General features: G+C 41.1%; 1 protein-coding gene across 9 annotated transcripts; it reads right to left on the bottom strand.

The window, feature by feature from the left end:
- Positions 1-30000: 30000 nt before the first annotated feature.
- LOC138834512 (endogenous retrovirus group K member 18 Env polyprotein-like) lies at positions 30001-62374 on the bottom strand. Of its 9 annotated transcripts, XM_070033058.1 has the most exons (8): positions 62269-62374; positions 61841-61952; positions 58843-58920; positions 58475-58578; positions 50593-50678; positions 44739-44823; positions 41052-41272; positions 38012-39965 (listed from the first exon to the last, which is right to left on the bottom strand). In XM_070033058.1, the coding sequence occupies exons 6-8, from the start codon at positions 44804-44806 to the stop codon at positions 39670-39672; spliced, it is 585 nt and encodes a 194-aa protein (XP_069889159.1). In that variant the 5' UTR covers positions 44807-44823; positions 50593-50678; positions 58475-58578; positions 58843-58920; positions 61841-61952; positions 62269-62374; the 3' UTR covers positions 38012-39669. The 9 variants fall into 9 exon arrangements, 4 of the variants coding, with proteins under 4 accessions (XP_069889159.1, XP_069889158.1, XP_069889160.1 ...); XM_070033057.1 differs by lacking the exons at positions 58475-58578; positions 61841-61952; XM_070033059.1 differs by lacking the exons at positions 58475-58578; positions 58843-58920; positions 61841-61952; positions 62269-62374 and adding an exon at positions 51580-51817.
- Positions 62375-67840: the final 5466 nt, after the last annotated feature.

Raw genomic sequence — 67840 nt, 5'->3', positions numbered from 1 at the left:
ACTTAACTCTGAGCTGTCTCAGGACAGCACAATTTCAGACGTCTATACTCCTGTGCATCTGTTGGTCTGCCGAGGTGACAATAAAGACTCCTATAATTTGGCTTATTAATTGTGGCATCTTTTGTTTTGTTACTGATTGGGTTACAACAATCAGAGCTCAGCCTCCTAAGTAGCTATGATTATAGGTGGGAGCCACTGCCTTTCTGTTCACATCAAATATTCATGCAACTGTTTCAAGTCAAGTACACTGAAGGGAGAGATTGGGAGAAGAAATCTGGGGTTTGCAGGGTGGCTATCAGATGAATGATTCTAAATTACAGAACGGAGACAGATTTATATGTAATCAATTTGGATTTGCTTTCCCATCTTTAAGTGTAAGAACCAGCCAGGCAGTTCATGTCTTTGCAACCAACTGAATTCAGTTCTGAGTCTCAATTTTCTAGTTGCCAAGTGTTGGGGTCTCCCTCTCCTTGTCTCAAGAAGTAACGCTGATCAAAACGTATTGTATTTACTTATTAAATGAAAGCTCCTATGCATAACTACTTAAAGATTATTCTTTGAAAAGAAATTTTTTTTAAAAGAGGAGAAAACTTTAGCAATGTGGCTTAAGTAGTTAATGTAACTAAAAAGGAAAATTTTAAAGGCCATAAAAGCTGGCCAAAGCAGGAACTTGTAACAGGATGTAACTAATACAAGGAAATAGGACTTAATTAAAATAGCTTTTTATTTCAAAGGTTATGCAAAGTTGTATGGAGAAAGAAACCAAATTTTGACCAAAGATTGTAACTCTTTTTTTTGTCCTAGGACTTGAACTCAGGGCCTGGGCATTGTCCCTTCCTCAAGATTAGCATTCTAGTACTTTGAACCACAGGTCAACTCCTGGTTTGGGGGTGGGTAATTGTACATAAAAGTCTCACAGATTTTCCTGCCAGGGCTGGTCTCAACCCTTGATCTTCAGATCTCAGCTTCCTGAATAGCCAGGATTACAGATATGAGGTACCAGAATATAGCTTGAAGACTGTACTTCTTATACTCCCTCCCCCCAGTTATGTATTCAAAGCTACTGATCCTGTCTATATTTCTGAAGAAGGGCTGAAGTGCTGTCTTCCCCCCTGTTTACAAGGTAATAAATGTCCTTTCTCTCGTCTTCACTGTGTGTCTTTATTTGGTTTATAGGGACAAGAGGCTGGAGCTGGTGTGTGGAATAGCTGGAAATTGGACCTAGGGTCTCCTATGCAGTAGTACACCAGCAATTCCTTCTACCATCAGGCTGTACCTTGAATGATATACCTGAGGAACAACCACATATGTCAAATGTCAGGTTTCTGAATGGAAGATTATTTTGAATTTTCTTTTGCAGGTTTTGTTTGTGGAGATGGCTGTAGTGGCATGCATGACCAGTTAAATTTCCTAGAGGACAAATGGGTGAGAGTGAATGGGGGAGGGGAGACAAGGAAGAGATGGAGGTCACTGGATTCTATTATATGGGAATAGTTTGCAAGATACAGAGAAGCCACATCTTGAGAGGTCAAATTGGGAATCTTTTTTTTTTTTCTTTTGGTCAGTTGTGGGGCTTGAACTCTGGACCTGAGCACTGTCCCTCAGCTCTTCAACTTAAGATGAGTGCTCTACCACTTGAGCCACAGTGACAGTGTCACGGAATTTCCTGCCTGGGCTAGCTTTGAACTGTGATCCTCAGATCTCAGTCTCCTTAGTAGCTAGGATTATAGGTGTGAGCCATCAGCGCTTGGCTGGGAGTCTTTAGTAAAATGTCGGTGACTACCGGTAGATTCCTGTCCCAAACACCTGCAGCCCAGAACAGAGCTTGCACAAAGCTTTTAAAGGCAAAAACCATGTTGTGGGTGGGGACAAAGCTCACCACAAGCTAACCATATAGGATAACAATCAGGGGTGAGCATTCTCTATAGCAAAACTTTCCTGGGGATAAACAGTATCACATATATGCAACTAAAAAAATGGCCTGTCTCACCTCAAGGCTTTTCAAGAAGGTTCCCCTAACAAGTTCTCTTTTGGTTATGGTTGTTGTTGTTGTCAGTCATGGGTGCTGTCCCTTGAGCTTTTTTGCTCAAGGGTAGCACTCTACCTCTTTTGGGTTTTTTTGGTCGGGTCATGCGGCCTGAACACTGGGCCTGGGCGCTGTCCCTCAGCTCTTCAGCTCAAGGCTAGCACTCTACCACTTGAACCATAACACCACTTCTGGCTTTTTTTCTTTTTGCTTATGTGGTGCTGAGGAATTGAACCCAGGGCCTCATGCATGCAAGGCAAGTGCTCTACCACTGAGCCACCTTCCCAGCCCCCACTCTACCTCTTTGATTCAGTTTTTCTGATTGTTAATTCGAGATGATATAAATCTCACAGACTTTCCTGTCCAGTCTGGCTTTGAACCACAGTTCCCAGATCTCAGCCTCTTGAGTAGCTACATTTACAGGTGTGAGTCACCAGTGCCCAGCTTGTATCTAACTCTTGAGTGTTTTTTGTCATCTGTTTGTCACTGTATGCTCAAATCAGCCATCAAAATTGAGAACAATAGCATTAGGTGTGCTCAGAAAAAGAGCCTGTTCTCCTGTGAGTGATTTCATGACTTTCCCCAGGGGTGGCCAGACCTGTACTCAGTCCACAAAGACACCATGGCCTTCTTCTGATGGACTCTAAAGCATGAAGGGGGAGCCCCATCACCAGCGGCACTTTGTGGACATTATTTCCCACGCGTCCAGAGTTACATAGGATACCCTGCTCCCTGGGAAAGAAAGGGAGGGAAACTCCAACACTTGGCAACTAGAAAATTGACTCAGAACTGCATTTAGTTGGATATAGAGCAATGAACTGCTTGGCTATTTCTTGCACTTAAAGATGGGGAACCAAATCCATATTGATTACACACAAACTAGTCTCTACTCTGTAGTTCAGAATCATTCATCGGATAGCCACACTGCATGCCCCAAGATTTATTCTCCCAATTCTCTCTTCAGAGGCCTTGATTGGAAACAGTTCCATGCATATTTGATGTGAACAGAAAGGCAGTGGCTCCTACCTGTAATCCTACCTACTCAGGAAGCTGAGGTCTAAGTATACTGATTTGAAGCCAGCCCAGATAGAAAAATCTATGGGATTCTTATCTTCAACTAATGAGCAAAAAGCTAAAAGTAGAGTTTACTCAAGTGGTAAAATGCTAGCCTTGGGGAAAAAAATACTAAAGGACAGCCAGATCTTGGAGTTCAGTCCCTGTACTAGAATAAAAAGAAAAGGAAGGAGGGACAGGGAGGAAGGAAGGAAGTAAAGAAGAGGGAGGAAGGAAGAAGGAAAAAGAAAAAGGGAGGGAGGAAAGAAGAGGGGGTTAGAGGAAGAGAAGAAGGGAAGGAAACCTAGTCTCATATGTATCACTATGGTTCTATCTCTAGGCAAGTAATTGCTTCATTCAGAGACCTGGAGGAAGTTAATACTCTTTAAAGGTCCTGGGAATGTAAATGCTTACACCTTTACAAATGCACTTCCATTCTGCTGAAGAGAAAGGGTCTTTGCAGGAGCTCTGAGGGTAGATAGAATGGATGCAATCCTTCTCTACAAACATCATTTCTACTTTGAGGTGGAGACCTCAGTAGTTACAGCCATTGAAAGTGAGTTGACAAAGAGAGAAATCCAATAACACAACTGCCATGAGAAATTAATCTACATGATAATACTTTCACATCCCAGACTCCTCTGGGCCCAGGGTTTGAAAGAACTGTAGCCAACTGCAATGTTAGCAGAAGGAATTGCTAGTCAAGGGCACCCTGAGAAGAGATGAAGATCTCGTTCCTGATAGGATGGAATTCAATTAGAAACCACCACCCAAATTTTTCAAAGCAAACGAGCTTATGGCCTTTCCCTGATGCCTATGCCCAACGTCCAACAGAGACAGACATGTGGCATTTTCTGTTTCTTTTTGGAGTCCCAGGTTGGGAAAAGCATGTACTCAGATAGGACTATGGGAGAACTGAGCGTCCACATCAGGATACCACTAAAAAAAATGTATACCAAAAACTAATGGACAACAAATCAAAAGAGCTGCTTTTGCTAGTACTCTGCTGCTGCTGCTGCTGCTGTTCTGTTCTGTTCTGTTGCTCTAGCTACTGAGCCAGTATGGTGGAGTGGGGATTTTGCTGATTGGCTGTCTCCCTTTTCATGGACCCTGTTGATGGGTTGTCTCTTTTACAGACCATGGTTGGAAAGTTGCATGCATGGGGAATATCTTGGGAGCATCTTCCACTTAGTCCATTTCTTGCTCTTGGTGCACCTGGTCATTTTCTCCTGGCTATTGTGATTTCTCTGTCCACCATGTTTCCTTAAATGGGGTCTCCAAACTGACTTCCATCTGACAGCTATAGAAACACATGTTCCTCAATTGGGAATGTTTTCCTAAGTCTACCTGTCCATTAATGGGAACCAGTGAACCTGGTTAGCTCTGTGAGTGAGTTGAAGGAATCTTTACTCAAATACTCATGGCAATGAGAGGAGTTGTTACCATTTTGGAGTGAATTTCATACATGCAATTGCAAAACCCTGTATTCCATAATTTCAAGAAACATGTTTAAGCATGATTGCAAATGAGAAACTGTTGTAGTGAAAATCAAATTCAAGAACATATGTTGCTTTTTTTAAGTCAAATGTTATTTTATTTAAAGATATAAGTAAAGCAGGTGTTAGTACAATGTCAAGGACACTGATGACACAGTAGTTTAAAAAGATCCCTTATGAACCCCACACTATGGTGAAAAGATGGATATTAATCAAATTGTACTAATGAAACTGCACTGAGGGTTCTTCAAAAAATAGCCATCTCATTACTGTCATCCTAGCTAAACAGGAGGCTGAGATCTAAGGATCATGGTTCAAAGCCAGCTACAGCAGGGAAATCTATAATGTTCCTATCTCCAATCAACCAGGAAAGAGCTGGAAGTGGTTCAAGTGACACAGTACTAGCCTTGAGTAAAAAATGCTAAGAGATAGCACCCGGCCCTGAGTTCAAATCTTAGTACCAGCAAAAAAGAAAAGAAAAGAAATGGAGAGAGGGATTGGAGAAAGGAGAAGGAGTGTGGGGAAGGAGGGATGGAGAAAAAAGAGAGAGCAGAGCTTTGTTGTGTTTGAGTGATATGTGACCTAAAATGACACATGATAGGAAAGTAGCCCTGAGAAAGGAAGTGAGGGAAAGGGGAGGGGTGTAATAAAGAGTTTTGCGGGACTGGGAAAGTGGCTCAGTGTTAGAGTGCTTGCCTTGCATGCATGAAGCCCTGGGTTCGATTCCCCAGCACCACTTAAGCAAAAAGAAAAAGCCGGAAGTGGCACTGTGGCTCAAGTGGTAGAGTGCTAGCCTTGAGCTGAAGAGCTGAGGGACAGCACCCAGGCCCAGAGTTCAGGCCCCATGACCAGACCCAAAAAAAAAAAAAAAAAAAAAAGAGTTTTGCTGTATTTGAGCCATGTAAAGACCTAGTAATGACCTGATCAAGGGCCCTTGAAATGGGACAGGAAAAGCAAATGCTTTGTTCTCTGCAGCAGTTTCAGAGCTGATAAGCAGCTAGCTGGACCCAAAGCTATTCTATGAGGTCATAAAAGGACTATAGGCCAGGTGTTTGGTGGCTCATGCTTATAATCCTACCTACTCTGAAGGCTGAGATCTAAGGATCAAAGCCAGCTTGCACAGGAAAGTCCTTTAAGACTCTTATCTCCAATAAACTGCTCAGAATAACCAGGAGTTGTGCTGTGGCTCAAGTGGCAGAGCACTAGCCTTGAGCATAAAGAAGCTTAGGGACAGGCCCCAGGTCCTGAGTTCAAGCCCCGGGACTGGAAAAAAAACTATACACAGTGGCAACTTTTCTCAAAGGGAGGCAATAACATCCTAAACAACCTTGCCTGGGAACAGGGGATAGAATTGGGTGGACCCAAGTGTATGTTTCTAGAAAATTCTGACACATGATAAACTCAAAGTAAGAGCAATTGCTATTTCAAGAGGGAAATATGCCAGGTACCGTAAACATCAAGAAGTTCTCATAGAAGTTTTTTAACCTTAGACTTAAAGCTACAAGGCCAGTTCTAGCCACGTGAATATTGACAGCCTAAAACACTGACTTTTCTTACCTGCTGTTTCCTTCATAGCCAGAGAGGCCCAATTATGTCACCGCCTTCAGCCCAGCAACAAACCATACCTGCTAATGCTTTCACCCCACCAGTGGCCACCACTAGAGCTGCAGCAGATCCTTATCTTGCTGTGTCACTGCCTGGAGAACTCAAGGAATGAAATCCACAGACAGCAAGGAGTAAGTGTTAAAAGTTTTCAATTTATGCATGTGAGAAGAGGAGAGAGAAAACGTTCTTGCTGGGTGCGAGGGGTCATGATAGCGGTTTGCCAACTAACTGGTTTAATCTATGGTGGGTTCTTTTCTTTTAATCTATATAGGTGTCATTTAACTTTTATGCTAATGATTTGCTGGAAGGTGACTTGCTCATTGGTCACGAACCATGATATTTTTAATTGGTCATTCCCTTTTAGCTATTGGGGCATGGAATTACCTAAAGATCATCCTCAATCTCTCTCTCTCTCTCTCTCTCTCTCTCTCTCTCTCTCTCTCTCTCTCTCTCTCTCTCTCTCTCTCTCTCTCTCTCTCTCTCTCTCTCTCTCTCTCTCTTCTCTCTCTCTCTCTCTCTCTCTCTCTCTCTCTCTCTCTCTCTCTCTCTCTCTCTCTCTCTCTCTCTCTCTCTCTCTCTCTGTCTCTCTCTCTCCTTTTTATTTATTTTTTTGCTGGTTTTGGGGCCTAACTCTGGGCCTGGGTGCTATCCCTCAGTTCTTCAGCTCAAGAGTAGCACTCTACCACTTGAGCCACAGTACCACTTCTGGCCTTTTCTGCTTATGGGTGTTGAGGAATCAAACCCAGGATCTCATGCATGCAAGGCAAGCACTCTACCACTAAGCCACCTTCCAGGACCTATTTTTCTTTCTTTTTTTAAGAGAAATCTTGCAGGCTTATTCCTGATTTCTTCTGCTGGATTAATCTACCTATTCCAAGATATCTCTTTCTTTCTTTCTTTCTTTCTTTCTTTTTCTTTTTCGTTTTTGTCAGTCCTGGGGCTTGAACTCACAGCCTCAGGGTTGTCCTTGAGCTCTTTTGCTCAATATGAGTGCTCTACACTTAGAGCGACAGTGCCACTTCCAGTTTTCTGGTGGTTAAATGGAGATAAGCTTCTCACAGAACTGAGCTGGCTTGGAGCATTGATCCTTAGATCTCAATTTCCTGAGTAGCTATGATTACAGGCGTACCAGCTCCCAATACTACAGTTCTTTACATCCACAGCACTTGTGTGAATGTAACATACTACATACAGTATAGTCTATGTGCTTTCTATTCCTGGGCATAAGGCCTGCTAATGGATTCACTACCTGTGGAAATGGCCTACGGTAGACTTTTTTGATTGAATGTTAGGCCCATTTCTCACAAATCCATTTTCTTCCCTTCTTTTTTCAAATATGTAAGCAGCACCAAGTTTTTATTTTCTCACATGTTGCTCATCCATTACGGGCTTTGTAGGTGCCTCCTCTAGTCACCTTCTCCTTTCCCCAGTACATCTGAACATCACCCCTGAAAGCTATAAGGGCTGGAAGGAGCAGCTGGCTGCTCCTTTATATTTGAGCTTAAGTGAATTAGAATGATCCCATCTCTGATCAGTCAATTCCAGGCGAGGCCTAATGTGGAAGAAAGAGCCTTCCTCCTGGATTTATTTATTTATCTATCTTTAAGTAGTTGTACAAAGAGGTTTCAATTCAACACATCAGTTTAGAAGTGCAGGGCATCTTTTTTAAAAAAAAATTGGTTTTTGGGTTTGAACTCAGAGCCTAGTTGCTGTTCCTGAGCTTCTTTACTCAAGGCTAGCCCTCTGCCACTTTGAGCTACAGCTCCCCTGCTGGTTTTCTTGTAGTTATTTGGAGATAAACTCATGGAATTTCCTGCTCAGGTCAGTTTGGAACCTTTATTCTCAAATCTCAGCCTCCTGAGTAGCTAGGATTATGGGCAAGAGTCACCAGCTATCAGCTGTACAATGCAGCTTGATCCACGCCATTCCTTCCATCATTCTTCCCATCTCTCCCAACCCCACCCAAGTTACCTAGTTCCATTTTAACAGATGTACATTGAATATGATGATTGCATTCTCCCACCCTTCCTCTCTCTATCCCTCCACACCATACCACGTCATCCACCTACCCCCCCACCTCAATTTCTAGCTTCCTGTTATCCATTTTGTTTGACTATTAGTTTTTCAAAGAATTCTCTCCTGCATATACCACGTTATTTCTGTTAATGATATACCATATACTTTAGTTAATACATTTGTAGTATGTATCTATGTATGTGTGTGTGTGTGTGTGTGTATATATGCACATGACCCAGTGTGTGCTTATATATATTTATAAATGAGGTCTCTCTTCCATCTATGAGAAACAACATGTGATCTTTTGTCTTTCTGGACCTGAGTTACTTCCTTTAACATAATTTTTTAGCCTGACACCGGTGGCTTACACCTGTAATCCTAGCTACTTAGGAGGCTGAGAGCTGAGGATCATGGCCCAAAGCCAGCATAGGCAGGAGGGTCCATGAGACTCTTATCCCCAATGAACCACCAGAAAATTGGAAGTGTCACTATGGCTCAAAGGCTAGCCTTGAGCAGAAAAAGCTCAGGGTCAGCATTCAGACCCCAAGTTCAAGCCCCCCATCCAACAGAAACAAAACCAACTATAATTTTCCCCAGGCCCATTCATTTCTAGGCAGCTTCCTTTTCTCCCAGTATAGGCATTTGCAATTGCTGGCTACAGAAAGAGCTATTTAAACTCAAAAAAGTCTGGTACCTCACAGGGCTAAGGGGAGAGGTGAAATGATATAGACAGATCCTTGATGATATTATTAAAATGCAGAATCCTGCTAGCCTTGAAATTCATTTAAATGCTATACTTGCCAGTTCTATGAGCCTATAAATCCCCTTTATTGTTTAAGTCAATTTGAACTGTACTTTTTTCTTATTTCTAGCTCTAATGCACCCCAAATGCTATTGATCATTCCATTAAGGATAGCAATTTGACATGTTCAAAAGTCTTAAAAGTGTGTATTACCCTCCAAGCCAGTACTTCCTCGTCTCAGAATTTATCCTAGGTAAACAGTTGAGTGGCTATGAAGATATTTACATGCTTAAGCCCATACATAATGTTTCTCAGAACAGCTAAATAATGAAAGTGATTTAAATGTAAATATAAAGACACTGCCAAACACTGTCCAGCTCATGGATTATGATAAACGAAATAATTACACACAGTTGACAGTGAAAGCTAGACCTCACTGATTAACTGGTTTTGATAATCTACTCTTATTTTAAAATATAGAACAACAATGATGTAATGAAAAATACCTTTTAAGTATCAAAGTCATTACTTCAGAGTTTCTCATCCCTGTCTATATATTAATTATCTAGGAAAACCATTTAAAATTAGGCTCTCTGGTGATATGCATTTGAGTGGTTCAAGGGTACAGTGAAAAGTAAAAATTATTATTTTTTTAACCTGTAACTGGGCTTGAATTTGCTGCTTATGGCTAGGTGCACTACTGTATGAACCATTTCTCCAGCCTTGCTTTTTGTTGGTTATTTTGGTGATGGATTTTTGCAGACATTTTTGCCCAGTCAGGCCTCAAACTACAATCCTCTAAGTCTTAGTCTCTTGAATAGCTAGGATTTCAGACACAAGCCATTAGTGCCCACCTTACTACTTCTTTAATCCTCAGTTTTGCAGTTTTGACAATTCTTCTAAATATTACTAGTGTCACCTGCCTTGTGTTGATGATCAGATCTCAGATAACTTGTTAGTGGCTTGTGATACAGAAGGGTCTAGACTGTATGCAGAGAAATTTGATTTTAAAAGCCATCATGTTGACAGTAACATTGAATTGTCTTTTAGTGCATGAGGATCAACATGAGAGGAATTCTGGAGCAAAGAAAAAAGACTGAAGCCAGGTACCAGTGTTTCATGCCTGTAATCTTAGCTACTCAGGAGGCTGAGATTTGAAGATTGCAGTTCAAAACAGAAAAGTCAGAAAAGTTCAGAGCAGAAAAGTCCATGAGACTCTGATCTCCAATAAACTACTCAGAAATTGCCAGAAATGGTTCTGTAGCTCAAGAGGTACAGCATTACCTTTCATCAGAAAAGGCTTTATTTATTCAAGGATGTGGGCTGAATGTTGAGCTAGCCAGCAAGAATTAGATTGCCTACAGAAGGAAAGTAAGGTAGTTCAGAACCATGAAAGGTAGGAGGATCAACTAGCTTCTAGGTACAGCTACATTTAGAACTCGTGTTTCTTACTGGTCATCATATGGAAAATTCTAGAAAGTGTCAGACAGAAGGTGGTGTTCTGTCTTTGTGTGAAATCCTGAAGAGCCTCAGAAGGAGATGGAATACTAGTGTGTGTGTGTGTGTGTGTGTGTGTGTGTGTGTGTGTGTGTGTGCGCGCACACGTGCGCATATATGAACAGACCTAGGGTTTGAACTCTGGGTCTGGATGCAGCGTCTGAGCTTTTTTTCTTTTCTTTTCTTTTTCTTTTTCTTTTTTTTTTTTTTGCTCAAGGCTAGCACTCTACCACTTGAGCCACAGTTCCATTTCTGCCTTTTTTTTTCTTCGTAGTTATTTGGAGATGAGAATCTCAGAGGCTTTCCTGCTTGGGCTGACTTTGAGCCACAATCCTACCACTACTCAGCCTCCTGAGTAGCTTGGGTGACAGTTGTGAGCCGCTGGCAGCTGGCAAAGGATTGTTTTGAATAGTCTAGAACTTTGGTTGGGAGAGGGGAAATGGTGGTAATTATTGGCTGTAAATACTTGGAGAACTAAGATATGAAAATAGAATAGATACTTTTATGTGCAGCAGAGAAGATAAAACCAGAGCCAGTGGAAAACTGGGAACTGGTGACTCACACCTATAATCCCAGCTACTCAGGAGGCTGATATCTGAAGAGAGTGGTTTGTAGCCAGCCCAGGTAGGAAAGTCTGTGAGACTCATCTCCAATTAACCAACAAAAAGCTAGAAGTAGTGCTGTGGCTCAAGTGGTTGAGCACCAACATTGAGAAAAAATTAAAAACATCAAAAGCTAAGTGACAGAGTCCAGGCCTGAGTTCTAGCATAATTCCAGTATGCACGTGCACGTGTGGTGTGTGTGTATGTGTGTGTGTGTGTGTGTGTGTGTGTGTGTGTGTGTGCATGTGTGGTGCGCACGTGCGTGCACGCACACATTCATATAGACACAATTTTTTAAAAAAGATCAATGCACAATTAAAGAAAAAAAGATCAAGAAACAGCTTTTAGCTTAATTTAGGTTGGTCCCAAATAGAACACATACACTTGTATAGAAGGAGGTTGCCCATTCCTGGGAATGTTCATGTTATTCTGTTTTATAGGCTAGAATACTTTCTAAATGGATTAACTAATTTGATCTCCCTAGGGGGGAAAATACATTTAGTCCCATTTCGTGGATGAGTGTCCAGACCTCAGGAATCCTACCTTCTCTGCCCAAAACAAAACAGTGATGTATGGGTCACAGTCCCACACACACTCCTTTTCCAGGTTTTTCGTTCATCTTGTTGCTACAGAGATGGGGGATAGGTAGATTCCAGTTTCTTTCTGAGTTTTCTCTTTTCTGAGAGTCCAGGGTATAGCATCTCTGCTTTTCACTTCCAGGGTCTACACATGTAGTGCAGTGACTGACAGCCTGCTTCCTGCTGAGTCTTAGCTGGCTAATCTAAGTTTTTGAAGGGCCAATTATACAGTGTGGATACCTGGAACATTTCAACTTTGTATTTCCTTCCAGTCTACTAGAATATTCTCTTTCTCCTCCTCCTCCTTTTCCTTCTTTTGTACCAATCCTGGGGCTTAAACTTAGGGCCATGGTGCTGTTCTCCAGCTTTTTTGGGGCAAGACCAGTGCTCTACCACTTGAGCTGCACTTCTGACTTTTTTTATTTAGTCGTTTATTGGAGATAAGAGTCTCATAGGCTTTCCTATTCAGGCTGGTTTTGAACCTTGATCCTTAGATCTTAGCTCCTGAATAGGTAGGATTATAAGAGTGAGCCACTGGTGCCTGGTTTTAGTATTCTCTTTATACACAGTTGTAGTCTGTCTCTCAAGGTGCAACTCAAATCTCATAACCCCCTAGAGCCTTCTAAGGGAATGAAGTTTGGGACTTCTTTGAGCACCTGTAGTATGTATCCTGTGTCCTATTTGTCTCAAGTCATGGAAATTCTGCTCTCCATTCTTCACATATGCCAGCCATAGCTTCTTGCTTGTGCTGTGGAATCCTCTATGGTGTATTTTCCTCTCCTTTTCTGGGGAACTGCACACCACCCACGGCAAAGCTGGAGTTCACCCGAAAATGATAAGCATCTACTTGATGATTTTTGGTTTATCTCCGTGGGGTTTTGATCTTCTTATTAATAACATCTTACAATATGCCCCAAAATATTATAGAATTTCAACTCCAGCACTCAACCATCTAGTGTTTGACTTGTGGCTCTGCTACTTTCTACAAATGTAATCTTTATTTTTTGTCAGTCATGGGGCTTTAACTCAGGCTCTGGGTCATGTCCCTGAGCTTTTTTGCTCAAGGGTAGCACTCTACCACTTTGAGTCACAGTTCCACTTCCTGTTTTCTTGAGGTATTCTCAAGGGAGGTTGGCATAAGACAAAGAGGTGTACAACCTGGCTAGTTTCTTAGGACTGGGTCACCAGGACATTTCATTTTCCTTAGAAGATACTGGAGCCTCAGCTGTTTGCTTACTGAGAGGCTAGGATTACAGGCATGAGCCAGTGGCACCTAACAAGGACCCTCACCTAAGTGAGGCCCTATGAAATTAATAAATAAGGGTTCAGTAGCCATCTTGCAGGCCTGTGAAGTAATGTAGGTAGAGGAAAGGCTGCAACTTGAACTTGAATTCAAGGCCTTAGTGCTGTCCTTTTGATGCTCAGTGCTAGCACTCTACCCTTTGAGCCACAGGTCCAATTCTGTCCTTTTGCTGATTAATTGAAGATGAGTGGCTTTAGAGTTTACTGACTAGACTGGCTTCCAACTGTGATCCTCAGATCTCAGCCTCCTGATTAGCTAGGATTACAGGCATTTACTTTGGACAGATGCATACAAGCCTCTTCACAGAATTTTCACAGAATTGTAGAGACATATCTCATCAGTTTCTCCACCACTTTTATACTACCGTGTAGGACTTAGCCAGTCCCATAGGTGTCCTCTTAGTTCAGAAAAGGAGAACCATAGAGTTGACTTCCTTCTCTCTTCCTATTGGTACAGATCCCTTCATCATAACTGGGAGGAAGATGAACAAGTAAACCAGTAAGTGGATGTTGACACAAAAAGAAGTTCTGTTCCTGAAAACTGGGTATCTTTGAGGCTTTTGAACCAAAGTGCAAGTTTGTTTGTCTACCATTTATGAGGGTTGAGGCTTGGCACTTCAGTGAATGCCAAATGACACAGTTGTGAATGTGGTGGCAATTGTGGATTCTCGTGGGTGACAGGGAAAGCAGTGTGCAGAAAATCAGATCCTGTGGGGAAACAACATTCTCACTGGCTATCACAGGGTGAATTTTGGAGAATTGTCTTTCAGAAGCTCCTGGAAGTGTGTTGTGATGATCATTCTGCTCCCAGGAGTCTCCTCCATTTCTCAACATGCAAGTCTGCATATATGATGGACAGCCACAGCATGAGTCCTGGCAGAAAGGGGCTGTGGTAGAAGGCTCAGGCTCAGGCTCTCACTTTCCTTGTCACCAAACTGCCCACAGCATCATTTGTTTCATCTTCACTGTGTGGATGGACTTGTACAATGATGACTTTTATGAGCGTAAGAACCATGACACCCTGAAAGAACTTACACAGTATGTCAAATTCAACTTGCCCTCTTCGGACTGGTTTTCCCCTTACATATTCTTCTTGAAAAGCTGGAGGAGTGTGTGACCAGTGAGTCCAAGAAAAAGAGGAAGAAGTCCTTGTTTAGATGCCTCAGAGCCTGTGAATAGGGATGGAACCTGGGTGTCTAGGGATGGGCCTGAATGGCCAAGAGCCCCTAGTACTACCCGGCATGGCAAAATGTTCTTTTATGGATATTCTCTGCCAGGTAATTTTTCTTTTTGAAAATACATGAACATAGCCACTCATCAGTGTTCAGTCTAAGTTCAAACTATAGAGATCCCCCATTAGATCCTTATGGAAGTTTAGTTGCACCTTAACTTCTAGAGTCCACTCTAAAATCCTGTGCCTATTTCCATTCATAGGTTAGCATTACTGTAGAGCAGCTTCTCCTGAACTCCAGATAAGGAATCTATTAGTGATGTTGGTGTTGGTAACCAATGGAGATCAGGAGCCATCCCTGCACTCCAGAAAGCATGTGAACATAGAGGGGTTTGTTCCATTTGTAGCAAAGCCCAAACAGGTTTTGAGCCCTGTGCACATTCCAGTGGTTCTGAACCCTACATGTGATGCAGGTGTACCTGCATGAACCAGCAAGGAAGAACATGATCCAGAATGACTTCCATTGACGTTTAGAATCCACCTAGATCGGCTCCAAACTAGTCAAATCAGCACTTGTTTTGTTGTGCAGGATAAAGTATTACCCATGGGGCTAATGGAAAATGCCCCCAGTCTATGTTCAGGAGAATCAATAAGCTCCTAGCCAGTGATATCTGGAAAAATCTGAGTTTCTACAAAATCATACAATGAGGTCCTAGAAAAGCTTTGAAGCCTGACTTAAATGTGACAAGCAAAGAAATTGGCCAGTTTGAGGCAATTTAATATCCTGGGTGGTATTTATTGTCATTTTGGGAGTAGAAATCAGATATTTATGACCTACTAAAGTACTGTTCAATTGTGCTATAGGTTCTGAGTCCAGAGATTCAAATTTCTTTTTTTTAATTTATTGTGAAAATACTGTACAGAGGGGTTACAATTACATGGGCAAGATTTCTATAACCTATTAGCTCTCTATCATCTATACCTCCATTTCCAAGGAACACAAAGTTTTACAGGACTTCTACATTTCTTCTTCTGTTTCCACAACTGTTCCATTTATATAATTGTTGGTTTGTAAATCTGGTAGTAGAGCTGCATACTTATAATCAACCACAGCTTTTGGAAAGGCAAATCTGAATGCCATCCCAGGGCAAAAAGTGAACACCTTGTCTGAAAATAAACTGAAAACCAACTGCCTAGGGCAGGGGTCAAGTAATAGAATACCTCCCTAGTCAACTTAAACTTCTGAGCTCTATGCCAGGGCAGCTTATTATTTTTTTCTCTCTCTCAGTGATTCCCAAATTGAGAACACAAAATTCCTTACATCATTGCATTTTTTTTCCACAGTGTTTTTGTCCAGGATCAAAACCATCTGAAGATAATTTCTCCTACATCAGAACAAATAATAAAAGTATTACACACCTCTAGCCTCTAGCTTCTTGGCTTCAGCATACCTGCTCACTCGGCTTAGTCTTCCAACTCTTCTAAAACTGCATCTTTCAAACTATTATTCCAGCCAGGTGCTTGTGGTTCACACCTGCAGTCGTAGATACCAGGATGAGATCTGAAGATTACAATTGAAAGCCAGCCTGGGCAGAAATAATCTGCTCTAACCATCCAAAAAAAAAAAAAGCTGGAAGTGGAGCTGTGGTTTAAGCACTAGAGTGCTTGTCTTGAGCAAAAAAGCTAATGGACGGCACATAGGCATTGAGTACAACTTCTTGGCCAGAAGAAAACACAAAACCCCATTATTCATAAAAATATCCTTTGCTTGTTCAAACTGCTATAATTTTGTTTAAATTTTAATTTCAGGTTTTAGTCTTTTATTTTTGTATTATTTCCTTAGCTCCAGTTCTGTCTCAATTTTCCTAATTCAGTCTGTTTACCCTTGAGTCTGGATAAGCATCGTCTGGACTAAATGCACATTACCAACTTAGGTTATTAATTGTCAGGACTAGTTTAGTAATAGAAAATGGTTTTTGTTGCTGTTGTTGCTCTGGTACAGGGATTAGAACTCAAGTCTTGGATGCTCACAAAATGCTCCCAACTCCATAATTGCAGAGGTTAGCATATATTGCTTTTCTTATAAAATTCTTCTTAGATTTACAGTATTTTTTTTACAATTTGGCTATGGCTCCATTTCCTGTTTTTTAACTAATTAAGTGAATATGATGGAGTTATACAGGCTTTTCTGCCCTGGCTGACTGAATCCTAGCATCCTCAGAACTTAGATTACAGGTGAGTCTCCAGCATACATTAAATTGATTTTTTGAAGTTGTCCCACACTATCATTTCTAAAATAGTTACATTGCATGTCATATCTGTAAAATTTAGGAAAATGAATGATTGATGTCAATAAGTCCACCAGAAAAGCGGTATGGACAGACTCCAGATGGACAAAAGTAGGGAACTAACAGTGAAATCAGAGGTAATGGCAGGTACAGGGCAGGGAGAGGATAGAAAGGGGGATTAAAATGGAAACATTCAATACAATACACATTTTAAAGGATATGTATGCCTATGTACATATAGACAGACACATATGTACACAAACCTACCCAATGTAACATATACATATATTTCTTCCCTTTTTCTTCCTTTCCATTTCTTTATTATGCTTCTGAGTAATGACCTAAGGGTCTTTTACATACTAAACACATCTGAGCTTCCCTTCTGTCATTAAAGAATGACAAGCCAAATGTTTTCCTTCCATGTCAGTCTTGAGTAGCTAGGAGTACAGGTGTGAGCCACAAGTACGTACTCTGAACAAATTCTGGTATATCAAATTGTTAATGGAGAAGACTCATACACATGATTTTTTTAAAAAAATGAGATTGATGATGAATACTTGCTTGTCTGAGAGAAGGCATGGATTGAGACTAGAATAGCTGAATTCTAAATTTGTGATTGTTTTCTGTTTGGGTAGTGCTTGTAAGTGTTGATTCCAATATATTAAGTCTCTAAAGATTTTGGGGGAAAAAAGGCATGGGTTGTGGAGGTTTGGGTTGTTGAGGTTTTTTTCCTTCCCACAAGCTCCCATTCTTCCTTTTTCTATTATTTTGTTTCTATCATCCTAGTTGTATATTTTAATTATTGAGGCTTTGGAACTCACCAATGTGAATTTTGCAAGCCTTATTATAATAATGTATTTCCTGACAACAGTAAAATAGATTTAGATTTAGACAATTATCATTGTCTAAATGGTTCCGTAATTAATTGGGAAGGAAATCCATAATTAAATTAGTTATATGTAAATACATGTTATATTCTTTACACTATATTATATATAATATATTATGTAAGATTGAATATGATTTTTTCAAACTATGAGAGCATTTAACATTTTTAGTCTCAAGGGTATTTTTTCACAAACCAGTATAAAGCATTATTGGGGAAAGTGGTGATATAACTTTGATTATAATTATATAAATATATATTTGTGTGTGTGGATATAATACTGTTTATAAATAGATGAATAAATACATGTGTATATACATTTGTGTATCTATGTATGAAGTGAATATAATTAAGTTGACCACATTATGTCCCAAAAAAGGGCTATGAGTTGTATGTACAAGGTTCAGACCTATAATCCTAGTTGTATAGGAAGGTGGGTTCTGAGTTTTAGCCTCTTTTACCATCATGGCATTAGACTTTGAGAGGAAGTCTGGGCCCCTCCAGGATAGCAAAGACACATATGCCGTTGGATCACCCTCCCTGACCCCAGAGAAAAGTCAGTAGAAATAAGGACAAGCTTCTTATCCTATGATAATCTATTCAATTCCTGTACCAAGATGGCCACCTGTAGATGGAAAGTTAGCATTCTCTCCAAAAGGATCTCAAAAGAGCCTTCTGAACTATAGTCTCTGACTATACTGAATTAAAGATTATTTTTGTTCCCAAGCTGCAAACACATATAAATATGCCAATGGCTCCAGAGATGGACAAAGTCTTACAAATACTCACATAAAATTATATACTATGTTTCAATAATTCTGTGACAAATCATCAAAGGCATGTCTTGATTTTTTCTTTTCTTTTTCTTTTTTTTTTAAAGAAATGGAAACACACTGAGTGCATCAGGGGGTGAGGGATGGTTTGGTTGCTGAACTTTTGAATGTACTCCTGGGCATGGGAGATCCCTGTCTGGGTGACCTTTTGTGGGGGTGGGTGTCCTCACAGCTTCACAAAACAATGGCCATAACTTCTATGACATCACAGATACTTTTGCCATGGCAGCAGATAGGTTTCAGGCACTGATCTGGCCATCAGGTGGACTCAGATACACAGAGAGCACAAAAGATGAGAGGAAATGACTGCTAGACACCAGGCTACAGCTTGATGAGCTGTCCTGACTGGTAGCTAGGATTACTTGAGCTGGAACAGGCTTATTCCCATGCTAAGGCTCCTGAGCACTAAAGACCAGGCACTAGGCAGGGGTTGGAGAAACAGAAGTGAATGTGGCTGCCTCCATGCCTATTTCATGCTGAGAAGAAAACCAGAAATCATAATGACAATCTCTATAACTCAGAGGCATGACATTGGTGGTATTGTGGGTACAACTTCACAGTGGGGATAGGAAGAGACATCCCTGAGGAGGGGACATTTGATCTGAAAGCAGGGCCATCATCCATGCAATTTTCTAGGAGCAGATGTTCCAGGTAGCAAGAACAGCAAGCACATTCCCAATGGTGGGAATGGACCTGACTTGTTTAAGAAAAGGAAGAAAGCACTGACATGCTGAAGTTCATGGAACAAGGAAGGACTGGTACAATGAAGAAGAAAGAGATCAGAGATGAAGAGAGGAATAAATTAGATATTGTGTGCTACTTGTTACAGGAAGAAAAGTTCTGATTTTACTCTAAATCGGACATGACTCACCGGAACCAATGTTCTCAAATTGTAACCAGACACACCAGACTAACCTAGAGAAAACTTTTAAAATGTGATCCTAGCTGGGTACTGGTGGCTCATACCTCGAATCCTAACTACCCCCAAGGCCAATATCTGAGGATGAGGTTTGAAGCAAGCCCAAAGAGGAAATTTGGTAAGACTGGCTTTCAATCAACCACCAAAAATCTGGAAGTGACGCTGTGGTTCAAGAGGTAGAACATTAGCTTAGAACAAAAAAAAACCTAAGGGACAGTACCCAGGCTCAAAATTTAAATCTTCACAAGACAAACCAACAAACAAAATGTGCCCCATTGTTCATCATTGGGCAATCTAGTTCAATATATTTGGTCTGAGCCTTGGAAATTATATCCTTAGCAAATGCTCTCCTCTGAATTCTGCTTCATAGCCAGTTTTCAGAGCTCCAGCATCACCACTGTCTCCTCCAAGTTAGCACAGCAGCCTACCACTGGAAATTTGAAGAAATCTTTTTAGTAATCATAAGAAATCTGATCATTTGTCCACATACATCAAATCAGTAGTTGCCACATTCCACTATTCTGAATGTATTTAATCCCTTTTTGAGTTAATAAGCCTTAAGGATTAAAATCTATAGAATAGTTACTAAATTAATTCAACAATCATCATTCTTCCAACCAATCTATAAGTTTATAAAAGCAGAGACTGCCGGGCACTTGTGGCTCAGGCCTGTAATCCTAGCTACTTAGGACGCTGAGATCTGAGGCTCATGGTTTAAAACCAGCATGGGCAGGAAACTCCGTGAAACTCTTTTTTTTTTTTTTTTTAATTGTATTTTATTTTATTTGAGAACATACTGTACAGAGGGGCTACAATTACATGGGCAGGATAATGCATACATTTCTTACCAAGCATTGCAGCCTCCTCCTTTGTTTACCCTTCACTTCCCTTCCCCGCCTCCCCCCTCCCCCCACCCAATTTTACAGCCCTCCCCCCACCCAATTATACCCCCCTCCCCCACCCACACCGACATTGTAAAGCTGTTTTTGACATGACATTTTCTACTTCTCATTGTTGCAACAGGTCCACCTGCATCCTGAAACGACTTGTTTGTCCCCATCTCCTCCACATGTTATACTGACATCAAATATAGTGAAAGCAGGGGTTAAACTGTGGGGGAGGGACATACAAAGCAACAAAGAAATAATCTTATAAATGCGTTAGAAACACATGCATGAAAGAAACGAAAACATTAAAATACATATTTAAGGGTTCATTTTCCTAACATCACATTATCTGACCTTTTCCGCTTGACACATACCTATACTAGATATGGCAAATAAGGGAAACCATGGGACCTATGCTTCTTTGGGACTGGCTTACTTCACTTAATATAATTTTTTCCAAACCTTTCCATTTCCTAACAAATGGGGAAATGTCATTCTTTCTGATGGAGGCATAGAATTCCATTGTGTATATATACCACATTTTCTTGATCCATTCATCTACTGAGGGGCATCTGGGTTGGTTCCATATGTTAGCTATGGTAAATAATGCTGCAATAAACATAGTTGTGCTGGTAGCTTTAGTGTGGTCTTGTTTGTACACATTTGGGTAAATGCCCAAAAGTGGGATTACTGGATCATAGGGGAGATCTATGTGAAGTCTTTTGAGGAACCTCCATACTGCTTTCCAAAGTGGTTGAACAAGTTTACATTCCCACCAACAATGAAGTAAGGTTCCTTTCTGTCCACATCCCCTCCAGCATCTGTTGTTGTTAGAGTTCTTGATTTTTGCTGTTCTAACTGGAGTGAGGTGATATCTCAATGTTGTTTTGATTTGCATTTCTTTTATGGCTAGGGATTTTGAACATTTCTTCATGTGTCTATTGGCCATCCTTCTTTCTTCTTCAGAGAAGCTTCTCTTTAAGTCCTTCGCCCACTTATTTATTGGGCAGTTGTTTCTTTGAGGATTTGTTGTTGGGTGGTTTAATTTCTTGAGTTCCAAGTATATTTTAGATATGAGACCCTTGTCTGTTGTATGGCTAGTAAAGGTCTCCCAATCCGTGGGCTTTCTATTGATCTTGCGAGCTATGTCATTTGCCCTGCAGAAGCTCTGCAACCTTATGCAATCCCATTTGTCCAATCTTTCTTTGATTTGTTGTGCTTCCGGGTCTCTATTCAGAAAATTTCGACCTGAGCCAAGGAGACCTAGGGTTTCTCCTATTCCATCCTGTAATGTTTTCAGAGTGTCTGCTTTGACTTCAAGGTCTTTGATCCATTTGGAGTTGATTCTGGTGCAGGGTGATATATAAGGATCTAGCTTTAGTTTTCTACATGTAGTTAACCAATTTTGCCAGCACCATTTACTGAAGAGGCTGTCTTTCTTCCATTCTATTGTTTTAGCTTCCTTATCGAAGATTAGATGGCTATAGGTCTGTAGGTTCATTTCTGGGTTTTCAATTCTATTCCATTGGTCCTGACATCTGTTCTTATGCCAATACCAAGCTGTTTTGATTACTATGGCTTTATAGTAGAGTTTGAAATTTGGTATTGATATTCCTCCAGCAGTGTTCTTTCCGTTGAGGAGCGTTTTTGCTATTCGGGGTCTTTTATTGTTCCATATGAATTTTTGGATTGCCTCCTCTATTTCCTTGAAGAATGAGGGTGGAATTTTGATAGGTATCGCGTTGAATTTGTAGATAGCCTTGGGAAGTATTGCCATTTTCACGATGTTAATCTTGCCAATCCAGGAGCATGGGAGGTTTTGCCATTTTTTAAGATCTGTGTTGATTTCCTTTTTCAAGATTTTAAAGTTTTCATCATAGAGGTCCTTCACTTCTTTGGTTAAGTTAATTCCTAGGTATTTTATTTTTTGTGGGGCTATTACAAATGGAGTTGCTTTCCTAATTTCAGCCACACTTTTCTCATTGTTGGCATATAGAAAAGCCATTGATTTTGGGGGGTTAATTTTATAACCTGCTACTTTGCCAAAGTTTTGAATCAGCTTGAGTAATTTGGGAGTGGCGTCTATGGGATTCTTTAAATACAAGATCATGTCATCTGCAAAGAGGGAGAGTTTTATTTCTTCTTTCCCTATTTGGATCCCCTTTATGTCTGCATCTTGTCTTATTGCTGTAGCTAGGCATTCTAATACTAGATTGAAGAGAAGTGGAGAGAGTGGGCATCCTTGTCTTGTTCCTGAGTTAAGAGGAAATGGCTTTAGTTTTTTACCATTGAGTATAATGCTGGCTGTAGGTTTGTCATATACAGCCTTTATTGTATTGAGGAATGTTCCATGGATTCCTAATTTTTCCAGAACCTTCATCATAAAGGGGTGTTGGATCTTGTCAAATGCTTTTTCTGCATCTATTGAGATAACCATGTGGTTCTTATTCTTGCTCCTGTAGATGTGATGAATAATATTAATTGATTTGCGTATATTGAACCAGCTTTGCATCCCTGAAATGAATCCTGTTTGATCGTGGTGTATGATTTTTTGGATGAATTGTTGAAGTCGATTGGCCAAAATTTTGTTGAGAAGTTTTGCATCAATGTTCATCAAAGAAATGGGTCTATAGTTCTCTTTCTTTGATGAGTCCCTGCCTGGTTTTGGGATGAGGGTTATGATGGCTTCATAGAATGTGTTCGGTAGTGAGCTTTCTCTTTCAATTTCATTGAAGAGTTGGAGGAGTATTGGTGTGAGCTCTGCTTTGAAGGCCTTGTAAAATTCCGCTGTAAAACCATCTGGTCCTGGACTTTTCTTAGCTGGGAGGTCTCTTATTGCTGTTTCTATTTCAATGCTTGATATGGGCCTGTTAAGCTGGTTTAACTCATCTTGGTTTAGTTTTGGCATGTCAATATTTGCTAGGAAAAGGTCCATTTCTGTCAAGTTCTCAAACTTATTAGCATAAAGTTTTGAGAAGTATTCCCTTATAATGTTCTGAATCTTGGTTGTTTCCGTGGTGATGTTTCCATTCTCATCTCTGAGTTTATTACTTTGGGTGTGTTCTCTCCTTTTTCTGATAAGGTTTGCTAAGGGTCTGTCAATTTTGTTAAGTTTTTCGAAGAACCAACTCTTTGTTTTGTTGATTCTTTCTATAGTTTTTTTGGATTCTAATTCATATAATTCTGATTTAATTTTGATTATTTCTTTCCGTCTACTGGATTGGGGTTTATCTTGCTGCTCTTTTTCAAGGAGGTTTAGATGTGTCATTAAATCGTTGGTTTCAGATCTCTCCAATTTGTTGATGTAGGAGCTCAGAGCTATAAACTTGCCTCTGAGTACTGCCTTTGCTGTGTCCCAGAGGAGCTGGTAATTTGTGTGTTCATTTTTGTTGAATAGCATCAACATTTGAATTTCCTTTCTAATCTCTTCCATGACCCACTCATGATTCAGCAGTGTGTTGTTCAGCCTCCATGTGATACCGGACTTTCTTTGGTGGCTTTTGGTGTTGAATTCTAATTTTATTCCCTTGTGGTCAGAGAGAATGCAAGGTATAACTTCAATGTTTCTGAATTTAGACAAGTTTGCTTTGTGGCCTAAAATGTGGTCTATTTTAGAAAACGTTCCATGTGCTGCTGAGAAGAACGTGTATTCTGATGCTGCTGGGTGAAATGTTCGGTAAATGTCTGTTAAGTCTAGTTGATCTATGCAGCTGTTTAGATCTGCGGTTTCTCTGTTGAGTTTTTGCCGAGTTGATCTATCTAGTGGGGAGAGTGGTGTGTTAAAATCCCCAACAATTAATGTCTTTGGATCTATATGGGATTTGAGGGAAAGTAGTGTTTCTTTGATAAATTTGGGTGCTCCATTGTTTGGGGAATAGATATTTAGAATTGTAATATCCTCCTGAAGGAGAGATCCTTTAATTACTATGTAGCGACCTTCTTTATCTCTTCTCACGAATTTTAATTTGAAGTCTATTTTATCTGATATTAGGATTGCAACTCCCGCCTGTTTATGAGGGCCGTTTGCTTGGTAGATTTTGTTCCAGCCTTTAACCTTGAAAATATGTTTGTTTTTACGGGCAAGATGTGACTCCTGCAGGCAGCAGATAGAAGGGTCTTGTTTTTTAATCCAACTAGACAGTCTATGTCGCTTAATTGGAGAGTTCAGTCCGTTAACGTTAAGAGATAGGACTGAGAGGTATTTGGGAGTTCTTGCCATGTTATCCACCTTCTTGGGGGCTGTGAAAACTGGGTTCTTCCTAAGGTTCTTGGATTCTCAGTTTGGGTGCAGTTTCTTGGCCTTTGTTGCGTTCTTGTTGGTTTTCTATGTGTAGGACATCTTTAAGAATCTTTTGCAGGGCTGGTTTGGTGGAGATGTATTGTTTCAATTTTTCTTTGCTATGGAAGGTTTTTATTTGGCCTTCAGTTATGAAGGAGAGTTTAGCTGGGTACAGTATTCTTGGTTGATAGTTGTTTGTTTTTAGGGCATGGCATACGTCGTTCCAGGCTCTTCTTGCTTTGATTGTCTCTGCTGAGAAATCTGAGGTGATTCTAATTGGTTTCCCTTTATAGGTGATTAACCTTTTCTCCTTGACAGCTTTAAGGATCTTTTCCTTGGTCTGGGTTGATCCTGTGTGGATTATAATGTGATGGTGGGATGTCCTATTCTGGTCTGGTCTATTTGGGGTTCTAAAAGCTTCTTGTATCTGAATAGGCCTATCTTTTTGCATGTTTGGGAAGTTCTCTGCTAGGATCCTGTTAAACAAATTTCCTAGACCATTAACTTCTGTTTCTAGGTGCTCCTCTACACCCATTATCCTTAGATTGGGCCTTCTGATGGTGTCTTCCAGGTGTTGGATAGACCTATCATATTTCTTGGACTTGTCTTGGATGGTTGTATGTTCTTTCTCTATAATATCTAGGCTGTCTTCAATCCCTGAGATTCGATCTTCTGCATGGTCTAACCTGCTGTCAAGACTCTCTACTTTGTTTTTTATCTCTTTTCCTTCTAATTGGTCAGCTTTGATGGCTTCAAGTTCTTTGTTGAAGCTCTGTCTTAGGTCTTGTATGAATTTCTTTACTTCCTTAATTTGGTGTTCAGTGTTTGTTCTCAAATCACTTAGTTGATTGGTTATGGTTTCTTTGGACTCCCATTCCTTCTGTTGGGTTCCATTCAGCATTCCCTTTGTGGTCTCCCTGACTTCCTTCAGCTCTTTGTTAATGGATTCCATGAATGCCTTTAGTGATCTTTGTGTATTCTCTACCTGGTCTCTTAATTCGTGAATTACTCTTTGATTAGTTTCCTCCCTTCTGTGGGATTCCTGCAGTTCTCTTTGAGTGTTCTCTGCCTGCTCATGCCATTCCTCCCTTTCTGTTTGAGTATTCTCAAGTTGTTCACCCAAATCCTGTATCAGATTTGAGAAGCTTCCTCACGCTTATGATATTCCTGTATAAACTTCTGGGATGCCTCCTCTCTCTCCCTATCACGCTCATACAGAGTCCTTTGTACATTGTCAAACTTCTCATTTATCATGTTTGCTATTAGTGTTTGTAGAGCTATTTGGGAACTCTCCTCTGGATTATTCTTTATCTGTTCTAATCCCTGTTTATCAAGGTTGGGAAGTGAGATACCCGAATTTGCCATTTTTCTTGTGTTTTTCTGGCTTACTCGGCCCATTTGAGATAAAGATTGCACCAGTTTTGTGCTAGAACACTATCTTAAGGCAACCATCAACCAAAGTTTGCATTTGTACAGTCAATAGTCTACAGATACAATCTAGTTCAACAGATACATCTATTCAATATCAAACGACTATATGTTAAAGGACTTCGAACCCCAGAAAAGAATTTGGAAAACCAGAAATTATTAGGATTGGGGAGAGATGTGGGTGAAAAATAGGAATAGATTGGTGTGGGGAAGCACAGGGAGAGTTAACTATGTCCTAATCACAGTGCAGGAAATGGGTTGGGTAGGATGCAAGTAGAGAGAGAGAGAAAAAGAAGAGACGGAAAGGGGAATAAAGAGAGACCAGAAAAAGAATAGAAACGTAAAAATTAATGTTATTATAGAGGTTAAAAGACCGTCTATTTAGAGAGGAATGTGAATATGTTCAGAGAAGGGGAGGGACATAGAGGAGATGTGAAAAGCTTTAAGGATGGGAAAGGGAGAAGAAAAGATCAGAAGTTCAGTAGAGCTAGATAAAAAACAAAAAGATAATTAAGAAAGAAAGAAAAAGAGAAAGAAGACAAGAAAAGAAGGGAAAACTCTCATTCACGTATTCCTAAAATAAAAATTATAAGATTAGAAAAAAAAAGTTACTGGAAAACAATTATTTTTTCAGAAGAGGCAAAAATTAAAGATTAATAAAAGTTTTAGAAGGGAAAAAAATTTATATATATATATATGTATATATATATATATATATAAGGTAACAAAAAACAAAAAACAAGCAAAAAAAAGAAAAAAAGAAGAAGAAGAAAAAAAAAAGAAAAAAAGTCTTTTGATTTTTTTTTGGGGGGGGGAGGAGTGGGAAGAATCCTGTATCTCCCTTTTGTCTGCAACCAGTCTCTTGTTGGAGTCTCTGGTCAGCTTGTGGTCCTGTGGCTTGATTGGTTTCTTAAGTCGGTTGGTTGGAAGAGGCAGAAAAATGCTCTGCTTTACCCAAGATTTTGAGATCCCCCTCCCAGGTTAGTTTTCTGCTTTGAGAGTCACAAAAGAGGGGGATGTGGTGATGAGGCTAGGTTCTGGGTAGAGTTGAGGCCTTTCAACAAACAGTAGCTTTTCCCTGGGGCTATTTTGTGATAAAGCTCACAGTGCCCAGCCTGGAGCCATTCTCAGGGTTTCTGTTTTTCAATTGATTGTGGTGGCTGCTAGAGGGAGGGGCAGCCTCTGGCTCTGGTTACCCAGTGAGGCAAGCCACTCCGATGGCTGGCGCCTGAGCTGGGTGACTTTTCCCTGGATGGAGCTGAGTCTGGCAGGTCACTTCGCCGTTAAGTTCTTGTGACCTGCTAAATGACTCATTTTATTCCAAGGCCTGAGCTGGAGCTAGCAGCTCCTCCGAGCTTTGTCGGTATCCAAGATGGAGATCACCGGTGCTGGGGGGGGGAGGGGTGGCCTTCCCTCCTCTGCTCCCTGAGGAGTGAGGACATTGGGCTTGTACTCACGCCGAGTCTTGGATCCTGGGTCGTCTCTGGTCTGCAAACAGCAGGATGAAGATGTTCGCTCCTTGTCGGTTCTTGTTGGTGTTGAGTAGAATCCGCTCGTCCGCTGCGTCTGGCTCCTTCGTCCCCGACTCTCTGTGTCTCAGGTATGACTCAGGTGGTCGCCGCCGTGACCCCGCCGCCGGAGCGGCAGCTGATGCGTTTCCTTGGCTTCCCCTCTCTTGTCTAACTCTCTGTCCTGTGATGGCACACTTGGTGTGATTCTCTGGCTTAGGACTGTTCACTGGAACTCTAAACCTACTTTCTATGCGAGAGCTTGTTCAGATTCCAGCTTCTCCTCCGCCATCTTCCCGGAACTCCCTCCGTGAAACTCTTATCTCCAATAAACCATCAGAAAACTGGAAGTGGTGCTCTAGCTAAAGTGGTGGAGCACTAACCTTGATCTGAAGAGCTGAAGGAAAGGGCTTAGGCCCAGAGTTCAAGTGCCACGACTGACCTAAATAAATAAATCAATAAATCAATAAAGCATAGACTATATTGAAGTGTGCATATGATAATTTCTAACTATAATACTCTCATGAAATTGGGTTTTACAGAAACATCTTGATTGCTTTGCCAAAGGAAAGGATAAATGATTTAAATAAGCTACCTAACATCTCAGAAGGAAAATGTTACTGGGTTTAGATCAACTTCATATACCCAGTACTGAGGAAATAAGTTTCAGAAATGGCAGAGGCAAAGTATTATAAAAATCACTTTATCATGAGGTACAACCAGGCTGCCTAGATCAACCTTGCAGGAAAAAAGGGATGAATGAAAAGCAACTAAGGCTTCTAAAATGAGCCAGTTGGTGGTGCTTTATGCTTGTAATCCTCAGAAGCCTGAAAGCAGAGGGTTTGGATTCAAAGCCTTTCCAGGAAGAAAACCTTTTTCTCTGCAACCAGCAGATAGAAAACATCAGCTCTTTGCCCACAGCCCAGCTGGATGCCTTCTTCCCACAGAGCTCCAGACAACCAAGACCCCTCATCTGAAATATTGTCAAATATATTAAAATATTATCTCCTGTTTGGGAGATAATATTTGAAAGATATATCAAAAACATTTCACTGACTTCTAAAGAAAGAATGAAAGAGGAAATATGTGCTCACTAAAGGGTAAGTTACCTACCAAAATGATATTAATATGGCTAGATGCCCATTTGGAAACTTATCCACTCAGCCATCTTTCCTCACATCTTGTCAGTTAGCCTGAACTGTCAGATTTTTGGATGCAAGGGATGTGTATGAGTATGTAGGTTGTAAAAGTAATAATGAAAAGCTAAACACTGGAGGCTCAAGCCTGTAATCCTAGCTACTCAGAAGGCTGAGATCTTAGGATCCCAGTTCAAAGCCAACCCATGCAAAAAGACCCTTACCTCCAATTAACCAGCAAAAGACAGAAAGCTGAGCTGTGGTTCAAAAGGCAGACTACCAGCCTTGCAACAACAACAAAAGTTAAGGGACACCATCCAGGCCCTGAATCCAAGCCTCAGTAGTGGCTCTCACACACAAAAAATAACCATGATACCACCACAGGATGTGCATATCTTAGGTAAGGATGCAGATGGATGGGATGATGACTGTATTGTAGCCCAGTCTGTGAAAAAACCTAGGTGAAATCTTTCCTCAATACATCTTCATTTCCCTCTACACATTTAAAATCACACACACACACACACACACACACACACACACACACACACACACACACTTACATGGTTATATTTGTCTATATAATTATGTAAAATACATATCATACACACTTGCGTCTGAATTTTGTCCATCTTTTGGTTTTATAGGTAGTACAATATATCCAGGGTTTGGCTCATACTTGTAATTTCAGCTGCTCATGAAGGTGGGATCTGAAGATCACAGTTTGATGCCAACCCAAGGAAACAAATCCTCAAGATTCTTATTTCAATTAAGTAGCAAAAACCAGAAGTGGAAATCTGACTTAAATGACACAGTGATTGCATTGAACAAAATAATCTAAGCAAGATACCAGACCTCCATTCAAGCCTACGTACTGGCCCACTAGCACTCCAAAAGCCAAAATCCCCAAAAGACCAAACCAAAAATATGTCAAAATATTTTATAATTTTTGAAGCAAAATCCAATGAGGCAACGTAGTTTGTTGAAGATTTGGTGGTAAAATGTTGAAAAACCCCAAATTCCACATGTGTTTAAATGATTCAACAGACAAGCAACCAAGTAAAAATTTCCCAATAATGTTCCTTAGTATCCACTGGGACCCTTGACAAAGATTTTTTTCTATGCTTTTCAAAAAATCAGTTATTTTTCAGTAGTATAAATATTATAAGTTATAGAAGTTTTTTAAAGTTCCAAAGTGAATTGAATGTAAAACAAAAAGCACTTAATATTACCAGTTTCTATGACTCTGGTAGAAAACCTGTAATACTGTGGCCTTTATGAAGGAGGAGAGGGAAGACTGGTCATGAAATGTTGGGAAGAAGAGTTTCCAATTGACTGTTTGAAACCCAATCTTCTGCCCCCCACCCCAACAGGCAGAGGCTTGAACTCAGGGATTAGGTGCTGTCTTGAGCTTCTTCTGCTCAAAGCTAGCATTCTACCACCTGAGTCATGGCACCACTTCTAGCCTTTTCTGAGAAGTTTGTTAGAGTTGAGAGACTTATGAACTTTTATGTTTGGGATTGACTTCACATCTCAGTCTCCTGAGTAGCTAGGATTATAGTTGTTAGCTTCCCATGCCTGGCTTACATTCCACACTATTGAACACATAAAATTCAATTAGGAGGCTAAGATCTGGAGAATGGTGATTCAAAGCCAGGCCAGGCAGAAAAGTCTGCAACTCCATCTTCAACAAGCAAAGAGCTGGGCTTGAGCAGTGGTTCAAGTAAGGTGAGTATGAGACCCTGATTTCAAATACCATTATGGGCAAAAACATAACAAAATAAAGCAATGCCCCAAATTAAAATAATAAAATTGCTCAATACCAAAATAATGGTCATTAAATAATGGTTTGAAAAGTAGAAAACAAATACACCCCTCCATAAATCCACATATAAAAATCTTCCAGCCAGATACCGGTGGCTCAAGCCTGCAATCCTAGCTACTCAAGAGGTTGAGATCTGAGGATCATGGTTCAAAGCCAGCCCAGGCAGGAAAGTCCCTGAGACTCTTATCTCAATAAACTACTCAGAAAACCAGAAGTGGCACTGTGGCTCAAGTAGTAGAGTGCTAGCCTTGAGCTGAAGAATGAGGGACGGTGCTTAGGCCCAGAATTAAAGTCCCATGACTGACAAAACAAAAAACAAAATCCAAAAAACAAAAAACAATAAACAAAAAAGAAACTTCCACAAAATATTTGAAATGGGTGAATTTTCAATAAGGAAACAACATTTTTCTTTCTGTTTTTTTCTTGCAACAGCAAAAGAGATGGTTTATTGTACATGTGTCACACTTGGCCACAACTATGAACAGAACTAGTCCAGAATGTCACAGGTCTGGGGCACAGGATCATCAGGGGATGCTTGGTTATGAGCAAGGTGTGTCTTTCAGAGATGATCTTGGCAATGAAAGTTCTGGATCCACTGGGAAATCACAGCGGCATGCAGTCCAACATCTCAGCGTCCCAGCCTATGGCATTCCTTATTCCTCCTGCTCCTCTGGCCTTGATGGGTGCACAAACTGGTTTACTTAGACCTCTGCCTCATCTTTCTTCTTTTGCCCTTCAGCCTGCGCATTCGCTTCCTCTACTTGGCTCTCATGGTGCTGTTTTTTCTAGGAAGATGGTGCTAAGGCAAAGAGCAGGAAACAACATTTTTCTACCTAAAGATGTCTGTGGGGTTAACAGTGGAAGAAATAGATTTATTACCAGATATTTAGACCAACATGCCAATTCTGACATATCTATGATGATAGAGACTAGCTTTAGAATGATAAAAATAAACCAAAGGACTACATCCCAAAGTACTGGACAAGGCTAACAAAGCAGAGTAGGGCATCAGGGTATAGGGTAAGAGCTATGTAGAAAAACTAGTTGTTCCTACAATGAAAAGTATTACCAGGCCTAGCAATTCAAGTTCGCCATACCAAGTAGATTTTGAAAAATAGTCTGTTACTTATTATATTAAAGAAAAATTTAAACTTGTAGGCTCTTCAACTTTATATCAAACAACCTAAACTTTGCTCAGGGGACATGGTACTTAATATTTGGATCATCAAGTGCCAATTCCAAATTTAATTATACAAATAATAACTCTACTAATAGAGAATGTTAATGGTTTCTTACAGATGGAGCTGAAGGTAAAACTGCTAAGACTTTTCCCACGTAAGAGACTATTCTTATTACACCTCTTCCCATGGTCTTCCAACTGCCTCAGTTCATTCATTTTTTTTTTAACCAAACTCGAATATTTCCACTTTATTCACCCAGATGTCCTTTTAACACTTCAAAGGCTGTTTTTGAGAAATAATAAAATTTTCAAAAGCACAAAAAATGCCACCCAAGTTAAGAAGTTTTGAGATCAAGCAGATGAAAGGGAAAATTTGAGTAAGGAGCGAGTTTAGTGTCCTAGCCATGACAAAATCCTAAGAGTTAGTGAGTGAACACATGACTCTGCACATATCCACAGAGTTGAGGTCACATGATGATTCTGGCTCCTGGTCCTCCTCTTTGCTTTCCTGGTCTGACACACCATTCTCTGGGATGCTGAGCTCTTCTTTAGGCTTTCTTCATTCCCCTCCAGTAACTCCTGCTTTATAGGCTTGCACAAGATAGACTTTTTCTTCATTTTGATATTTGGTTTAGGTTGAGAAAGCTATTTTTTCTCCAATTCAATGCTGTTTGCCTATAAAAATCACAATAAGAAAAACCCAACTAAGACAAGCATCCTTGGTTAAAGGCATTCTAGGTTGTAATCTCTGAACTTTTAGGGCCTACTTTACTCTTGGCTTTGACTGTCTTTTGTCTTCCTTCTCAATCAAACTCTCCCCATCCCCACTGCTAGGACTTGAACTCAGGGCTTAGAATCTGTTCTTGTTTGCTTTTTTTCCCCCTCAAGGTTAGTGATTTTCCACTTGAGCTGCAGTTCCACTTCCATCTTTTTGGTGATTAATTGGAGATAACTAAACCATGATGCTCAGATCTCAGCCTTCTGAGTAGCTAGGATTACTCAATGAATTTTCAGGAAGAGGCATCATGATGTTATGGGATTTCATGAAGTCATAAATATGATGATACCCAAAACCTTGAACAAGGACATTCTCAACTTCACCCCAGCATAACCATTGAAGTGAGGGATTTTAAACACTTATACATTAGTACTGCTCATACTCCCCTCAGACTTCAGGATCACACATCACTTTTGACTATCAAGCCTCACTGGTTACCTGGAACTCCCAACAACAGTTTCTGCTTTCCTTTTACTTGGAGACCTGAAACTTGAAGATTAGGATTTACTTTGTTCAATTTTGAGTCTCCTCGGTATTTTTCTTCAATTTTTGTTAATCAGTTTTAACTTGAAGTGATACTCTGCTAAGATCAAGGCAACCTAAGACATAGCATATCATTTTTAATTGTCTCTTTGCTTAGTTTACTTTAATCAAAGGATTAAGAAATCTATTATAAGGTTTTTGGTGGGGGTAGCATTGTGAAGGGAAGGGCAAATGGACAAATGTGGTGGAAGTACTTTATGTGCTCCTACAAAAGTAAACAATGAAGGTGGGGGAAAGTGGCTCACAACTTTAATCCTATCTATTCAGAAGGTTGTAAGCAGGAAAAATCAGTGAGTCTTATCTCCAAAAAACTACCAAAAGGCCGGGCGCTGGTGGCTCACGCCTGTAATCCTAGCTACTCAGGAGGCTGAGATCTGAGGATCGCGGTTCAAAGCCAGCCTGGGCAGGAGAGACCGTGAGACTCCTATCTCCAATAAAAACCACCAGAAAACCGGAAGTGGCGCTGTAGCTCAAGTGGTAGAGCGCTCGCCTTGAGCTGAAGAGCTGAGGGACAGCGCCCAGGCCCAGAGTTCAAGCCCCACGACCGACAAAAAAAAAAAAAAAAAAAAAAAACTACCAAAAGAAAGGAAATGGGTTGTAGCTCATGTGGTAGCATGCTAAGATTAAGCAAAAGGAGCATAGATATGGTACTCAAGCCCCGAGTTCAAGACCTAGAATAAGCACAAAACAAACTAACAAAACCTGCTGAAATTGCTTTAAGAAGGGTCTATGAGAGAAAAATGGTTAGGGTAGATTTGATTTGGGAACATTTGGTATCTGTCACAGTATATGCGAATAGATCCACTATAGGTTGCTGTGGAAATATTATTCCTTGTTCCATTATGAGCTATTTGGATTCACTATTTCAGTGTGAAGTGATATTTCTTGAGAGAAAATTGTCAGTTTGGAGCCCAGCACTGCTGGATCATGCCTATAGCCTTAGCTGCTCAGGAGGTGGAGATCTGAAGACCAATGTTTGAAGCCAGCCCATGAAAGAAAGTCCATGAGACTCATCTCCAAAAAACTACTAAAACACTCCTGGAAGTGGTGCTGTGACTCAAGTGGCACAGCACTAGTCTTGAGCAAAATTAGCTCAAAGACAGCACCCAAGCCCTCAGTTCTAACCCCAGGATCAGCATATACACAGAAAAATTTTAGTATGACTTCTGAACGAGGTTTTGTACCATTTTTCCATGAGTTCATTTTCAGACAGCACTATGTCCTGTGGGAGGCTTCTGTGTTCTGGCTTACATGGCATTTCTATTAGATGATATGTAATAGGCATCTACACAAAATTCCCTCACTCAAATTATATTCTTCAGTTAACAATCTATTATGGGAAAGAATTGAATTTCCCCATTTGTTTAAGTACTCAATGAATTTAACAGTATAAATTTGTAGATTGCTATTTAAGTTATATTCCATTTCTATTAGTTTACGCTCTTAAAGTTCTTATTCTTAGTTTATGTAAGTATGTATGTATGTATGTATTTTGTTGGCCATGGGGTCTGAACAAAGGGCCTGGGAGCTGTCCCTCAGCTTTTCAGCTCAAGGCTAGTGCTCTACCACTTGAGCCACAGTACCACTTTCTGCTTTTCTGCTTATGTGGTTCTGAGGAATTGAACCCAGGGCCTCATGCATGTGAGGCAAGCACTCTACCATTCAGACACCTTCCCAGCCCCTCTTTGTTTAGTTTTAAAGTGCCTTTAATGACCTTTCTTAATATAAGATGATATAATTCTATAACTATATCTAGTTTTTTTAATAGGTTGATGATTTCCCATAGATTCACCGCCATCAAAAGATACAAAGTATTTCCTTCACCCTTAAAAGAACAGCCAACTTCTGTTTCCTCAGAAGTTGCACAGAGGTTCTTCCTGCAGAGTATCTCATACTTATATCTAACACCATGTGACAGAACAGACAATAACAATGTCTTGTTATTCTGTTATCCTCAGAAAATAAAATGCTATTCAAAAAGACTTTGGACCTTTGTTTCCTCATGTTATTTATAATTTAAGGGAGCTCAATGCCAGACATTACTATTTTCTGTAGTTGTATGTTACAAGATCTACATTCATTCCCATGGAATATTTTATTTTTGTTGGGTGTGGTGGTCCTTGTACTAGGGCTTCAACTCAGGACCTGGTAATGTCACTTCAGATTTTTGCTCAAGGCTGGGACTCTTCCACTTGAGCTACCTCACTGCTTCTGGCTTTTTAGTGTTAACTGGAAATAAGACTGGGTAGGTGATGGAGTGGGTATGACTGTGATACATTGTATCCATGTATGGGAACGTCACAACCTCCTTCTTGTACAACCAATACTTGCTAATAAAAAGAAAGATAATTAGAGGTCTAATTGTTCACAGTAAGTTTCTTGTAATTTCCCTTCTTATGTCTTTCTCATTTTTTTCATGCTAGCATGTGTTCAGTGCTGACCCTTAGCTCTTTTTCTTATGGCTAGTACTTCAGCCACAGCTCTAGTTCATTTTTGCTAGTTAATTGGAAGAAAGAAACTATCTGATATTTGTGCCTAGGTTGTCTCTGAACCTCAGTACTCAGATCACAGCATCCTGAGTAGCTAGGATTACAGGTGAGAGCTACTCAGATCCTTGTTGTCTCCTAAATTATCCCATGTCCATTTCACAATGGCAGTCCATTTCCATGCTTCCCAGCTTTGCAGAACTAGCTTAATTATAATCCAACACCAAGTCTAACCTCACCACAGATGCTATTTTTTGTGTCATTCTCTGACTATAGACACCCTTCTCCTGGCTGATGCATTGCAACAACCTAGATGGCTCTCATACTACGCCACAAGGATAGGAAGCCAGGAAACACTAGCTTAGAAGCTGTAAAATCAGAGGAGCAAAAAGATATCGTAGTGCATTCTGCTGTGATCTTATTCTGATTTAAACAGCCTTGTCATCTATTACCAGGAGTAGCTTTGACATCACATTCTGAGTAGTGACTGGGTGTAAGCTGGTGTGTCCGAGCTGACTATAGTATTGTCCTGAGCCTGTGCAGACTGAAGAGACAAGCCAGTGCCAGTAGCACACACATTGGAATAACAAAGCAACCTATAGTTAGGCATTGCCACTCTTTGTTATAGAGTAATGAATGAATGACTCTCTAATTTCTTGACAAGAAATTCCTGCAGACCCATATGCAGCTGCCTCATCAGAGCAAGTAAAGAGCATGGTGCTGCCTGGAGGAAACACTGTGAGAAGCTGCCAGAAAGCATCTGTTTACTGGACTCATGGGGCTCCTCTGTCCTCTAGAATTAATGACAAATGAGGAGCAAACACCTCCCCCTCTAGGCAGACATACACAGGAAGAGCATTGCCACAGCACAACAGGGGACTCCCAAGACATACACTTGATCTGTGCTGTCAGAACTGAGAGTTTTATTTTTGGGGGGGAGGGTCCGGTTGTGGGGCCTGAACTCTGGGCCTGTGCCCTGTCCCTCAGCTCTTCAGCTCAAGGATAGTGCTCTACCACTTGAGCCAAAGCGCCACTTCCGGCTTTCCATTTTGCTTATATGGTGCTGAAGAATCGAACCCCCGGGACTCAGGCATGCAAGGCAAGAGCTCTACCACTGAGCCAACTTCCCAGCCCCAGAGCTGAGTTTTTAATGACACTTCATCCCACAGTGCTCCCTAAACCTTCAACCCAACCCTGCTCCTTTCATGTCCCTGACAATGTTTAGAGGCATCCAACATCCAGACTGAAGATGTTCCTTCATGTTTGGAGTAAGTCTGATCAGACTTTATATGGATCCACTGCTCAGTCAGGACTCTCGATCCCTCCCATCCCCATTTTGATAATGTGTGTCTCTTGACCTATTCCTGTCTTCTCTTTTCAAGATTCAGTCAGGGCCGGGTACAGGTGGCTCACACCTGTAATCCTAGCTACTTAGAAGTCTGAGATCTGAGGATCGTGGTTCAAAGCCAGCCCAGGGAGGAAAGTCCGTGAGACTCCTATCTCCAATAAACCACCAGAAAACCAGAAGTGGCTCTGTGGCTCAAGTCGTAGAGTGCTAGCCTTGAGTTGAAAAGCTCAGGGACATCACCCAAGCCAAGCCCAGAGATCAAGGCCTATGACTCAAAAATAAATAAATAAATAAATAAAAGAAAGCAAAAACATACAAAGCTCAGAATGGCAAGCAGCTGAAAACAGGATGGAATAAACCAACATTATCTATGACAGTTTTCAGATTATGCAGAGAAATGCCTGCATTGTTGAAGCCCAAGCCCATCTGATAGCTGAGTTTTAGCTGGCTGGCATGCCCATGATGCCAGGTAATGGTATTCACCAATTTTGTGATATTATTGGATGAGACCAATAGGCTTCAAGTTGGGAAGCTGAAAATTTTCTATTGATCTAGAAGGAGAAATATATCAAGACAAGAAATGGGATTAACACAATGCCAAAAGCAAAAGGCCATCCAATCCAAGGAAGACAGAATAACTCTGTCTCTGAAAAGATGATTCTCTCAAAGGAATCCTGAGCTGAGTATGGTGATCTATGTTTGCAATCTCTGAATTTAGGAGGCTGAGTCAGAAGTTAGGTTGAGACTAGCCTAAGTTCCATGCCAAGAGAAGAACACAAAACCAAAGCTCATCTTACAAAATAAAAGAAGGACTGGGAATGTGGCTTAGTAATAGAGTGCTGGCCTAGCACATACATGAAGTCCTGGGTTTGGTTCCTCAGTACCACATAAAGAGAAAGGCTGGAAGTGGTACTGAGGCTTGAGTGGCAGAGTGCTAGTCTTGAGCAAAAGAAACTCAAAATGAATGGTGTTAGGAAAAATGTAAAATTAATGAAATAACATCTCTCTCCCTCCCCTATATCCCTTCCTGCTTTCCTCCCTCCCTCCTTTTCTCAGTACTAGGGTTTATACAAAGGATTTCATGCTTAGGCAGGTGTTTAACTCTTAATCCACACTACGGCCTTTTTGTACTTTAGTTTTTAAGTTAGGGCATCCTGTTTTCTTCCCATCCCAGGACCAGCCTCCCATCTAGCTGAGATTATTGGAATCAGCCCAGCTTGATGATTGTGATCAGATCTCACTTTTTGCCTGGGTTGATCTTGGATTGCAATCCTCTCAATCTATGCCTCCCAAGTAGATGGTACTACAGGAGTGATCTATTATGCTTAGCCTTTAAAATGATCACTTAGAGCTGGGCACAAGTGGCTCCTGCCTGTAATCCTAGCCACTCAGGAAGCTGAGATCTGAGGATCGAGATTCAAATCCAACCAGTGCAGGAAAGACCATGAGACTCTTATCTCCAATAAACCACCAGAAAACCTAAGTGGTCCTGTGGCTCAAGTGGTAGAGTGCTAGCCTTTAGCTGAAGAGCTAAGGGACAGCAGTACCCCGGCCAAGAGTTCAAGTCCCAAGACAGACAAAAAAAATCACTTAGGAAGATAAAAGAAAAACTCCTGAATTCTCACATTTATTTAAATAGCGGCTGCCAGTCATATTTCATAAAGCACTTATGGGGCCCATGAAGTCTTTTATTTTTAAAATACAATAAAATAGTACTAGAGCAGTTGGGATATTGTTCTGCCAGTAACACAACTGTAAGAGCCTCGGAGGGAGCAAGCAAGCCGGCTACAGGCCAGCTCCACCGCCGCTTCTTCTGAGCAGCAAGCAGCCATGACTGGGGCACAGGCTCCTCAGGCCAGACCCTGCAGGCAGGGCAGCCCCTCCAAATCCCTCCAGTGGCTGACCTCAGGCCTCAAAGGCTCCAGCGCCGAGCTTCCTGGGCTCATCCCTAGGCTGGAGGTGCAGTGTGAAACAGCAAAGGAGCCAGCGAGACTCCTCCAGTGTCAGGGCAACCAGGCAGGAGTGGAGCCAAATGGCCAAACTTGCAGCAGCGACTGCAGCAGTTGTTGCTGCCTCGTGCAGCATGGGCCAGGGCTCCTGCAGCTGCTCAGGCACAGCCAGAGGTGGAGAAAAACTCCAGGACTGACACAGCCCCCTTCCACCCAATCTGCCTAAGATCTGGGAGCTGGAGTGGGAGCAGAAGGAGAGGGTTCATATGGGTGTTGGAGGCATAGGCCTGCAAAACCCCATTTGAGCACCTGTGTGCCCTGAGGGTGGATACAGACATGCATCCCTTCCTTCCAATTTATTTATTTTTGTTGGTTGTGGGGCTTGAACTCTGGGCCTGGACGCTGTCCCTCAGCTCTTCAGCTGAAAGCAAGTGCCCTACCACCTGAGCCACAGGACCACTACCAATTCTTCTCGGGGAGGAAGGGACACCCTTTCCTCCATGCTGGGCAAAGGTTCTGCCCCGGTGCAAGACTCAGGTAATGGTTTGCTCAAAGTACCATTCGTGCTTCATCTACTTAACCACGTAGAACAATGCCTGGAGACCCCCCCCCCCATGTGTAAATCACCTGTGCTTTACCTACTTTTACAACCTTGTTTAGTGGAACTGCTCTACATTTGTTGACAAGGATTAGCTTTTTCTGTTTAAACTCTCATTGTCTGTGCTCCCATAAAACTGTTTAACTCTCTGCCCCTGACTGAAGATTTACTTCTCCTGCTTGTGTGCTGTATATAAGCATGTGATGTTCCAATAAATTTTGTCTATACCCACATGGTGTAGTCCCTTCTTGCCTATACCACACATCGTGTTCCCAGATCCCGTTGTGGAAACAGCAACAGATGGGGTTATGCCGGTTGATGCCTCTGACATCTCCCCCCTTTTTTGTTTTTTAAGTACAACCGTAAGCAAGAGATCCTTTGCAGAAGGGATTTGCAGAAACTATTTTGGAATGTAGACAGCAATATCTTGACAAGACATAATGCAATCAATCCTGTAGAAACACTATGGGTAAAACTGTGCCACCAGGTTCGAGGGTCCAATTGGTTTAGCACAGATGCAATTCCCTCAGCCAGACCTTCATATCCCACCCCAGGGAGTTGTGCCAAGAAAGTCTCAATGACTTCCTGCTGTAACTAGTGGATGTCCCAAGTCAAATTTCCTTGCAAGACTGGCAGGTGGTAGTGAAGTCCCTGCCAAGTAATGTTAGAAGTGTTGAATCAAGTAGGAGTGATGCACAGTTTATTGAGCTCTAATCACACTTGAAGGTTAGCTGTTTCTGCAGATCAATTATCTGGTCTCCCATCCACTGCACCGTGTGTTGCAGGGTGTTCAGACGGGAATCAATGTCCTGTTTAATATTGTGCTGATGAGTCCATAGCTGGTGACAGTCCAGCCACTTCTCTACAAAGTCCTTGGTTTGGATGGAGGAATGCAGGGCCACTCCGGCAGTCGCAGCAGTCATGGTGATAGCAGTCATTTCAAGGATCACAGCTACACTCAGACCCAGGAATCTCCTAGTTCTCTTCAGCAGTTGCTGGAAGACTCCTGTCAACAAACCAACAGTGGGGCTCTCCTGCCAAGGTCGGGTGAGGTTAACAGGCACCCAGACCCCTAAGCGAGATCTTAATATCAGGAGAGACTGAGAAGGCATATTAAAAGAAATAGTATGATTTAAGCATGTAAAGAGTCCAGGCTGCGTGGGTTCTCATTGATTGACACTGTCCCTGTGGGCTAGGACATAGGAAAGTTTAATACAACCCTGTACAGTAAAAGAATGGTTCCTGTAAAATGTATAATTTGCCTCATGGGCCCTAGTAAAGTGACCAATCCAATTCTGAGTTGTATAAAATTGGGTGGCAAGTTTTATAAATGCCACTGCTCAGGCCCTAAGTGTCCCCTGAAGTTTATATGTGGCCTACGAGGCACAAGGCCTCCATCATGTCAGGTGAGCAAGCCAATGGGTTCTACATGATTTATAACTCCATTGTATAGACGTCACCATCAGAAGAATTATTAGTATACCAATCACCAACATGCTTTTCAGAATAATTGGCAATGAAACATCCATGAGGACCTCAATCTATAAATGAGATGTTATCATTATGCTGTATAATCTTTCCTCTAGGGTTTTGACACTGAGACCACTGAATAGAAACATAAACAAAATTCAATAATTAATGTCCTGGCATACTAGGTTAGGTGGTCGCCCAGTCTTATTTGTATAAGAATGATCCTTACCAATAAAATTTAAGGAAATTGTGCTGAATAGCCCCATATGATTGTTGATTTTATCATCAGGCAAGATGTATGCCCATACCTGTCTTCTGGTTGGTAAGCAAGGTGATGTCCCTAAACACAGTGGTAAAGACTCAAATCCTAAGGAAATAATATAAGGTATGCCTTCCTCACCTGGATGAGTAGGGTCTGCATGATCCCATGGTGGAGGAAAATACATGCTGTCATTTGTATACGCCACCGGACCTTGGTCTAGCTAATCCACTAATTTTAACAATGGTCGGTGAGTGACATAGGCCCAATATGCATGTTCACTACTCACTGCAGAAGTATTCACAAGCAGTGCAATCATGGCCAAAACAGATATTCAGGTATTCTAGGGGTTTTTGTACTGACCAGGGTGGCTTCGGTCTTGTGTCAACACCTTATTCTGACCCCATGTTGCTGGGGTCAAGCTGGTTTTCTTAAGATAAGGATGATGGCTTCCTCCAGACTTCAACCTTAGGTCTGCAAATCTGCGTACTAGATGTTCTTCCTCAGGGTTGTGTTGTGTTGTTTTTGCTTCTCTGGAGGTCGGATGAGTCAAAAAGGGACCCAGATGTTGCCAGTAGATCCATCTGGAATGATAGAAACGCTATTTTCACTTATGGGGCATTAGTCTTATTCTTCATTGATTAAATTTTTTAAACCATATGGGAATAGATAGTGAGGTGGTGCTAGAGGGATAAAATGCTTTTCAGCTTTAGTGAAAGGATCACTTTGAGTGAAATTTTAAAAATTTAGAGTAAATAAGGTTAAGGCAAAAGTTCCCTTGGGGATTCCCCTTTTTTGTTTTTTTAATAATTGAAGCTTAAATGTTTTATGGGTGTGTAAACAGTTGGCATTAGTCTACACAGGTTCATTAAAGAAGTTTTACCTAGGGACTAACTTTAGTAAACTCCCCTAATATTTTTCTGATTGTACACTGGCTTTTAGAATATGGTGTGGGGTAGTTTGTCAAGGTGACAACTTTTTACTAATTACATTTTATTCCAAACTAGAGTTTAGGCATAATTTTTTAACTTTTCATAACTGTATGGACCCTTTGGGGGGCGGCTATAGCAGCATAGCCTGTTTAGTACTTTGGTTTGTAAAAGATTTAAATAGTCTAGGATGTTTAAAGGTAAGCTCCATAAGAAGTTCCACTTGTAGGTGTTCAGTGGCAGTTTTGTAATTGACAAACAAGTTATAAAAGCAGACCTAACAGTTAGTGATTACAAATTGCATCAAGGCAAATAGGGTGGTTGAGTCCACACAACTGCCTGTAGACATCCTGGTATCTAGGCTGGAGATGGGGGCATTGCACCCAGCTTCAAGGCCTGGAGGTGGGACAAGTCTTACCTTGAAATCCTAGGAAAACATTACCTCCCCAAATGGGCGAAAGCATTGTTTAGCTCCTCAAATAGCCTAGGTGGGACAGGCAGGCCATCCTTTGGAATACAGATGTTTAGTGTAGCTCCTGGTGCTTAACTCTCTACTTAAGCCCTTATCTTTGAAAATTTAACATTTGGTCTAAATCCTGATATAAATGATCTTTTTAGTAATTATCAGACCACAATTTTGTTTTATTTTGGTGTTTATACCAATGTTTCTCTGCTTACCTGGGACTTATTTGTCTCAGTTAAATTTGAATTTTCTCCTTCCTTGTTCTGATTAATACCCTATCTCTTTACTTTTGATCTGGTCCTAACAATTTCATATTTTATTCTTAAACAAATTTATTTGTTTAGTGTCAGCCCAGAATTTACTGCCAATTAGGGTTTTAAGCACATACAGAGCAGTTTGGATTTAAGCTATTCCCCACAATTCACAACCTCAGCCTTTTACAGCCAACTATTACAAATGGTTGACAAGTTCTTGCCCAGTTATGCATGCTTATAAAGTAGCTTGCCATGACCTCCAGCTCTGATCAATTTTAGAAGAGCCAAACATTATTGCCAAAGTCCCAGGAGTGCCTCTTTCTATGTTAGGGTAAACGCAACCTTGACATTTCCCTTGGTCACTGGACTTGAACTTAGTGCCTGAGTGCTGTTTTTCAGCTCTCCAGTGCAAGGATTGCACTTTGCCACTTCGGACTCCAAAGCAACTCTGCCCGCTTTTTTGGCACTCTGCTGGCTAGTTAGAGATGATAATCTTTCTCTGCCTGGACTGGCTTTGAACTGCAGTTTGTAGATCGCTCACCTTTGGTCCTCAGCTCCACCCTCATCTGGGCCCCCTCCCATTTCTGGAGTTCCCTCCATACAACTGGTCTCTCCCTCTCTCCACCCAGACCCACCTGAACTCCCATCTACCTCACTTCCTTTTCTCTCAGATACTTCTGCTACCAGGATGATGATGGAGGTCATGTGCTCCCTCTTGGGGGAAATATGGCTCCTCTAAAAAACCTTGTAATAATCTTTCTCCTTTGCCTGCCTGCCTCTGCATGGTCCCATAGGATGGATGTGTCTGATCCTCTTTCACTGGTGGCTCCATACTGGGATAGGTTCCCCAGTGCATTTGCTCCCCCTGCACTTCAGAAGGGAGTTCAAACAGCTGCCCTGGGACCTATTCTGAGATCCTTCACTCCAGTCACCAGAGGACCATCAAGGTAACTTTCTCCTGACTGAGTGCTCTACCAGCCCATCCAGCCCCACTAATTAATTCCCACTCCAGGGTAAGTGACAAGTTTGTCTGAGGTCAGGGTTTCTGATTCCAATATCAGTGGTAAGGCCACCTGAGCCTTTCTGGGCTAACTGAGCCCCACCCTCACCATCTGACCAAAAACTTGGCCAAGTGCTGGAATTAGCCACTAGAGGCCTACCATGGCCCAAGGGCCCACCTTGGACCAACATAAGGACAGTCTCCACTGGTGGGGCCACCACCTATTTAGGAGCCAACCTGCACTGCAGAGGACACTCTACTCTAGGCACATGGCTTCAGGTCACTTACCATGGGAAGGACACTAAATTTCTTTACATTAAGGCCACCTGGCCTTGGAGGGCTGTTGAGTCCCCATCATTAAATTTGGCCCCACATTTAAAACTCCACTTCTGAGAGTGCTTGAGCAAGTAGCTCTCTCTCTCTCTCTCTCTCTCCCTCCCCTTAAACTTTGCCTCTTGCCAAAATTACCTGCTTGTAACCTCTTTCACAAGTATTTCATATGCTAAACGCTTTGGTTAAGCCCTGGAAGAATGTAACCAGTAATTGCTTGTTTCTACTCATTAGATAGAAAATGGGTGAGTTTAAGTCTAAACTCCCTGAAATAAAGGCCAACAAGTTTGGATATTACCAAAAGTGTATTAATCTTCTCTCTAGCATTGAGCAAGTGGTGGATGTGCCAAATTGGCATCTTGGTACTTCAGCTTAGTACTACCCCTTCCTCCTCCCCTGTCCTGTGGTGCCATTATGCTAGGCCAAGTGTATGTTCCTATTGCCTCCTGTTCACTAGGTTTCTTGTTGGCAAAGTTTTGTATTTTAAAATGACCACATGGTTCCATCATAATTAGAAAATTAGTTCCACTAAAATTTCAAAACTTTAAAAGTCTATTTTAAAATCTAAGCACGCTCTATAATCTGTGCACAAACATGTCTGTCTGTGTCTTATTTGACTATATGTAAGTGATTATGGTTTCAAGGTTACTCTGCCTACTAAAAATCTTTGTCAATGGAAGCTGTGAATTAATCTAAATTGCTTTAAAACTTTGTGACCTGACTAAGCCAAAGAAAAAACAGGCAGTTTTAAAAGACCTTGGAAAAGGACTTAAAAAAGACAATGTCCTTTACAAAGTAAATGAAATTGGTAACTAAGTTTGCTGTGAATTATGTCATTCCTATGTCCATTTATGCTAAGAGTTAACTATTGTTCACTGACCATGGCTAGTAAACTAAAGCTAAGGGTTTCATTCTCTGTTTTCTCCCCTGTGTGCCGATCAACTTCAATTAAGATCAAGGGACCAGAGTGACTATGCCCAGTCACAGCTGCCTAAACCAGTGGCACCAGCCTGCAAAAGCCAGTGTAAACCAGGTCTCTAACCAGTATATGTAGAAATATTGCAGGTTACCAACAGGAGGTGCAACAGTCCATACATGTTGGGAGATGCCACAGTCTCTCTCAGACTCTGGCCTTGCTTCATCTCACATGACCAAAAGCCTGTTAATTAAGGGTAAAACACAAGACACATTAGATATTTGGTTCTGTAAATGTTCATCGCCAGAAGTTAGACCATACGGGGTGTATGAGCAAAGGATAGAAATTGATTTCTATACTATTTTACAATTGGAGGTAAATTCCTAAAGGTAACAAAGACTGCAGAAAAAAAATATGGCCACTCTTTCTATTCACTGCCCACAGGACAGCCTACAGGCAAAGAATATACAGCCCAGTGTTTCAATGATGCATTTAAATGCAAATTAAAATAACTTTACAAAAAGGATTTAAAATGACATCCCCCTTGCAAAAATTTGAGAAGTTGTGGGGAGTGGCTGGCCTCCCAGACAAGTTTAAAAGATAAAATTTTCCTAAAGGTTTATTTCAAAGTAAAAAGAAATAGGATTATTCTAGTTTGCCCCTAAAATTTTTTGTAACAGTTGCCGGAAGGCCCACAGTAAAAGATAGGACAAGTTTGTCAAATGTAATTTAATAAGTAAAACCATGCTTATAAAACTACTTCCAGCCGGGCGCTGGTGGCTCACGCCTGTAATCCTAGCTACTCAGGAGGCTGAGATCTGAGGATCACGGTTCAAAGCCAGCCCGGGCAGGAAAGACCGTGAGACTCCTATCTCCAATAAACCACCAGAAAACCGGAAGTGGCTCTGTAGCTCAAGTGGTAGAGCGCTCGCCTTGAGCTGAAGAGCTGAGGGACAGCGCCCAGGCCCAGAGTTCAAGCCCCATGACCGACAAAAAAAAAAAAAAAAAAAAAAACTACTTCCAATGACCATCTTTGTTGCTTTTAATTGGAGTAAAAGTGACTGTTTGTAAAAAAAAAAAAAAAAAAAAAAAAAAAAAACTCATTGATCTGCAGTTTGAAGCCAGTCCAGGCACAGGCAGACTAAAGTCCCTGTGAGATTGTCATCTCTAATCTGCCAACAGAGTGCTCAAAGCTGAGTTGTTTTGGAGTTTAAAGTGGCCAAGTGCTAGTCCTGAGCTGGAGAGCTGAGGGACAGCACTCAAACCCTGAGTTCAAGTCCAGCGACTGACCAAGGAAAGTGCCAAAGATGTATTTATCCCAACATAAGAAAGGCACTCCAGGGACCCTGACAATGTTAAAACATCCAGAGGCAATTACAAACAAATGTTTGGATGACAAAAGTGGTATCAGGTCCTGAGTTACTTGAGCTTGGTCCTCCAAAAAATTGATCAAGCCAGAAGGTCATAGAAAGATAAGTTTGTAAACATGCCTATCACCCATGTTGGTCTAACTGGGCAAAACTTTCCAGAGATCTGTGATAGTGGGTAATAAAAGCTAAGATTGTAGAATGTAAATCCCAAAACCCCTGTATCTCCTCAAAGTCCTAATTGGCAGTAACTTTTGAGCTGGTTAAATTCATCTGTTGAAAAGCTTGTAGAGCTGAGATTATGTTCCTATTGAGATCTGTCTAAAGGCCTACATAGGTAGGCATTCCTCTGCCAGACAGAAAATGCTTTTATAAACCAGGGTGTTAAACAGGCTATGCTGCTGTAGCCCAAGAAAAGGCCTGTACATTTGTTATAGGTTAAATGTTGTCTATAAGCCACTTTAAGCAGGCTACCCAGAGGCAGTGGGTCATAGAGTGCCAATCAGTCTCAGGTTAAAAGCATCTACTGGGCTTTCTTTTAAAAATCTCTGACAAGTAATTGTTAGTCAATTGTGAACAAGTTATAGGTAACCTCCATTTCATTGATCTCCTTGTTGCTTTAACTGGAAATAAAAAGAGCTTTTGTAAGAAAGTTCAAAGCCATCCTGGGCACACAAAAAAAAATCCTTCTAAAACTCCATCTCCCTACTAATCAGCACAGAACCAGGACTATCCAGCCAAAGGCTGAAAGTGGCATTGTGACTCTAAGTAGTAGAGCATTAGCCTGGAACAGAAGGACTCAGGGACAGTGCCCAGGCCTTGAGTCCAAACTGTAAATGCCAACCGGGACAAGCTATCCCAGGAATGGATGTTGAGACAATGGCCAGGACAAAGTCAGTCCTGACCATGGAAAACCATGGAAAAGAGTAAGAGATGCTACCCTAAATGGAGTCACTTTATGCTTTATGCATTGTTTCTGGCAAAACTGGGGCTTCAGCTTCCACCCCCACTACAAAGGCAGAGGAGGGGTCCCGCAGAGCAGTGGGGACCTCACAGATGAAGTCCTTCAGGGGAGGGGGCCTCACAGAAGAGGCTGCAAAAAGGGGTGTACCTCACTGGGAGGCCGCAGAAGTGAGAGTGCATTGTGGGGAGGCCACAGAAGTGAGAGTGCCTTGTGGGGGAGGCCGCAAAAGAGGGGAGGGCCTCACAGGGGAGACTGCAGAGGAGGGGAAACTGCAAAGGCACAGAGGAGGAGTTTAAACTTAAACTCATCCATACTTTTACCTTCAGTTACAAGGGAGAGGGAAAGAGGGAGAGGGAGAGGGAGAGAGGAAGAGAGGGAGAGAGGGAGAGAGAGAGAGCCAGAGCTATCTGCCCAAGCACTCACAGAAGTGGAGTTTTAAATTTGGGGCAAAATTTGATTGAAGGGCTCAGCAGCCCTCCAAGGCCCAGGTGACCTTAATGTAAAGAAATTTAGTGTCCTACCCATGGTAAGGGACCTGATTCCACGGGTCTATATTAGAGTGTTCTCCACAGTACAGGTTGGCTCCTAAAGGGGGTGGTGGCCTTGCCAGTGGAGAATGTCTTCATGTTTGTCCATTTGCATTCCTTGGGCCATGGAGGAGGGTTCCTTGGGCCAAGGTAGGCCCCTGGCACTTGGCTAAGGTTTGGCTCTGATGAGGGGAAGGGGGGCTCGGTAAGTCACAGAGGCCCAGGTGGCCTTACCACTGAGATATCAGAATCAGAAACCCAGACCTCAGATAAACTGGTCACTTACCCTGGAGTGGGATTTAATTAGCAGTGTTGGATAGGCTGGTAGAGCGCTCAGTCAGGAGAAAGTTACCTTTGTGATCCTCTGGTGACTGGCATATAGGATCTCAGGATGGGTCCCAGGGAAGCTGGTTGAACCTCCTTCCGAAGTGGAGGGAGGATCAAACCCACTGGGGAGCCCATCCCCACAGGGGCGACCAATGTAAGAGGATTAGAAAAAATCCATGCAAGGGGACCATGCAGAAGCAGGAAGGCAAAGGAGAAAGATTATTACAAGGTTTTTTAGAGGACCCATATTTCCCCCAAGAGGGAGCACATGACCTCCATCACTATCCTGGTAGCATGAGGATCTGAGGGAAAAGGAAGTGAGGTAGATGGGAGTCCAGGTGGGTCTGGGCAGAGAGAGGGAGGGGTCAGTTGTATGGAGGGAACTCCAGAAATGGGAGGGGGCCCAGGTGTAGGTGCTCATACTTCGAGCTCATGAATCTACCTGATTCTGGGGCCTGGATGAGTTGCCTTGATCTCTTCTAAGTCATTTACCATATGAGGCTTTTCTGAACTCATACATCACTGCAAATTGCTAGCATTCCTCCCTAGCACATCACTCAATATATTTTTTCCATCATATATTTAAACATATTTATGTGTATACATTCTCTACCCTCCCCCAACCCCCCACACAAAGGCATAGACCTTCAAAACAAAGCTTTTCTTTTTTTCCTTGCTACAGTGTCTAGAACCTAATAAACTCAATAGATACAAAAGAGTGAGCTGGGTACTAGTGTCACACATATTCAGGAAACTGAGATCTAGAATCACTTTTTCCATTTATTTCCCATTTTGATTAAAATTTAAGCATTAAAGGAACTTTTAAAGAGAATCAAGACTTCCTTTTTTCTGGAGGTTTCCTTCACTCCCTTTCACCTAGTCCAGCTCAACCTATGTCCCCCTGGGGGCTTTGGCATCCCAGAAAATCCACAGTCCCCCAGACCCCAGTTAAATTCAGAGAGAATCCAGCATTGCCTTTAGTCATGTGGTGGGCAGAGCAGAAAGCATCCACCACGTGTGCTACCCAACACCTCTAATCCACACCAGTGCCACTTCCATACTCCTAGCCACATGAGCAGCATTGTGTCACCGTCGCTTGCACTGGCATAGGCTTCCGTGGTCATCAGGACAGATGTCCTGAGAGTTATTTCATCTGCACAAGGTGCCATTTCCTGGGTCCAGGTATATTGCTGATCTGGGAAATCACTGGCATTGGAGCAAGCCAGGGCTGCTGCAACCGCACTGTAGGATGCATCTCTCTGCAGCAAAACCTGAGGCCCTTCCTTCCTAGACACAATGGAGATCCTAGAAAATTCCCTGCTTGTCCCTAGATGAGTCCATGAATATATCTACAGCCCTCATCTGTCAGAAATGAACAAAGAGTACAGAATTGTTCAAGTCATTTTCCTTCTTCACAGAAGGGTGCACTATCATCCTGGCCCCCCAGAGCGAGGCAGCACACCAAATGGGGGGATCCACTTGGTTTTCATCCCAACCTAGGAATGATATTATCCCTTCTCATGTTGCTAAGGAGTCAGGATCACATCTTTGTAAACAATCGGTTACCAGGGTAATAGGGTCATAGAAGGAAGACAAGTCATTCTAACCATCAGTGGACCATCCCTAGTCAGGAGGCAGTGTACTTTGGGAGGCTATTGCTCAAAAACAAACATCCTTTTTACCTGTTAATGAAACTGCAAATCCACTGCACCTCACCTTTGTCATTACAACAACAACAACAAAAAGAAAAAGAAAAGGGTGTTTTGGATTTTCTTGTCAGGACTGGCTTGAAACCACAATCCTCAGATTTCAACCTCCTGAGTAGTGCCAAGATTTTTTATGAGACAATTCTCTCAAATTAACCACCAAGAAAGAAGCAAAAAGGAATAAAGAAAAGTCCAGGACTTGAGCTGAGGCTCAACTGGAAGATAATGGACAGCACCCATGCCCTGATTTCAAACCTATGACCAGCACATCATGATCATCATGATCATGATCATCATCATCATCATCATCATCATCATCATCATCATCATCATCATCATCATGTGAATAAAAAGACTGTAAGAGCCTATTAAGAATATTAAAATTGAGGGCTGGGAAGGTGGCTCAGTGGTAGAGCTCTTGCCTTGCATGCATGAGGCCCTGGGTTTGATTCCTCAGCACCTTATATCAAAAAAGAAAAAAGCCGGAAGTGGCACTGTGGCTCAAGTGGTAGAGCACTAGCCTTGAGCTGAAGAGCTGAGGATAGCACCCAGGCCCAGAGTTCAAGCCCCATGACCAAACAAAAAAATATTAAAATTGAGTGAGCCAGGCACTTTTTGGTGGCTGACATGTAATGCCAGTTAGGAGCATGAAATCTCAGGATGGTGGTTAAAAGCCCACCTGGGCAGGAAATTCCATGAGGCTCTGATCTCCAACTAACCAGCAAAAATGCCAGAAGTAGAGCTGTGGTTCAAGTGGTAAAGCAACAGCCTTGAATGAAAAAGCAAAATAACAGTGACCAGGCCCAGATACATAGGGTAGGACTACTACTAAGTAATCAATTAAATACAAATACACAAATAAAAATCAGAGTGGAAGATGAGCACAAAAGCCAAGAGAATTGGTGGTTTACACCTGGAGCTCAAGCTACACAAAAGACAGAACTTGAAGATCTGGGTTCCAAGGCAACTGAGGCAGAAAAGTCCCTTAGGAATTTGTGAGTATGTATCAGGTGTGGGTCTTGAACCCAGGGGTTGAAATAGAATTTTTTTTTTCTTAAAGGTAGCATTCTACCACTTCCTTTCTTTGGGGGATGAAATGGAGATAAGTTTTATGGACTTACCTGCCTGGGCTTTCAACCCCAATCCTCAGATTTCAGGTGCTGATACAGTACTCTTATCTTCTATGAGATTTTTTATCTTCCATGAACTGCCAAAAAGTAAAAGAAGCCAGAAGTTGATCTGTGTGGCTCAAGCCACAGAGACTGCTTGCTTTGAGGGAAAATGAACAACAAAATCCCTCATACACAGTGGCCCTGCCCTGGTTTCAAACCCAGGAAGTGACCAGGCCCTATGTTCAAGCCCTAGGACCACCACCACCAGCAACAAAAGAATGACTCAGGGACAGGGACTAGGCCCTGAATACAAAGCCTAGAAACAGCATTAAAAATAAAAGAAAAACAAATTCAGAGACTGTGGCTAGGCTCCAGAGTTCAAGGTCTACAACCAGCACCAGGACGGACACACACACACACACACACACACACACACACACACACACACACACACACACGAAATGAACAATATAATAAGAAGGCAAAAGAAGAAGAGCGAAGTCAATGAAATATTTTTAAGTAGTGGCTCATGCCTATAATCCTAGCTACTGTGGAAGCTGAAATTTTAGGATTGTGGTTCATAATCAACCTGGGCAGGAAGCTCCATGACACTTGGTTTTATGTGTGCTAGTCCTGGGGCCTGAACTTGTGCTGTTTTGCACAAGACTAGAACTATTCTACTTCCAAGCTCTTGGTGATTAATTGGAGATGAGAGTCTCAACAACTTTCCTGCCCTGGCTGGCTTTGAACCACCATCCTCTGATTTTAGAGCCTGGCTAATGTCCCTGTCTTCCCATGAGAATCTTTCTTTTTTTGGGGTTGGTCATGGGGCTTGAACTCGGCCTGCACACTGTCCCTAAGCTCTTCAGCTCAAGGCTAGTGCTCTACCACTTGAGCCACAGGGCCACTTCTGGTTTTCTGGTGATTTAGTGGAGATAATTGTCTCATGGACTTTCCTTCCCAGTCTGGCTTTGAACTGCAATCCTCAGATCTCACCCTCCTGAGTAGTGGCTTACAGGCGTAAGCCACTGGCACTCAGCTTTTTTTTTCTTTTCTTTTTTCTGTTTTATGGGTTGTGGGGCCTGAACTCCAGCTCTGGATGGTGTCCCTTAGCTCTTCAGCTCAAGGCAAGCACTTTACCACTGAGCCACTTCCCAGCTCCTCCATAAGAAACTTATCCCTTATGAATCACCAAATTTGTTTTACAAAGCCAGATGTTGAAATGTGGCTTAAGTTTTAGGACATGGGAGAGACTCCAGCACAGTGACCTTGCCCTGATTTCAGGTTTAGGAACAGTCACCACTCCCTGTGTTCCAGCCCTAGGACCAGAACCAAATAAATAAATAACTCCCCCATTTTCACTGTATTTGATCCCATTTTCACTGTATTTGATGTTGGCGTAATTTGTGAAGGTGAAGGGAAAAAACAAATTGTTTAAATAGGGATACAGCTAGACCGATTGCAACAATGAGATGTATAAGAAATTATTTCAAAAAATGAACTTTACAACTTTTGCCTGGTGGGGGTGGTAGAGAACATTACATAAACAAAGCCATTCATGCAGCTGTTGCTCAAGCTGTTAAAGTATGCTAGCCTTGAGAACAAACAATACAAAAAATTCTTCATTCACAGTGGCCCTGCCCTGACTTCAAGCCTCAGGAGAGTGGCCATGTCATGAGTTGAAGCCCTAGCAACAAAAATGAAAATAAATAAATAAATAAAGCCAGAACTTTATCTGTGGCTCAAGCCATAGAGACTGCTAGTCTTGAGAAAGAAAAGGGAAAAACCTCAGACACAGTGGCTCTGCCCTGATTTTATGACTAGCAAAAGTTAAGGCCCTATGTTCAAGCCCTAGGACCAGCAATGAAGAAAAAAAAAAATACAGCAACAACAAAAACTCTGCAAAAATGCCCAAGTCCTGAGTACAAGCCATAAGAGCATCACCTAAAATAAATGCAGAAAGAAAGAAAAATACATAAAGAGCCACAATTTGAACTGTCTTGAGGTGGGAAGCCTACTAGTCTTGAGAAAAAATTAGGAATAATGACCAGGCCTGGAGTTCAAGTACTATAACAAGCTCAAAAAAAAAAAAAAAAAATCTGTTGGGAGCCAAAAGGAGTCTCTCAACATGAAGATAGGCTTGACTATCTCACCAGAACATCTTGTGGCTGAGTTTACAGAACCACTCTCAGAAATCCGACGCTTTCATCCTGCCTTATGCAAATATCCTGCAGCTGCTAATGACCACCCTTTCACCCTGCCCTATGCAAACATCCTGCAGCTGCTATGGCCAATGAAAAAGCTTCCTTAATGGCCAATTTAAAAGCTTCCTTATTCCAAGCATATAAATACCCCAGTGTGAAAAATAAAAATTTGCAGCTTGATCAGAATCCCTGTCTTGCTGTCATTCTTCATGTCTCTTGTCCCTTCATTCCTCTCGTTTAGGTTCATCGCCCTCGTTGACGTCCTGCAGGTTGGGACAAAAATCCACAAAAAAAAAACCTTCAAAACAAAAACCTCAGAAAGAGTGGCCAGCCCTAATAATAAGCTAGATGACCCAAACTTACGAAAAAGAGAAAAAGAATAATAAATTAAGTGAAAAGAAGGACAAAAATATTAGAGCCAATTTAAGATTTTAAAAATATGGTTCACACCTATAATCCTACCTCCTCAAATAGCTGAAATCTGAGCATTTGTGGTTTGAATCCAGCCTGGGCAGGAAAGTAAATGAGAATTCTTTTCATTTATGCTACTCCTGGGCTAAAACTTGAGTTTTACTCAAGGCTAGAGCTCTACTGCTTCCTACCTGTTGCTGGTTAATTGGTGAAAAACGTCTCATTGATTTTCATGCCTAGGATGGCTTTGAACCTTGGCTCTCAACTTTCTTTTTTTTTTCTTTCTTTCTTTATTTTATTTTATTTATTTTTTTTTTGTGAACACACTGTACAGCGGTTTTACAATTACATGGGCAGGTTAATGCGTACATTTCTTATCAAGCATTGCAGCCTCCTCCTTTGTTTACACTACACATCCCTTCCCAGCCTCCCCACCCAACCGCCCACCCAATCCTCCCGGCTTTCCCCCCCACCAACATTGAAAAACTCGTTTTCGACATGACAACTTGTACTTCTCATTGTTGCAACAGGTCTACCTATATCCTTAAACGACTTGTTTTTCCCCATCTCCTACACAAGTTATACTGACATCAAATATAGTGAAAGCAGGGTTATACTGTGGGGGAGGGACATACAAAGCTACAAAGAGATAATCTTATAAATGCGTTAGAAACAAATGCATGAAAGGAAAAAAAACATTAAAATACATATCTAAGGATTCATTTTCATAACATCACATTATCTGACCTTTTCTGCTTGACTCATACATATACTAGATATTGCAAATAATGGAAACCATGGCACCTATGTTTCTTTTGGCCTGGCTTATTTCACTTAATATAATGTTTTCCACGTTTTTCCATTTCCTAACAAATGGGGCAATGTCATCTTTCTGATGGAGGCATAGAATTCCATTGTGTATATATACCACATTTTCTTGATCCATTCATTTACTGAGGGGCATCTGGGTTGGTTCCATATCTTAGCTATGGTAAATAATGCTGCAATAAACATAGTTGTGCTGTTGGCGTTAGTGTGGTCTTGTTTGTAAACATTTGGGTAAATGCCCAAAAATGGGATTGCTGGGTCATAGGGGAGCTCTATGTGAAGTCTTTTGAGGAACCTCCAAAGTGCTTTCCAAAGTGGTTGAACAAGTTTACATTCCCACCAACAATGAAGTAAGGTTCCCTTCTGTCCACATCCCCTCCAGCATCTGTTGTTGTTAGAGTTCTTGATTTTTGCCATTCTAACTGGAGTGAGGTGATATCTCAATGTTGTTTTGATTTGCATTTCTTTTATGGCTAGAGAGGCTGAGCATTTCTTCATGTGTCTATTGGCCATCCTTCTTTCTTCTTCAGAGAAGTTTCTCTTTAAGTCTTTAGCCTACTTGTTTATTGGGCAGTTTTTTCTTTGCAGATTTGTTGTTGGGGGATTTAATTTTTTGAGTTCTAAGTATATTTTAGATATGAGACCCTTCTCTGTTGTATGGCTAGTGAAGATCTTCTCCCAATTAGTGGGCTTTCTATTGATCTTGCTAGCTATGTCCTTTGCCATGCAAAAGATCTGCAACTTCATGCAATCCCATTTGTCCCACCTTTCTTTGATTTTTTGTGTTTCCGGGTCTCTATTCAGAAAATTTCGGCCTGAGCCGAGGAGACCTAGGGTTTCTCCTATTCCATCCTGTAATGTTTTCAAAGTGTCTGCTTTGACTTCGAGGTCTTTGATCCATTTGGAGTTGATTCTGGTGCAAGGTGATATATAAGGATCTAGCTTTAGTTTTCTACAAGTAGTTAACCAATTTTACCAGCACCATTTACTGAAGAGGCTGTCGTTCTTCCATTCTATTGTTTTAGCTCCCTTATCGAAGATTAGATGGCTATAGGTCTGTAGGTTCATTTCTGGGATTTCAATTCTATTCCATTGGTCCTGATGTCTGTTCTTATGCCAATACCAAGCTGTCTGGATAGTCATCTTGGCTTCCTGTAGTTCTTTTTTCCTTTCTGTCTTTTTTGACAGTTGTGGGGCTTGAACTCAGGACTTGTGTGCTGTCCCTGAGCCTCTTGTACTCAAGCCTTGTGCTCTACCATTTGTGCCATAGCGCCACTTCTGGGTTTTGAGTGGTTAATTGGACATAAGAGTCTCACAAGGACTTTTCTGTCTGGGCTGGCTTCCAACTGAGGTCCTCAGATCTCAGCCTGTTGAGTAGTTAGAGCCATAGAACACTTATCTCATATTTGTTAGGTATGAAAAAAAGAGATAGCCGAGTAAGAACAGCACCATGCACATGCTATTCAGGTAAGGGGTAGTTTTATTCAGTAGACCTGCTGGGACCAGGCAAGGTTGGCACTCCACATGGCTGGGAAAGGCCTTGGAATGAGAGAGAGCTGGGAAAGAGAGGAAAGAGAGAGGAAAGAGCTAGAAAAGAGCAGAGAGAGCAGAGAGAGTCTGGGCCTGGGCTAGGCCTTATCTAGGGTACGGGCAGAGAAAGGTGTGGACACATCAAATTCAGATATGACCTCAGTGGATGCAAATGTGACTTCTTCCAGGTGTCCCAGTTGCCTAGGTAACGCAGTTACTGGGTGGAGACTTTGCTGTGAGGAGTGTGGAGTCTGCTCGCCATCCAGGAGCAGACCTTACAATATTAACAAAAAAAAAAAAAAGATGAGCTATGGCTCAAATTGTAAAACTTCCATCCCAGAGGGGGGAAAAAGCCCAACACCTCAAGAAGACTGGCAGGTCAAGCCCTAGTATCACCATAAAAAAATGAAAACCAGGGCTGGGAAGGTGGCTCAGTGGTAGAGTGCTTGCTTGCTTTGGATGCATGAGGCCCTGGTTCGACTTCTCAACATCACATAAGCAGAAAAAAAAGCTGGAAGTGGTGTTGTGGCTCAAATGGTAGAGGACCAGGAGCTGAAGTGCTGAGGGATAGCACCCAGGCCCAGAGTTCAAGCCCCGTGACCAGCCAAAATAAATAAATAAATAAAAGCCAAATACAAAGAAATAAAAACAACCACCAAAAATAAAAAGGAAGAGTTGTGCACTGGCTAAAGATGTAGTGCCTGCTAACTTGGGGGGAGGGGGGCGGAGGGGGAGAAAGCATGGACACTGGAGACTGGCCAGGCCACTTTGAAGCCCTGGGATTAACACAAAGAATAAAAACAACAACAAAAAGGCAGAAAGTGATCTTTGGCTCAAATAGACTATCAGCTTTAAATCAAAAACAAAAACTAAACAACACTGACCAGGCCCTGTGTTCAAGCCCTAGGTCCAGAACCAAAACATAAGAAAAACCTAGCCAGGTGCCAAAGGGTCACACCAGTAATCCTAGCTACTCATACTCAGGAGGCTGAGTTCTGTGGATCACAGTTTGATGCAAGGAAGGAAAGTCCGAGAAACATAATAGACTACTCAGAAAAAGCTGGAAGTGGTGCTGTGGCTGAAGTGGTAGAGTGTTAGCCTTGAGCAAAAGAAGCTCAGGGACAGGGCCCAGGCAGAAGAGTTCAAGCCCCAAGGTCAGCAAAAATGAACAAAGAAAAAAGAAAGTGAGTAATTAAGCTGTGGCTCAAGGTATGAAGCCTGCTAGCCTGGAGAAAAAAAGGTAAAAAATGTAAACAAAAATATTAAAAAATTATTCCCAGAACCACATGCTCCAGTGCACTTTTCCCTACACCCTTAGTTTGCAGACAACCAGGCCAATGCCCCTGCTATACCCTGTATCTCTATGCCAAAAATTTCAATTATTTGAAAACTGCCTTCCGAGAATTGCCACATAGGGACCACATTGAGAATTATTGACCTCAAAAATATTTATTAACATGATTTCTTTTATTCTTGTGATTTTTCTATGTCATTCTCATCATTACTTCCCTAGCACCTAGCAAATTACCTAGAATAAAAATATAGAGACATATCTGCTTATTGAACATCTACATGTATATTTGGGATAATAAGCTAGTTTATATGGGGTCAACAACACTGAGCATTTTTTACAATGAGCCTCATAGTTTGTAAAAAACAAAAACAAAAACAAAAACAAATAACACAATTTAACCCTCAAGAACTCTACATTTGCTAGTCAGCAGTCACTCATACCTCTCATCCTAGCTACTAAATGGAAGCAGGTGCTTGTGTTGTTAAAAATAGTAATGTTATAAAGGAAAAGCAGAGAATTATTATAGACTATAGGAGATCAAGTATACACAACTATATATAATTCATGATCATGTACTGGTATTAGTACTGGAGAAAAAAATGACAGGGACAGAATTGAGCCAATTGTCAAGACTGAAATATAGACAAAGATTAAGCAAAGTATGGCATTGTGATTGATTTACTGAAGCCGGTAACTACTGTGGCTATGTAATAATGGGACATTTTTATCCTGAGGAGAGCAAGATTAAAATATGTAGGAATAGAGGACTATGATATATACAAGTTAATCTCAAATGTATGTCCACAAAGAGAACATACACACAAATAAGTGATTAAGCGAATGAAGGAAAATGTTAACTATAGTGAATTTTCATAAAAAGCACATAAATACTGTTTATATTCTTTTTATGACTTTTCTTAAATTTGACCATTTTTAAACAATACTAGATTGAATAGTGAAGAGATGCACTTGAACTGCAGAAGATGAGTTCCCGAAGAGTGTTCTGAGAGGGTTTCATGGAGAAAGCAAACATTAGGGGATAAGAATAAAAGATCAAGTGTTAACATATGAAAAATTATGGAAATCCAAACATTCAGACTACAACAATAAAGTACCAAGAGTAAGAAGGTTCACAGACACAGAAAATAACTCAGGGCTACTGTGGGTTGAGGGAAGGCAAGAGGCATGAATGGTTTAATGGTCCAAAATTTTTGTCAAGGGTGATGGATATGTTTGGGATAAGATAAAGGTGATGGTTCTACAATACTGGAAATGTACTGAATGTCACTGAATTGTGGTTATAATAATAAATGTTATTACTATTTCCCTATAAAGAAAAACAATCATCCCATTTTAGAGGCTACTGTTTCCAGGAAACTCTCTGACATTATATACTCACAGGAAACCGTACTCTTTCTTTCTTACATTCAGTAGATTTTAAACATGTATTTCTTTATGTTTTTTTTTTCTTTTTGAGGTCAAACCCTGCTAGCACAGGCAGGCCTGGAACTTTCTGCTACTTTGTTGCTTGAGGAATGTCTTTCTTCTACCCAAGACATTCCATAACAAAATTTATTTTCTAATAACAACAACAACCAAAAAGATCAGTTATTAGGGTCCTTACCCTAGGACTTAGGAGCACACAGGACATCTTGATTATATCAGTTCCCTCTGTCCAGAGAGCATTGTGTGCCTGGGGCTTACTGGTTTACAGAATGTCTCCTGAGCCTGGGAAAGATAGGTATAAAAGGAAAAAGCATCCCATGTCCTGTGCATGAGCAGGCAATGGAATATATGTTGTATTAAATATTTCTCTGGATATAGAACCTCTCTGCCCACTCTGACCTTGGATATGAACATAGCTCACAAGTCATCAACAAAGAGAAAGGCTTTTGCTCTTACTTCCATATTGTAAATGGTTACTATCTCAGTTTTTATTCACTGAAGTGTCACAAATAAATGAATCACAATCACCAAGAAGTAATAACTTACCCTGGCCAGTTTGTCTGGTTTGCAGGAGATGTGTTGGGAAAAACATCTCTGTTATCTCTTCAGAAAAATCTTCATCCCCTGAAAAAAACAAAGTTTTACATGAAAAACATTCCAGAAAAACTGCTGAGGATCACAAGAAAGGTGAGAAGGAAGAGGAGTGAAGGCAGCAGAAGTATGCATAACAATTTAATGAGCATGGAATATGAGTGCTTATAGAATTTTTTCCTTTCCTTCTCAAGTTTTTATGATGCATTGTTATCATTATCCATTCTTTCACTATTAAACTTAAATGTCCAATTAAGACAAACATTTCTGAGACTTTTCTTCCACCACTGGTTAAGCTGAAGCTACAGGCGTTAGGGATAATAATAATCACTCGGCCTTCTGAGATTTCTGGGCAGACTTTGTGGCCTTGCCAGCTCCTGCAGACTTCTTGTCCACATCTTTGATGCCACACACAGCAACTGTCTCCTATCACAAACAGCAAGATGACCCAAAGGAGGATAGTCAGAGAAGCTCTCCACATACACAAGGCTTGCTGGAACCATATGAACCATGACAGCATCACTAGACTTCAGGAATTTAGGACTAGCTTCCAACTTCTTACAAGATCTCTGTTCAAGTTTCTCTTTCCAGTCAGTAAACTTGCAAGCAATTTACGCTGAATGACAATCCAGGACAGAGGCATAGTTAGCACTGATTTGGCCTGGATGGTTCAGGAAGGTCACCTGAGCAGTGAAGCTAAATGCTTCCTTGGGTGGATCATTCTTGTTGTCATCACCCACGTTGCCACCCCAAACATCTTTGGGTGACATGCTTATAGAATTTTTTTGTGCATAGTATGTCGATAGATGTTCTTAATGGGCTTATAAGAGAGGTGGGCATTATCACACTTTGGCAATAAAGATAATGAAGGCTGGAAGAGGTCAAGAATTTCCACAAGATTTCTTAGCAAAGGTTAGGAGTTAAACCTTGGCCTCCACTCTCAATGCTCTTTGCGTCACATTACAGAAGAATGAATGGAGAGTATGAAGCAGATATTGTATAAAGTAAATGGAATTCAGGGCTGGGAATGTGGCTTAGTAGTAGAGTGTTTGCCTAGCATGCATGAAGCCCTGGGTTTGATTCCTCAGTACCACACAAACAGAAAGAGACAGAAGTGACCCTGTGGCACAAATGGTAGAGCACTAGCCTTCAACACAAAGAGGCTCAGGGACAGAACCCAGGCCCTGAGTTCAAGCCCCAGGACCAGAAAAAAAAGAAAAGAAAAAGAATTTAAAAAATGGAATTCAAGTTTTGGGAAGAGTTTCAGGCAGAGAAAATGAGTGCCAAGATTAGGGGGTGAAAGCATAGCAGGAAGTTTAGTATAATCACAGCATTTAATGTAAACAAAGGAAAAAAGCGACAAAGTAGGATCCAGCAAAGACTAGGCCTTTACATCCTAGTAAGATTTCAAAGTTTCTAACGAAGAGATGAGGAACCACTGAATGATTTTTAGAACAGAGACAAGTAAGATCAAATTTAAATCAAAGGAAGATCATTTTAATGGCTGAGTAGAGAACTGATCAGCACTAATCTAGGAACAAAAAAGGAAGTAAAATTGAGGGAATAATCCATGATCCAAGTGAGCAAGATGATGTTTAAATCAGCGGGAGAAAGGATTAATGTTGGAAGGGTGCTAAGGAAAATGCTATCTTGATGATGGGAAAACAGAACACCTCACTGAAGAAACATGCAAACATATGGGTAAGTCAAGAGCAAACTATAATCAAGACAGCCAAACATACTGTCAGGAAATATTCCTTCTCTCTTTACACACCTAAATCCTATCCATTCACTCACTTTGAGACCAGCCAAAGGTTTTAACCTTTAGAATCTATATATTTCTTAATCATCAGTCTATAGCTTAAAGGGCAAATTGTTACTGCTTTATCTGACCATTGTCCCCCAAATTTCCTGGGATTGGTGGGAAGAATGTATCATAGCTCATTTGTGCCTCTCCCTTGGCATTTAAGAGAAAGAATTAAAATGACTTAGCAATCCCAAGTATAAGATGGATTGTGAAGGTGATCTCATTAATACCATCCTTACCAACGTAACTCATTTAAGCAACATTTAACTATATCCTAATATGAATAAAAATCTAAAACCTGACTCGTAGGTTGTCATCCAACTAAATCCTACTGGGTGCAAGAAATTAATCTAAAAACATAATGACATACCTATATCACAAAATATTGACAAAATGATCCAATAGCATGCAGAATTTTTTTCATTTATATTTATCTCATTCTGTTCTAAAAAATTATTTAGTGTATACTTAGAATGTAAATAATATTCCAATATATACATTTAATTTACAATGTTCAGATATACAATGTATTATGTTTGAGTGTTAATAACTTTTTTTTGGTAAGTGTTGAGAACAAAATGAGGCAGGTCACTGCTGTGGCTCATGCCTGTAAACCTAGGTATTTGGGAAGTTGAGAATGGAGGATTATAATTTGAGGTCAGCCTTGGCAGCACAGTTTGTGAGATCCCTTCTCAGCCATAGTCTGTTACATTAATATGTGCTCATCCTCCTACACTAATGTGAGAGTCCAAAATTAAGAGGATCTCAGTTCCAGCCCAGCCTGGGCAGAAAATTTTAGGAGATTCCATCTCAACAGAGAGGCTGGACACAGTGGCAAGTGTCTGTGATCCTAACAATGACAGGAAGACTGAAATCGGTAATTGTAGTTCAGGCATGCATCCAGGCAGGAAACCATACTCTCCCTGAAAACAGTCAAGGGAAAGCAGGGCCCAAGGCATGGCTCAGTGGTAGAGTGTCTGCTTACTAAGTTTGAGTGAGCTGAGCTCAAACCCCAGTACCATCATAACAAAGGAAAACAATGGTGGAAGATCACTACCAAATACTTTCCACAGAATTAAGTATATATTGGGCAGGAGTGTGGCCCAGTATTAGGCTAGGGATGTAACTCCATGGTAGAGTACTTGCCTGAGGCTTTGCATTTGGTGACTGGCATTGAGATGAGGAGAAGTTGCATCGAAAGTATGTAGGATGGTGCTGGTGGCTCACGACAATAATCAGCTACTCAGGAGGCTGAGACCTGGAGAATGGACGTTTAAAGCCAGCCAGGCAGAAAATTCTGTTTAGATCTATCTCCACTTAGCAAGAAAAAGACAGACTGGTGTCGTGGTTCAGATTAGTAAGACATCAGCTGAGTTCAAGCTGTGGTCCTGGCACCAAAAACAACAATAACAAAATAAATAAATAAAGGAATAAAGTGTGGGCATTGGAGGGACTTTGGAGAAAGGCAGGACTCTCCCAAAATCGGAAGACATATTCTTAGGCAAAGGGATGGCAAGGACCAAGAATGCTGATAGAAAAAGATGACCAACACTACCACAACAGCAGGTTCCTACCTTTATCCCCGTCAGCTACTTCCATTTTTTCAGTACTTCATTGAGATATCATTAAATGCCAACATCACTGCTGAATTCTCAACAAATATCACTGAGGAGGGCTGGCAAAGAGTGATAGGAGTTGGGCAGGAGTCTCTTTTCAGAGTCATTTCTGGTGAACATATTAGACAAAAATCCAACTGTTTAGAAAATCCCTCAGAGTCCTCTGAATGGTATTTAAAGTTCAAGATTCCCATTCCTACACCAAACAGATGCTGATTACATGAACAAATGCAGTTAATTGCAGAAAAAAGTTTATAAATAACACAACTGTCATATTGAGGAGTAATTAGAAAGAATGCAACCATCTAAACACATCACAATGGCTTTATGTGTTTCCTAAGTTAAGACTTCTAAAAAGCAGATTTTTTAATCTATTATATCTTTGGAATCATTAAAATAATTACCATCTCTTGCTTATGACTATTATGCCACTTATTGAATACATTATTTCATTTTTGTTTTGTTTTGTTTTTGCCAGTCTTGGGGTCTGAACTCTGGGCTTGGGCACTGTCTCTCAGCTCTTCAGCTCTTCAGCTCAAGGCTAGTGCTCTACCACTTGAGCCACAGCACCACTTCTGGCTTTTTCTGCTTATGTGGTACTGAGGAATCGAACCCAAGGCCTCATGCATGCAAGGCAAGCACTCTACCACTGAGACACCTTCCCAGCCTCTGAATAAAGTATTTAATTTAGTACTTATTTTAACAACCTGTAAGGAATTAGATTGGGTTACCTTACAGATGAGAAAAGAGCTCAGGATTGCAGGTCACATGGCTTTAGTAAAAGACAGATCTTCATTTTGACTCAGTGGATAACTACAAAGCCCATCATAGTTAACTGCCATCTCAATACTTCAGAAAAACATTAAGAACTTATGTTCAAAAAATCTTTTTTTTCTTTTTTTGTGCAAGTCCTAGGGCATGAACTCAGGGCGTGGGTGCTGTCCCTGAGCTTCTTCAGCTCAAATCTAACAATCTATCACTTGAGCTACAGCTCCACTTTGGGCTTTTGGTAGTTACCTGGGGATCAGAGTCTCACACTTTGCTGGTGAGCTGGCTTTAAACCCAGATCCGGGGTCTCAGTTTCCTGAGTATCTAGGTTTACAGGTGTGAGCCACCAGTACCTGGTCAGAAAAAAATTTCTAATCAGGAATCAAGCTTTTACATAGACTAAGGAATCATTTATTAGTAAGATGTTATACAATTGTCTAGTCTGACTTCTTAAACACGATGCTGAAGACAACAAACAAAAAAGAAAATGTCCCAGTCTGCATAAAATCCATACTAAAGGAGTAACAAAAGTTTCTCACTGAGAAATATTCGCTTTGCAGAAAACTTGAAGACTAGTTATTTTACAGTTGATGAGAAATAGAAAAAAATCAAAGCCGGGCGCTGGTGGCTCATGCCTGTAATCCTAGCTACTCAGGAGGCTGAGATCTGAGGATCGCGGTTCAAAGCCAGCCCGGGCAGGAGAGACCATGAGATTCCTAACTCCAATAAACCACCAGAAAACCGGAAGTGGCACTGTAGCTCAAGTGGTAGAGCGCTCGCCTTGAGCTGAAGAGCTGAGGGACAGCGCCCAGGCCCAGAGTTCAAGCCCCACGACCGACAAAAAAAAAAAAAAAAAAAAAAAGAAAAAAATCAAATGAGGTTTAGAAATATCAGTGGCAAGCACACTGACAGTTCAAAGAAGTAAACAGAGAGCCATCTTTAAAAGCACTAATATTTGGAAATTTTTCATCTGGCAGCTCTCAAACATGCTAGTCTCAGGACCTCTTAATACTCTTAAATTTTGAGAGCTCCCAAAGAGCTAATTAAACAGGTAAGGTGGCTCAGTGGTAGAGTGCTTGCCTTGCATGCATGAGGTCCTGGGTTCGATTCCTCGGCACCACATAAGTAGAAAAAGCCAGAGGTGGCACTGTGGCTCAAGTGATAGAGCGCTAGCCTTGAGCTGAAGAGCTGAGGGACAGTGCCCAGACCCAGAGTTTAGGCCCCACAACCGGCAAAAAAAAATGTTAGTAGAGCCAGGAACTGTTGACTCTCACCAGTAATCCTAGCTACACACTCAGGAGACTGAGATCTATAGATTGCTATTAAAAGCTAGCTGGAGCAGGAAAGTCAATGAGATTCTTATCTCCAATAAACTACTCAGAAAACAAAACAAAACAAAACAAAAAAAACCCAGAAGTACAACTATAACTCAAGTGGTAGACTACAGCTCAGGATCAATGCCTAAGTGCTGAATTCAAGCCCCAGGACTGGCACAAAAATAAATAAATTAAATAAAAAATAGGGGATACACATGCATTCGCATGTGCATGCACACACACACGAGAGAAACAGACAGATATGTTAAAAAGTAGAACTCAGCTAATGAGCAAAGCATCAGGTATTGAGTCCTAGTTTCACAACCCAAACAAAAGAAAATTTAGAACTCAAGTGCTTATGGTAGTTTTGTAAACTTAAGAACAAAAACACTGGGGATGGGAAGGTGGCTCAGTGGTAGAGTGTTTGTCTTGTATGCATGAGGCCTTGAGTTCAATTACTGAGCACCACATAAGCAGAAAAAGTTGTAAGTGGCGCTGTGGCTCAAGTGGTAGGATACTAGCACTGAGCTAAAGAGCTGAGGGTCAGCACCCAAGCCCAGAGTTTACTCCACACAACTCACCAAAAAGAAAAAAAAAAAGAAAGAAAAGAAACACTACTTATTAATATACGCTTATTGAAAAAAACTGTATTTTCCAAAAAAGGTAAAATTTCAGCAGAATAGTCCCATTGTTTTACATCTTTAATAAATCTCTTCATCCTTTAGCCTAATGAAAGACACCTGTATTCTCTCATCTGCTTTTATACTGTCTGTTGGGTTATGATGTTTCAAGTATATGCAGAAAATCTACCTTACAAAGTCACTTAGTTAGAAAAGGAAGAAATATTTTAGTTGCCTTCTCAGATTATCAATAAAGCTAATGCTGGCATACTCCTTAATATTACACTAAAACTCAACTAGTGGTCATCTCTTAAAATTTAGTTGTAATGAGATATATAGCAATGAGCCTGAAGCTATACCATAAGATTTTCTGCTTGGATGTATTAAATTAAAATCAGTTAGTCTTTTCTTTTCTTTTGCCTGTACATGATTTGCTAACATCACACATTAAATAATGGGAAAATACTCACACTGAGTCACACAAATCTTCCAAATGCTGACCAACTGTCCTGAAATCAATGAATATAGCTGTTATTATCAACACAGATTTCATCAGCATAGTCTGTAAACAGCACTGGGAAGCTACAAAGCTCAACAGAGCAATAAATACATTCTATAAAATTGAAACTTAGTTTGAATGTGTATCATGACTCATACATCGTTGCTTTTCTCGTCGTAAAGGCTCATTTCATTCACTTTTAAGAAATGTTCACCAAATAAAATTCTAGTCTCTATGACCACTTGTATACTTCAGAGTGAAAATGTCATTCCATGGCAAAGTAAATAGTTCATTTAAACACTACAAATGGGCTAGGCACTGGTGGCTCATGCTTGTAATCCTAGCTACTCAGGAAATTAATATCTAAGGATCATGGTTCAAAGCCAGCCCAGGCAGAAAAGTCTGTGAAACTCTTATCTCCAATGAACTACTCAGAAGAAGCCAGAAGTGGTGCAGTGGTTCAAGTGGTAGAGCACTACCCATGAGCAAAAAAGCTTAGGGCAACATCCAAGCCCTGAGTTCAAATCCTAGGACCAGCTTAAAAAAAAAAGACAAAACTGAATTCATTGGATTCCACTTTCTTAAAATAGCCAATTAGCAGAGAATATGTCTTAGAAATATATCTAATTAAATGTTAAAATAAAACAACCTTAAGATTCATTTGTCCAGAAATTACATTTTATACTAACTGCCACATTACCTATTACTATAAAAAATGAGCAGCTTCAACATTCATATTTTCTAAGAGATACAGGCTTTAAATTGTGGAGGCAGGGAGGGGGAAGAGTGTCACTCATGTTTTAGGTACTACCACCTTTTCTGCCTCAATTCAAGATGGGATTAAGGATCCCACAAGTCACGAGGCACAGATGAAGTATCCAGAGATATAAAGAAACATTAGCCAAACTGAGGACAAACTCTGAAAAGAGCAATCTCTAACTGTAATCACTGGCAGGGGTGTACGAACAATATCAGTATGAGGGATGCTAAGAGGAGTCTGACAGGGAAAAAAAGAAGAAGACATAAGCAAGAGGCTGACGTGTCTGAACACCTAGATGGGGGAAAGTTGCAAAAAGAATTCTACATGAAAATTCTCACTGCAAAAAAGAGAGAGATGCAGGGTACCAGTGGCTATCCTTGTCAGACTGCTACTCAGGCAGCTGAGATCTCGGGATCACAGTTGGAAGCCAGCCTAGGAAGAAAACTCCATGAGACTCCTATCTCTAATCACAAAAAATAAGCTGGAAGTAGAGGTGTGGCTCAAGTCCTTAAAGGTCTAACTTTAAGCAAAGAAGGTCAGGGACAGCAAACAGACTTTGAGTTCAAGCCCCAGGACTAGCACAGGCGTTGTGCGTGCACACACACAAACACACAAATTGCTCTAGTAATAATAAATAATCTAGTAATAATATTAATATTAATAATAATGAATACCCTAGTAATAATAAATACTCTAGTAATAATAAATACATTGCATCTTCCCACTCCGATTCTGAATTTTCATATTACCTTTTTTCTCTTCTTCTTCTTCCTCATAAAATTCTGCTAGGGAAAATGCTTCTGAGTTGTTCTAATTCAAATATTAGAGCCTCTAATTCTTCTCCACTCAGAGAATTAAGTAAAGATTTCACCTGAATGAAAATAATAAAATATTGTGTAAATATTAATGAAAAAAATCTCATAAGGAGAAAAGACTGAAGAGCTCATGCCAGCACAGCTCTGTGTGTGTGTGTGTGTGTGTGTGTGTGTGTGTGTGTGTGTGTGTGTGTGTGTGTGTGTGTGTGTTGGTCCTAGGGCTTGAACTCAAGGCCTGGGGGCTTAGCTTTTGTGCTCAAGTCTAGCACTCCATTATTTGAACCACAGCACAACTTCCAGCTTTTTGGTGGTTAATTGGAGATAAAAGTCTCACAGACACTCTTATCTGAGCTGGCTTCCCACCATAATCATCAGATTTCATTCTCCTAAATAGCTAGGATTGCAGTACCCATTTCTAATTTTTTTTTTTTTTTTTTTTTTTTTTTTGCAGATCCTGGAGCTTGAGCTGGGAGCTATCCCTGAAGCTCTTTGTTCTCAAGGATAGCGATATACACTTGGAGCTACAGGACTACGTCCAGCTTTCTGAGTTATTTATCAAAAATAACCTGTCTGGTCTGGCTTTCAATTAACCTCATATCTCAGCCTCCTGAGCTAGGATTAGAGCCAGAACTAATTTTTTTAATAACCGTAACACTAAAGGGTAGATATTATAGGAAAATAGATAGAATTTGAATTTCCAAAATTAATATAGGCCAAAAGATAAATGAAAATTATCAGTGCTTAAGCATGAC

This window comes from Dipodomys merriami, unplaced genomic scaffold (genome assembly GCF_024711535.1).
Source record: "Dipodomys merriami isolate MVZ:Mamm:240054 unplaced genomic scaffold, mDipMer1.0.p SCAF_2175, whole genome shotgun sequence".
Classification (NCBI taxonomy): domain Eukaryota; kingdom Metazoa; phylum Chordata; class Mammalia; order Rodentia; family Heteromyidae; genus Dipodomys; species Dipodomys merriami.
Note: the sequence above shows the minus strand (reverse complement) of the source record. Positions and strands in the feature narration are given on the sequence as shown.

Bases quoted from the DNA above. Each gene is read 5' to 3' on its own strand.
- LOC138834512 (XM_070033058.1), bottom strand. From the start codon at position 44,806: ATGAAGCAAGGCCAGAGTCTGAGAGAGACTGTGGCATCTCCCAACATG. The intron at 41,273-44,738 runs GTTGGTAACCTG...CTATCATTCCAG, and splicing joins TATGGACTGTTGCACCTCCT to ATGGATCTACTGGCAACATC. The intron at 39,966-41,051 runs GTCAGTACAAAA...GTTTGTTGACAG, and splicing joins ACAAGACCGAAGCCACCCTG to GAGTCTTCCAGCAACTGCTG.